Below are 72,089 nucleotides of genomic sequence, written 5' to 3'. Positions count from 1 at the left end.
TTCATTCTCTTCATAGTACTTATTGAATTCACTAGAAGTGAACTCACCTCCTTGGTCGATTCTAAGGCAATTAATCCTCTTACTGCTTTCCTTTTCAAGTAGTGCTCTGAAGGCTTTAAACTTTCCAAAATCTTTAGACTTGTCTTTCAATAATGTGACCCACATTATTCTTGAGCAATCATCAAAGAGATTCATAAAGTACCTATCTCCCTGAACACTCCTAGTTTTCATAAGACCACACAAATCAGTATACACAAAATCAAGTAAATTATTTGTTGTGAAAGATTTACCTTAGAAGGTTGTGGAAGACATTTTCCCCAGTTGACATTCTCTGCACAAAGAATTCTCTGATTTTTTCAGCATAGGCAATCCTCTAACTTCCTTGATCTAACTGGCCTTCACAATATTAGCAAAATTTACATGGCAAAGTCTCCTATGCCATATCCAACTGTTATCAAACTTAGCCATTAGACATTGACTGATATTTGTATTTAACTTAAATAAGTTACCTCTGGTCTGCATACTAGTGGCCATCAGTTCACCACTCTTTACTTTTATTTTGCATACTCCACCTTTGAATTCCAGAGTGAGTCCTTTATCATTCAGCTGGGAAACACTCAAAAGGTTATGTTTGAGACCTTCTGCCCAATACACATTATCAGCACTACTTTTCCATTTAGAGAGATGGACCCTTTGCCTTTTACAATACATGGTGCATCATTACCAAATTGGACTACACCTCCATCGTACTCTTCTAGAGACAGAAACTTTTTCTGGTCACCAGTCATGTGATGACAACATCTACTATCAATAATCCACTCATTAGAATTATCAAAGCGGGAGACAATAGCCTTGTTGTATGACACATCTTCCTTAATGGCTATAAACACTATGTCTTCACTTTCTTCATCTTCTGATTCATCATCAGTGACATCTTCATCGACTACAACACGACGGTTTCTCCTATTTCCTCCTTTGAACATTTTAAACTTCTCTGGTTTATCCTTATTATCACTATTAGGATAGTTGACAGCAATGTTTCCTATCCTATTGCAAGAAAACTATTTCAAATGGAGCTTACTGTTGTATTTTATAGTTCCCTTAGGAAGTCTCTTGGTAAGAAGAGCTTCAAACTCCATCAGGATCTCCATATCATCCATATCTCTGCTTTGTCTAGGTTCATAGCTGGTACCAACTTCTTTTCCCTTTCTAGATAGTGCAGCAGATGCTCTAAAGGTTGATTCAGTCTTCTGAACACTGCCATCATAACTATTTAGCTCATATGTGGTCAACTTACCAATGATGAAGTCTAGGGATACCTTTGTCTTGTCAATAGATCTCAACTCCTAAATAGCGGTAACCCTTATTACATAGATCGGTAACAAGGATCTCAAAACTTTGCTAACAACAGTGGGATCATCCATTATACCTCCTGCACTCTTGATATCTCCAATAACAGTTTTAATTCTTATCCCATATTGTTGAAGGGTCTCTCCTTCAACCATGTACATGTCTTGAAAATTTCCCCTAAGGCTCTCTTCCTTAGCTTGCTTCACATGCTCATCACCGCCATAGATAGTCTCCAAAGTATCCCATACATTTTTTGGATTGTATTTATCCTGAACATCTATAAACTCCATATCAAATAGATTTCTGATAAAAGCTTCCATGACTTGCCCATTCTCCTGAATCTCTCTTCTTTGATCATCGGTGAGAGTACCAGTAGGGACAACATATGTATTCTCAACATAGTTCCAATTTTGAGCACCCATTCTTTTAAAGTAGATCTTTATTCTATCCTTCCATATCGTAAAGTTATCTTTGTTGAGTTTAGGACCTTCCCTATACATCATTAGAATAAGATCTTTTCCTCAAGTGGTTAAGCTTATAGCACCGAGGACCTGGAGACAGCTTTGATACCAATTGATGAATAATGATGAATAGTAAATACTCAACAGGTACTAAGAGGGGGGGTGAATCAATACAGACAAAATTTCTTTGAAACCTTAAACTGCAAAGACCGCAATAACTGACAAATAGCATCACCAACCTAAACCAACACAATTGCGGTAAAACACAGTAAAACTGTAAAAGACATAAACTAGTAACACTTACAACTTCTCAAAACCTAATATCTCATCTCAAATTCACCCATATACTTAAGCAAGTAATACATCAGAAATATAATGACCATTAGATCAGCATGCATTACTACTTAACAGAAAACACTAAATCATCACATGAAAAAGCATCACACATAACACACCAATTTTTTCACATGGAAACCCAACTAGGAAAAACCACGGTGGGGATGAATACCCACAAGTTGTTCCTGAACTCTTCTGAAGTCCACTCTGTTAGGATCCTAGTCCGGTTAAAGACTTTACAACAGGTTCTACTAGGAACCGATCCTAGTAGGGATCACCCAGTTAAGGGATGGATAAATACCCGGTCAGAGGTTAAAACCCTGTTAAAGGTTACCTCGCAAGAGGATTTGAAGAACTCAATGATTTTGAGTCACCTTATTAAAGTATTTATAAAAATCCCGTTAAAGCTACCCGGTGAAGGGATTTTCCAATTGCTTAAATGGTTAGAAGTCAACAGGTAATACACTAATCTGATAACAACACTCAATGCTAATGCAGATTCACTTTTGTTCCTTTACATCTACAATCACACTCTGCAAATCTCTACTCACTTCTCTGGTCTGGCAAGAATCACCTCACATACATTCATTTTCCAACAACTTCAAAATAAAAATCATCACCGACCTTATAGACAACAATTAGGTCGGTGGCCAAAACCTAAAACCCTAAGCATCTAGGTTAACAATATAGTCAATCCAATCCTAACCGTTTAATCACATTACATAGGGTAAAACAATCATGAATAAATCTCAAGATGCTCTGCATCGTCCGTTCTTCACCGCTTTTGGAAGCTGATAACCCATCACGCACTCTCCACCCTTTACTAATATTTTGCACATTCCCGAGGTAGATAGAATCAATCTTCTCATGCAAGATCCTCAAGTAAATTCTTCACATGCACAAGGATGATGTGGCAATGCAATCTAATCTTCATTTCAATGCAAACTCATCATAGAATGTCATCAGTTGAATCACACAAACTTGGAATGCATCAACCAGAAACCCTGAGGCTGAGACTACCAACTGATAGTCATATCAAATGAAACCCCGATACAAAATTTGCATATACTGGTTCACTTGCTATTTTAATTCCTTCAACATACTGGTTCACACTTCATAATACCAGTTCACTTGCGAGTTTACTTACTTCAACATACCAGTTCACATCATCATACCGATTCACACTTCAACATATTGACATCAATGACAACATACATTATCATCATGTCATCAAACTCCGCACATATGCCAATAGTATGTTGATGTGGATTTGATCAAAGAGTTGGCCAAAAATTATTGCCCAGTATCTATGGTAATCAAAAGAAAGAACCAATCTTCCCTAGTTTGAATTAACAGATGTAGCTTCATTGAAGCTTTCTAGATTACTGGTGTTGCATGTAGAGATATAGATTTGCAGTGGATTGTAGAGGATTATGACAAATAAAAAGGTGTTATCAAGAAGCATGTAATGCCTATATAAATGTCTAGTGTGGATGGGAAGCCAGTTAGAATTCCAAATAGTATCGAGCCACCATTTGATATCACACCTTTTCACCATTATATGGACTGTACAATCTATGGATTATGTAGAGTGTTGGGTTTTGATGGAGATTCAATAGTGTTAGCTAAATTATTGAAGATGGCTATGGAAATTCAACACCTATATGTTAACAAAGATTATGATTATGTAGGTTATGTGGTTGAACGCATTCATAATGCTCTAGTTGAAATTTAGAGTGGTGCACCCAACCCTATATTTAAGCATTATTCATTGCTAATGCATTTAATCTTGTTCTATAATGTTGAGTTCATGAATAAAAAATTGGAGTTGTTCAAAGAAGAATTTGGTATCTTAATGCCAATACAAAGATGGACCTAGGTTTGGGACAATAGTTCACCCCATTCTTCTTTCCTTTACTTTGAAAATTGGATTATTTTTCCAATTATGGAAATGATAGGAATAAATAGGGAAAGATTGTCAATTAATGTTAGGAGAGTTTTGAGACCTTACCAGTATGTTCCAAACTAGTCTATTTCACATAATTAGGGGGAATTTTCTTTTTTGATAACTTTATCGTGATTAGAGTCTATGGGTGTCCTCAACCTCCCCATATTTTACCAAAATTTGTTCCAATTAGGATTTCTTTTATGGAGTTTATTTGGCAATTGACCCTAGTTGAAAAAAATACCTTGAGAAATACATGAAGGGTTCTTTAATTACTTCCTAGGCTTTGGGTTGTGTCTTATATTACCATTGGTAGGAATTCCTTTGATGAAGTAAACAATTTCCTTAAATAGTATAGGTTGGTTAATGTTGTGTCTAGATTTTGTGATCTTGAACAATTTATTAAACGTGCATTGGCAAAAATGACACCTTGGGCCACAATAAAGGACCATGAACCATTGGATGATGAAGATGTGGTTATAAGTTTTCTAAGAAAAGAGGAAGTACAAGAAAGGAGAAGAAAATAGAAAAATTTGATCAGAGTTGAAGTAGAATTGAAGGATGTTGACCCTAGTTTCTTAGGTTTTTGCCCTGATAACCCGTACCTAGAGAGGATTAACAGAATGCTGAGTTTATATGAAACTCTGATGGAACAAATGCCGCAAATTCCAGAAGTGGCTACTTAGTAGCAAGACCCCCAAGATGGACAATATTCACATGGCAAGAGGCCATTTATTGTTAAATCTGCACGAGTACCACTTGCAAAGAAACAAAAAATGAAAGAGGTTGGTGCAATTGTGAGGAGAGACCCTGCTAGAGAAATTTTTACTAAACAAGGACACTACTTTCATCAAATAAGGACACATCTCAAAGAATCAGGGTAGAATGAAGAACAGGGAGAAACAAACAAAGCCCTTGCTCAAGGCTTTTATGAGCGTGTGATGTTGTCAAATGATTTCATGAAAGATGATGACTTTATTAAATCAGATGAATTTAATTTTTTTTTGAGAAGGTTGAAACAAAATTAATTAAGACAAAATTTGATCATAGAGGAAGGAAATGTAGAAAAGAATGAGGATATTGTCAAGGCACTACGGGAATATGATCTTGACAAGGAGAAAATAATTGTAGATCGGGCAAGACAATTTATTAAGAGTATTGGTATGATTGTGATGCCTGACTAAGATATCCAATCTATTTTTTATTATTGACTAGATTAGTTAGAAAGAGGACTCGTTGTTTATAATTGAATTTGAAATCGGAGATGTAATAAGAGGATTAGGATTTAATCCTAAGTATAAGACATGTAATGCTTGGTCTTTGGCCCCTTCCACTAAAAAGCCCCACCTTCTAAATATCCAAGTAGAAAGAAAGTTGACAGAATGATCTGGAATTCATAAAACACAAGTGACACGGAGATTGCCTCATTTTTTACTCAAGTTTCTTTCATGAATAAATAAAAAATAGAGGATTTGTCAAGAAGATACACAGAAACATATAACCAATTGATTGCATTAGCTAAAAAGTATGAAGAGACACTGATGAAGAAGGCCGCTCTGGAGGAAGAGATAGTGGAGTTGAAAGAAAAAAATGCAAATGAGCCCCCTCCAATACATATTATAGAACAAGTACAAGAAATACCAGCTGATGTGACAACAAAAATGGAGGAATACACAAAGAAAATTGAAAAACTTAAAAAGGAACAAAATGTCAAGGCTATCTTTGTTGTGTCAGAAATTTTGAAACACGGGATTAATGTATTGAAAGGAAAATTTATGGTAGTGCATGATTTGCACATATTTGAACGAGGAAAGTAATAAATCCTCTAAGGTTGTCGTTTTTCTTGGAACTTTATTCAATGTTTGGCCAGGAAGAAGCAGATTAATGGATAAGCTAGATACTACAATGATGTATAGTGATGAGTTCCCTCCCAAGATCAATGATACTAAAGATATGGTGGAGGTAATCAATGTAGGTTATGTATTTTTCACAGGGAAGGATGTGCTTATAAATGAAAAATTGCAAACATTTGGGGAAGGTTATAGTACATTGGTGTCTTCAATTTATGGTAGTAATGGAGAATTGAAGTCAGTTTCCAATTGGACCAACGAATTTGATTTGATTCTAGAGGGAGAAGAAATAATCAAGCATATAGATGATTAGGTTGATGTTGATTTCCTTAATGGTATGCTTGATTCACTGTTCAAGGTTGAGGTTGACCATACAAAGTTTAATGTTGAGGCCAAGGCAATTACAGATGCCAGATGGACAGAGTTAGTTGCAAAGTTGGAAGAGGTAAAGGCATTCAGTTGGCCAATAGACAAAGAGCTGGATAGGTGGCAAGCCATGCTAAAGCAAAAGAAGACATGTTAGGTTGCTAGTGCTACCCAAGATTCCTCATAGTAATCCTAATCTTATTGTATCCTCATCTTATATAAGGATTCCAAAATTAATTTGAGAGGGATGACCACTTTTTTTTTATTGGTAGAGAGGGATGGCCAGTTGGCCACTTTTATTGATGTTGAAAACTGTCATATAGTTATAATGGAACATGAAGCATGTAAAGATGAATGTTGGATGAAAGATATGGAAGAAGAATTAGATCAGATAGAGAAGAATAACACATGGACTTTAGTTCCCCATCCTAAAAATAAGAATGTTATTGGAGCTAAATGGGTTTTTAGGAATAAATTAAATGAGTATGGACAAGTTTTAAGGAATAAAGCTAGATTGGTTTGTAAAGGATATTCTTAGAAGGAAGAAATTGGTTATGGTGAAACTTTTGCTCATGTAGCTAGGATTGAAGCTATAATATTATTTCTTGCCTATGCTGCACATAAAAAATACAAGGTTTATCAAATGGATGTCAAATGTGCATTTTTGAATGGGGATCTTGATGAGGAAGTTTATATTCTGAAACCTAATGGTTTTTAAGTTTCAGATGATAAACACATGGTTTGTAGGTTAGGGGAATCCTTATATGAATTGAAATAGGCACCTAGAGCTTGGGATGCAAGGTTAGATAAATATCTTTTGAAGCTTGGTTTCACTAAAGGTAATGCTGATAGTAATCTATATTATAAAGTGACTAATGAGGATATATTGATTATTGAAGTTTTTGTTGATGACATCATTTTTGGAGGTGAAGATAAGCTGTCCATGGAATTTTCTAAAAATATGGAGAATGAATTTGAAATTTTTATGATTGGGGAAATGAATTTTTTCTTAGGTTTGTAGATTACTTACACTGATAAAGGTTTTTCATTTGTCAAACTAAGTATGCCAAGGAGATGTTGAAGAAAATTAGTATGGAAGACTCTAAACCAGTAAGTGTTGGCAATTGACACTCGTTGGATTCATTTTGTTGTCATTGATGGCAAAAAGATCATATGGAAGTCATATACCACCATTAGGAGGCATATACCGATAGACACCAGCTTTGAAGAATTCAAGGCTACACCAACACCGACACTAACACCAGCATCAATACTTCAAGGAAGATTTATTTGATAACTCATTTTGTAATTATTGTCGAGGCCGACATTGAATAACTTGTGTAATGTATTGTAAGCTGACATAAGGCATATTATTTGTAATGGGTATATAGGTTAGTCTTCTAGGTCATTTTAAATATAATATAGGATGTGACATAGGAGAATATAGAAAAACTATATAATGCGAAGTATATGTATGCAGACCATTTATATGCAAGTGATATTACGCAATGATTTGTCTATATCTTGAAAAGTATTCTTGGAGAAGGAGAGATACTGGTAGCAGTGTTCAGGGTTTATGAATTGGTACAAAGCAGAGCTAGAACGAGAACTCTATTTGGCATAATAGATGCATTTTTGAGTTCATTTTCAATATTTTTCTTTAGCAAAAGCTTGTAGTCAGTGAGGCTCTTTAGTGATGAGCAGTATGCTCTAGGCAGTGTGCCTTCCTACATGTACAGGCCCCCATTATATGTAATATCCTTGCATATGGCCAATGAACTGATATTGTGGGTCACAAATCAAATCATTGGTTTTCCTCTTTGAGGTTTTCCACATATAAATTCTATGTGTTATGGTGTTCATTTATGTTGATGGTTTATTTGCTTCATTTTGTATGTTTATTTGTTTACCGGTTTATATGTGTATGGTATAAAAGGATAAAATATTACTTTACCAAAAGAACACTGATTCACCCCCCCTCTTAGTGTTCTTGGATCCCAACAACTAATATCAGAGCCTGGTACCTCAGAAGAAGTTTAACAGCTTGAGGAAGATCCTAAAACTGGAATCTTTGAACATGGCTATGGAGAAGCAACTTGAGATGGCTCTTGAGGATTATGATGCTGAAAAGATAAAGAACCTGAAATTGCAAGATGAATCAAATTTTGATAATGAACTCATTCTTTTCCTGCAAGAAATGTATCATCAACTAAAGCCAAGAGAAAAGAACTTTTGCAAAACCCAGATGATGAGGAGAAGAATGCACTTAAGGAACAATGCTAGAAACTAAGTCAAATAAACATGCTCATGAAGAATGAAATGCAATATCTGACTATGAGGTTATAAAAAGATATTATCGACAAAAAGAAGAAGGAAGATAATCTTGTTATATCTCTGAATAACAAATTTGATGAATGTAGCAGATTGACTCATGAGAATAATTTGTTGAGAAATGATTTGGCACACTCCCAGAACAATGAACAAGAACTTGAAAGAAAAATAACTACTCTAAGGGATGATCTGACTACTACAAGTGAGTATAAAGAAAAATTTAGGATCAGTGTTGCACAACTGGATGACTTGTTGAAAAGACAAAGGCATACTGATGATTCTAGAGGAAATGGATTTGTACAAGGTGAAAGCTCTGGTACTGCAGATCAGACAACCGATATGCAGAAGTCATCAGAATAGAGGAAATTGGTAAGGAAATCTAATGCTTATAAATTCAATGGTAGATGCTTTTTTTGCAATAAATTTGGGCATATGGCTAAACAATGTAGAAATAAAATAAATCAAAATTACAATTTTGTTCCCATTCAATGCACAAATTGCAAGAAATATGGTCATAGATCAGAAGATTGCAGAATGAATGTTAAATGTCATGCATGTGGAAAGTTTGGGAATTTTTCTATTCATTTTAGGTCAAGGAATGATACCAGATATGTCAAAGCAATTTAAAATAACAATGTTACATGTTATGCATGCAATAAAATAGGTCATATTGCTAAGTATTGCAGAAGAAAGACTCAACCAGTTAGCAATGATAAAGATAATGAGAAAGGAAAGAATAAGATAGATGAAATACAACAAGATCACACCAAGAGATGGGTTAGAAAATTTGAAGAACCAAGTGGAGATGGATCTACACCAGTAACTCCATCGGTAGAACAGAGCATTCCTGCACCGACAGGAAATTCCACTGGTTACTGAGGAATAAGACTTAGGGGTTGGCAAAGTCCTTACAAAATCTTGCACATTACCTCAGAGGAGATATGGAAGAGATCTAGAGAGTTGTGTTTATCATTGATAAAGGTTCACCTGACACAAGACTATGAAACTGACATCTGTAGGGTTGTTGGTGAAGCATTTATTATAGAGAAAAATTATGCCTTTATTTGCTGATAAAAGGGGTAAGTGAAATCATTTTCACTCATAGAGCATTCAAGCATTCAGAGAAAAGAAAAGGCAAGTTAAGAGAGGGTAAAACCATTGTGAAAGGATTTCGAGCAGTTATCTGAGAAGCACTCAATCTTCCACCGATGTTCACTTCGGGTATTCTTCAAAATGGCATCTGGATCTTCAACTCCTACTTTCATTGCAAATCCCACTATTATCAAAGTCAAGGATAGGTTAAGGCTCGTATTCAAGGAGGTTCCCAAAATTGCTAAGAAGGAAGACTTTGTGAGAGCATTTTCTAGGGTTCCTGACAACATGATGTATGTTGAAGATGTGAGGGCATATATTCATTGCACCTTGGAGGATCTGGGCACAAAGGACATCAAAATCATGTATCAATATATGATACTGGGAGACTTTAGAACCATCAAGCCCAAATGCAAATCAATCGAGGATCTAGGGTTAACCGATATTCTGTACATACCAGAATTCAAAGATGAGGTCATTAGATATGTTCTGAGCAGGGTTCACAACAAGTTTATCTAGATGGATCGTCCTTACATGATCACAAAGGAGGATATTCAAGTAGTCACCGACTTACCCAAAGTCGGACAAGAACCTAGAAAGAAAGTTTCCAACACTGAGATCAAAACCCTCACTGGTGCAATTCCTGATAGCAAATCAATGAGGATCAGCACAATCATCGACATTGATGTGAAATTTGCAAGCATGGTAATAGGTTATAAGGTAACTCAATCTAAAAGATTGAATTTTGTTGCTAGTTCATGCATTTATGCTACATATCAGATGTTGACGAATAATGCAAAATATTATTTATGTGAATGGATGATGAGTGAATTGATGTTGAACCTTGGAAATATCAAGGGAGTTAATAAAGTAACTTTTAGATACAAAAATTTGATTGTTTGTTTAATGCTTTACTTCCTGAATGAGCTACCTAGTTTGGGCAAGAAGCATTGGGCTCATGACATATCGATGCATATGAAGATCAAGGAATAAATCACCAATCTTGGTACCAACAGAGATGAGAAACTTTGGGGGCATTTCAAAATATTTCAAGAAAACATGAGGCAAAGGGAGAGAATATCAAAGAAAATTGTGGAGAAGTACTCCACTGATATCTATTTTATGGTGAAAACCAATGAAACCCTTATGGAGGCAATTGAACCTAGGACAATCTGGATTACAAAGCTTGGATATGAGGTAGATGATAACATTTTTGAACTCTATGCAAAAATGTTGTTAGATGGCCCATTAGATAATAAAACAGAGCATTTTGGTACGACACAAGAGAAGGCCTTTGAAGTCAAAATTGGATTTAATAGGAAGAGAAGAGAGAAGAAAATAAGAAAGATGTCTGCATATGTACAAGTTGTAATTCATACCATAGACATTCAAATGAGATCTAGATCCAAACCAACAGTGGCTAGTACTGCAGAAGTGAAGAAGCCTGAAGCTTACATTTGTACCATCACTTCTTATTTTGACCCTGAGGACAATGAACCTCTAGCTTTCAGATGGTACAAAGGAAGAAAGTGGATCAACCATTGGTAGAGCAGAAGAAGGCAGGGCCTAGGAGGAGACTTGTTAGAAAGTCAACTAAACCTATTGCACCTCCACCTCCAGCAAGGAAGCCTATGCAAAAGAGGAAACCAATCACATCCACCCTGTGAACCCCAAGCAAAATGAAGAAGGGTGATGATACTGAAACCGGTAAAACTAAAAAGACCTGTGCTGAGCTAATTGATGAAATTACAAAAGATGAAATTTGAAAAATGTATCTAAGTATTATGAAGATTTAGAAGAAAATGAGCAAAATGAAATAGAAGAGGCTATTTTGTTATATACAGACATTTATAAGAAAGCCTTAATAGAAATTTTGAAGGAGATACCTCTATCTTTGTATAATAAAATTGATGCTAGAAGACTTGACGTTATCAAGAGGGATAAGGAGATTGAGGAAGTAGCACTTTTGGAAATGTGTGGTGTTGTAAACAATGAGGAAATGAAAAGATGCATAGATGTTGCAAATAGGACAATTTTTCAGTAGTAAACCCTGGAAGATAAGCCTTATCATGGGCAAAGTAAATGAGGTGATAAATGAGACCAGTAAGGGTTGGACCAAATTCTTCTAGAAAAATACAAATTTTCTTAAACATCTCAAGAAGAATTTGCAAAAGCAACAACTTCCACCATTCATGACAAATAAAAGGGAAAGGTATTTTGGGTAGTTCAACTCCAATTTTGACCAAACCAACAATAAATATAGATATACAGACACAACCAATAATAAAGAAAAGTGTACAATCTATACCGACACAAACCATTTTTGAGCAAGGAAATGTATAGGATACTGTAAATATTGTGGATAATACTCCACCAATAATAACTGACACTACACCAAGTGGCAAAGCCACTAGTACCAAAGAGGTTGAAGAGGATAAGGTAAAAGCAACTAAGTCTATACCGGCAGTTAAAACTCATTCCCCAGCAAAGGGTTTGGCAATTGACACTTCTCCGGTTGAGAAGAAATCAGTCTCTGAGATGAGTCCAACTTAGTTGATGATGAAGGCAACTCAGAAATTATTGAAGGAGGGTACTGCAGACAAATGAATAATTGATTAATCAGTTACAGTGTTGCACAAATTGATACCTAACTATCAGATTGAAGATGGAGCAAGCCCTTTCGGCAAGCTCAAGACTCTAACAAAACATATTTCTAACATTTTTCAATCTCTGAGGTAGTTTGTAGACCGATAGACTTTGGAAAGGTTCGCAACAGCTCAAAGAGAAACTTTTGATCAGATCATAGAAACAAAGAAAAAGAAAATTGAGGCCAAACTCATTCTTATTGAGGTTTGTTTAAAACAATGTACAAATATCTACAGAGTGTGTTGTAACATAAAAATTATTACAGCTAATGTAGATGACAAATTGAAGGAGTTATATCATAAGAGAGCTAACACTAATAATTCTTTTGATGGATTAACTACATTGACCACATCTATTGATGGACAACTTGTGTCCTTGGAGAACCAATTTTTTTCTTTGGAGAAAGAGAAAGATAAGATCATTCATAGGGAAAGAAGTCTTAGACGACTAGTAAGTCCCTGATTAGATTCAGTGGGTGTTCATAAGAGAGAGTGCATGGGCATGATTGCTAAACCCACACCGACAGAAGTCAAAGAGGAGGAAACAATGGCACACTTACTAAGTGGACTAGTATCCATTTCTGAAACTTTCAAAACCGGCTGGGATACATATCTTCAGTTGTTGGGTAAGGCATACCCCAAAATTTTGAGGATAAGCTCTAGTGAAATAAATAGTATTCATTTATTCTTTCAATTCTTTCACTGGTCTTTGGAATTTATGCCAAAGGGGGAGTATGTATATATGTGAAAAATATCAGAAAAACTAGATAAGAACACATGGGAAGGATATCAGGATATCAGAAGGAGTGTATTGCTCAGGGGAAACACATTTCAGTTGAACAGGGAATCCAATTTTTCACATGATTGTTGCCATCAATGCCAAAGGGGGAGATTATTGGAAATTGACACTCATTGGATTCATTTTGTTGTCATAGATGGTAACAAGATCATATGGAAGTCATGTATTGACATTAGGAGGCATATAATGACAAACACCGGTTTTGGAGCATTCAAGGCTAGAACAGCACTGATACCAACACCAACATCAATACTTCAAGGAAGTCGACATCAAGGAAGATTTATTTAGTAAATTATTTTGTAATTATTGTCGAGGCTGACATTGAATAACTTTTGTAATGTATTGTAAGCTGACATAAGGCATATTATTTGTAATGGGTATAAAGGTCAGTCTGCTAGGTCATTTTAAATATGATATAGGATGTGATATAGGAGAATATAACAAAACTATATAATGCGAAGTATATGTATGCAGATCATTTGTATGCGAGTGTTATATCATGCAATGATCTGTAGATAGCTTGGAAAGCATTCTTGGAGGAGGAGAGATACTGGTAGTAGTGTTCAGAGTTTATGAACCGGTACAGAGCAGAGCTAGAACAGGAACTCTATTTGGCATAGCAGATGCATTTTTGAGTTCCTTTTCAATATTTTTTTGGAAGAAGCTTGTAGTTAGTGAGTCTCTTTAGTGATGAAAAGTATTCTCTAGGAAGTGTGCCTTCCTGCATGTGCAAGCCCTCATTATATGTAATATCCTTTCATATGGCCAATGAACTGATATTGTGGGTCACAAATCCCACTGTGGTTTTTCCTCTTTGAGTTTTTCCACGTACAAATTTTGTTTATTATGGTTTTCATTTCTGTGGATGGTTTATTTTCTTCATGTTGTATTTTTATTTGTTTACCGGTTTATGTGTGTATGATATAAAAGGATAAAATCTTACTTTATAAGAAGAACACTAATTCACCCCCCCTCTCAGTGTTCTTCGATCCCAACAGTAAGTACTCCTTTGGTTACCAGTGAGAAATTATCATGGAAAGATGAATCTGCACTGGTAAATCCTACAAGATACAAGTCTATGATTGGAGGTTTGCTATATTTGACTCGGACTAGGCCTAATATAATGAATGTTGTTTTCATTGTATCAAGATATCAAAGTGATCCTATAGAGAATCATGAGAGTGTGGTGAAAATAATTTTTAGATACTTGCAAGGTACATCCGAATATGTTTTGTGCTACGCTAAGGATGATAACTTTACTTTATGTACATATATAGATGCAGATTGGGTAGGTGATGTTGATGAACAAAAAAGTACTTCTGGTGGAGCTTTCTTTCTTGGGAACAACTTGATTTCATGGATCAGCAAGAAACAATCATGTACTTACTTATCTATCATTGAAGGTGAGTATGTTGTTGCTGCTACTAACTATACACAAGTTCTATGAATGAAGCAAATGTTGAAGGACATTAAAGTGCATTGCATTGGACTGATAATTATTCACTTTGATAACTCTGCTACTATAGGCATATCAAAGAATCTGGTATTTCACTCTAAGACAAAACACATATCTATCAAGTATAACTTTTTGAAGGAGAAGGTGGAAGAAAATAAGGTTAGACTAGTTTATGTGAACATTAAAGAGAAGATTACTGATATTTTCATAAACCTTTGCCTAAAGAATCATTTGAGTACCTTAGAGACCAGTTAGGGGTTTCTGCCCCTCCAACAGAAAACTAATTGATGTTATTTGGCATTAGTCCGATATGCATTATCATAGATATTATTCATTCTAGACTGATGTGGGGATGGTACTGCTCAGGGGGAGTAGTTAGCCTATTGATTCAATGGTTTTTATTTTTGCTTTGATACTTATGTCATATTTCTGGCATGATGTCAAAGGGGGAGATATATATGTGAAAAATAGAGCTTTATAGAGATATCATTCACAAGGGGAGTTTGGTCTTTGGTTCAAAACTTCATTGTCATATCATCTTAGAGAGTTTGTTGGATGTCTTCCATTAGGGGAGACTTGTTTGGTATTTTTTGGCACTTGGATATTTTTTATATCTAATGTTGCCATCAATGCCAAAGGGAGAGATTTTTGGCCATTTGGAGGAATTGATTATGTGTTGCATTGATGTTTTGTCATTGATGTCAACACTAGCTGCTTTGGCTTCTTTACCAGTATCCTTCTAGTCTTGGTAGGTTGTTTGGTTTCTAGTTGGATTAGATCACGATGATTCGGTATGCTCTGGTATGTTTGACTTATGGAATTGGCTAATTCATGCTACTCATATTCATGTTTAGTAAGCTTGGTTTGTTGTTTCGGCGAGGGTTTCACTGACAGAGCTTTATTGAAGATATTTGATGTTATGCATAAGTGGTGTTGGTGCAGCTTCTAGTGGATATTCAAGATGTTGATGGTGATCATGTTCGAGACTTGGTTGATTGGGATAATTTCTTTAGCATGTGTGGACCTAAATTGGGTCCCAGCTTATCTAGGTTATGGACTGGATTAATGAAACGTGTTATTTGGACTTCTTGATGTGTTTTCGGGATGTCTTATGGGTTGGATATTATTCGTTTGGTCTCAAGCCAATGTGTTTTGTAATTATGTAATTGTTTTATTGTCTGGTGGTCGACCTTATTGTCTATGGTTGAGGGTTTGTATATATATGATGTAAGATCTCATTGTAGATCATCATGAAATGAAACAAGAGCGAATAATGTAATAATCATTTAGGTAGAGGATTTGGTCAATCATTGGTGATCGAGTTGGTTTTATGTAAGAGGACTTAGTCCTCCGGTATTGAGCTTAACTAGAACTATACTCAGGCATAGGAGATACTATCATTGTAGTCCATTCCTTCTCCTAGATTGTAGTCTAGATTTTTATGTAGTCAGTGAGCCTCCTTTTGTAATGAGTAGTGTGCTATAGGTTGTTGGCCTTCCTACAAGTATAGGCCCCTCAATTGTAATCAAATGCTTACTATAGAAGTATTATTTGACTCTGGGTAGGCTTCCCACCATGTTTTTTCCCTTTATTAGGTTTTCCACGTACAAATATTGGTGTCATGTGAATGTTATTTATTCTCTGATTATTGCTTATGCTTAATTGGTATATCTGCTATTTTAGTATTGGGTTTATGCTATTTGATTATTGGTTATGCTTAATTGATCTTTTGGGTTCCGGTATTAAAGTTTTAATTTCTTAAGGTTTTGATAATCTAGTGACAACTGATTCAACCCCCCTCTTAGTTGTCTTCTAGTTATTTGAACTATCTGACAAACACCTAGTACCTCCCCTACTTTGGCTCCTTCATGTCTAGACTTTTCCATTATAAAAGTAAAAGTTCCTAGCTAAGTCAAGATCTAATCAGTGGATTTTGTTCTAAAGCCAGCCTCCTAGATCCCACTATATTAAATTTTGTTCTAAGAAGCAAGGAATTATGGCCAGTCTCATTAGGTTTTTGTAGTATCCCACTTGTCTTATTAATGTCTTTTCTATTAGGATTAGTCCCTTGTTCTTGTGGGGATGACTGGTCTTCTCTTTGATCATTCCCTTTAGGGATTGTTTTCCCTCTTTGTATTCTTTTTGTATTGACTCTATACATGCAACCATATTATTATTGATGAAAGTATAGGCTTTGATATTTTATTAAAAAAAAACTAGTAATTTGATCATATTTATAGTACTTTATTTAATTTATTTAAAATATAGTTGATCATTTTAATTATAATGATGAAATATTTATTTTTAATGTTGGGTTAGCTTTTTAACATGAATTGGATGGTGCTGGCAGGACATACCATATGGTACCATGTGAAATGCTTTTGATCTTGAGCTATGAAACAATGAGGTTACAAATGGGATGCCTCATAACCAATTATCAATGAAAATGCTCAAATGTAGGAGCACATTGGATCATAATAAGGAACAATCCTATGATCACAATGGCCTAATAGGGGTTTGAACCTTGGTGAGTGTACAACAAAAACACACAATGGGATGAACTGGATGAAAAAAACACACATATAATATTCTCCTAAAACATCGAGTCAATATCCCTCAAAAGGATAGGTGGATCATCCCCATTTGACAAAAAAATTAGGGTATGTGATTGTCACAAAATTATGTATATATAATTTTTTATAAATTTAAATTAGTAGGTGTCTGTATACTAATTATACAATTAAATATATTTATAATTTATTTAGGTAATAGGTAAGCTATCCTTTGTTGGCTTTTTTAGTGGATAATTTATCAAGATGATAATTATCCATTGTAAGTAAATAATTTATGCTTCAGAAATTTAAAAGATTATGTTTGTTTTTTTAAATAAAAGTGGAAAATCCACTGAACTATATATTAATGAAGTAAAGAGTTTACATCGGGTTCAGACATGGCATACTGGCAGGAAAGAACCCGCAAGAAAACCTCCAGTTCTAGCCATATTAAGACTTAACAGACAAATATAGTACCCTTTACAATATATATACTAATGAAACCCCCACCCTCCTAATTTTGATATATATATATATATATATATATATATATATATATATATATATATATTACAAAAGTCCCATAGGACAATCTCCAAACCAGAATTACTCCAACTGAAGAATAGATGAACATGAAGAACCACAAGGCAGATAGATAGGAGAAAAATTCTCTATCAGGACCATAACTAACCATTTTGAACCAAAAAGAAACCATGTAGCCTTCATTCCTACAAAAAACCATGTTACCAGATACAAAAGAGAAAAACTATTAGTTGTCCAAAAACCAGGAACTAGAACTCTCATCCAGTGGCTCATGAGAAGAGAACGGTGGAGGGATCACCCTTATAGGGAATGCCACGCAAGCAGGAGCAGAGCATAAAACTCCCAAAGAGATTAGTGAATGTAAAGCCTGAAAAACAACCCATGCTTTATCCACATATTGGTCAAGAGCCAAGTACAACAAAAAATCCATAGAGGCTCTAGTATTTTCCAAGGAATCGCATATCAATCCCATACATAACTGATGAAGCAAATGACTAGACAAGCCATTAGCCAAAAGCTCAGGCGAGGAAGAAAACCCCTGTAATAAAAAGAGCCCATATCAAACCGATAACTAGCCAAAGCAGGAAAGACCAATTCCCAATTGCACACTGACGGGAAGACAAATGTAGATACCAAGAGGTGAACCAAATCCATATTGAGTAGGACATCATAAAAAATAGTAAGAAAACAAGAGAGAAGCTCATCATAAGAAACTTGACGACCAACCTGTAACCACTGACATACCAAAAGCCTGCAAAACTCAAAGTCCACCACAAGAGAAAATAGATTGAAAACTTTGCCAAGTTTAACAGAATTATCCTCAAATGCATCATCTTCCCACAATGAATGAGCTTCTAAAACCACTCTATAAACTCTAACAAGCAAAGAGGAAGGCATTTGCAGAATGAAGAGCACTGAAAACCAGAAATAAAACAAGGAACTAATTTTTGAAAAAGATAGAGAAATGTATTTGAAAGAGAAAATGTCCTATATTTCCCATAAAGATGCTGAAAAAATCCTTTTCAAGCATACTTGAATTAATTCACACGAATGCAAAGGCCATCCACTAAAACCCATAAGTGATTATCCCGCAAGTAAGGATACCATCAATCCAAAAATAAATAATCCGTAAGGCAAATCTGACAGTCTTGGACAAGCACAAGGCGGCCAGCACAATGATATTTACATCAAAAAATAAAAACTTAGAAAATGTATCGACGGCTCGAGGAGATGAAAACATGCGAAAAAATAATGAAGGGCTAGAGATAACACACATGCCGCAACCAAAACTCATAATAAATGATTGTATTAGTGACAAGACACAAGGTCAAATCAATATAGGAAAACCAAAACTTAAGGAAGTCTCTCCCCAACATAAAAATAGAAATTCATTTGAAAACATTAGAGCAAACTTCCATAAGCTACAAAAAAGACCAATTAAACTGTAGCGGTCGGGATATACACCCCATCCTTCTGCACAAAGCAAATATACCAACACCCCATATGTGAGCATAGGACAGGTTACACATGTGATGTAAGAATAATCTGAACCAAGAGAAGAATGACATGTATATCTCAAGAAAATAAAACCGATGATAAAATTTTAATATCAATCCCTTATACTTAAGCTGATTCGTGAGTGAGCATCCAAATCATGAAAAAAGTTGTTTATATATGCTACCACCTGAAAATTTCAACTCCAATCCTTAAGAAGTACACATATTAACATCTAATCCAAATGCAGATAGTAATAAAAACCTCCTATCAACACATGAAGGACAGATACAAACTGAACTGAGGAGAGGATAATATGTATACTTCAGTAAGAAATGAAGATACTAACTCAAAATTTTGCACCTGAAATTACCTCTCCATCCCTCAAGAACTACACACATTAACATCTAACCCAGAAATAGGAATGTACAAATGCTCCATATGCAAAATACAAGTAAAAGCCTCCTATCAACACATGACGAACAGATACAAACTGAACTGAGAAGAGGATAATATATATACTACCATAAGAAATGAAGATAATAACTCAAAAATAGATAAACTTAAACTTTGGAATGTGGCATATACCCAGAGAGGACGACATGAGGAATGTTGCCAACTACTACATTCTTATGGATAGCTGCTGAGTCAATAGCCAAATTGGCCAGAAAATCTGCTAGTTTATTTATCTCTCGAAAACAATGAGACAATACATAAGTATCAAAGAAGGATAATTTATCCAGAATGTGGTCAATTAAGTACTTTAAATGCCAACAATTACTTTTGCAGTTCACCACACTTTGGATAACAACCATTGAATCCCCCTGGATGGAAAGGTGTTTGATCCCAAGGGAAATAGCCAAATCAATCCCAAGTGACAAAGCCTGACAATCAGCAAAATTGTTTGATTGAGGCCCAAGAGCATGACATTGAGCAGTAATTAGGACTGCATTGTGATAAAAAATGGCCATACTAGCCCCAAACATACCCGGATTTCCCCTAGAAGCACCATCAAAATGGAGTTTGAAATGACCCGGAGGAGGAGGAGCCCAACTGGCCACAATTCTCTTATTTTTGAAAGCCATAACCTTTGCAACTGACCCATGTGAAGGTATGCTAGACAGAGATTTCCAAGTCCTTGTGATCATGCCATCCCAATGGGAAAAAGATGTCAGATTTTCTAAATTCTTATGAATATATGACAAGACCACCTCTGAGATAGAAGCCTCTATCTTGACTAAGATATCAAAAAGTGAAGCGGATGATTTTTTAAAGATCCTATTATTTCTCTCTAGCCATATGTTCCAAACAATAATCGAAGGAGCTATAATCCAAAGGTAGACATAAAAAGAAGAGGAAAACAAGAGAGGCCAAGCTCTGAAGTGAGAGAAGATCCCCACTAGTAACAAAAGACAGACCTAGTTTCTCGAATAACTAATTCCAACATCCTAGAGAAAAATCACAATGAAGGAAAAGATGAGATGATGATTCCAATTTTTGATTACACAAAACACAAGGGAAAATGATAGATAAACCCATCCTATCTAGTCTCATCCCAATAAGAACCTTGTCTTGAACAACAAGCCAAGCAAAGGCTCCAACCTTCGGCAGACATGCTGGATGCCAGAATAATTTGTAAGGCCAAGAAGAGAGATCCTTAATCGACATAAGAGAGTTGTATCCATCTTTCACTGACTATTTTCCAGATGAATTCTTAGTCCAAAACAACTCATCATCTTTCTCAGACAAAATGATAATTCTATCTTTAAGAATAGAATAAAAATCTTCTTTCAGACTAGGGCTAACAGGAAGGAACTCAATCAATTTCCATTGAGCCATCACCAGATGTCCATTATGAACTACATTAAAGTAGTCCGATAAATAGATCCCCCATTTATCCAGAAGTATTGATTTCGAGGGAGACCAATCCCTAATAGAATCCATAGGACAATAACCATTCCAAGCATCATCCCAAAACCTAATTTTTGTACCCTTATTCACAACCCAAGAAAGATAGGGTAGTAAGACACTTCTACATTTTCCCATGAAATTCCAAATAACCGACCCCTGAGGCAGAGTCAAGGCCCTAAAAATAGACTCCCTAGAACCATTAGAAAGATACTTAGCGAACATGATTCTATCCCAAAGGGATGCTGAATTATCATACAATTTCCACACTAACTTGGCCCCCAATGCCAAATTTTGATTTTCCAAACTACGAATTCCAGCCCCCCCAAGTTTCTTAGGGAGACAAACCTTATCTCAAGCTAACAAAGGGATCCTAGATTTCCCATCCCTATTGTTATTCGAAAGGAAAGATCTCAGAGTATCGTTTAAACTAACAATAACACCCTTTGGAGCTTTTAGAATTGACATTAAGTAAATTGGCACCACATTCAGTACAGACTTAATCAACACAATTTTCCCAGCCATGGTAAGCCATTTGTGATTCCATGCCAAGATTTTCTTAGACACCCCATAAACAAATTTATCCCAAAAGCTAACCATAACCTTATTAGCAAAAAAGGGAACTCCTAGATAAGTGCAAGGAAGATCCCCAAGTTGGAAACCCCAAAACTTTTGAAGCTTATCCTGGAGCAGGGAGTGAGTGTTTAAGAAAAAAATCTTAGAATTTTCCTTGTTGACCTTTTGACCCGAAAAGGCTGTATAATTCCTGATTACTTGATCAATAACTCGAGCCTCCTTCAAGGTTGCACAACCAAATAAGAGGGTGTCATCAGCAAAAAGGCAATGGGAAATCCTCTGATCAAAATTTTGAATTTTGATCCCCTTCCATAAACCAGTCTCCCGAGCTAAGTTGATTGCCCAACTCAGAGCTTCAGCTAATAAGATAAAGAAAAAAGGTGAGAGTGGTTCCCCTTGCCTTAAACCACTAGAAGAGTGGAAGAAACCATAAGGGGACCCATTAATAAGAACCAAAAATCTTTCTGAGGAAATACAAGCCATAATCCATTTTATCCAAGCCCGGGAGAAACCCAACCTAAACAGGACAATTTTTAATGCATTCCATTCAACCCTATCATAAGCTTTCATCATATCTAACTTAAGGATCATGGCAGGGTATTTCTGGGCAGAGATCAAGTGTAAGACCTCATGAGCAACTATAGCCCCTTTAGGAGTTTCCCTTTGAGAAACAAAGCCTCCTTGCTCAAGGGAGATTATTCTTGGTAAAAGAATGGCCAACCTCAAAGCAATTACTTTGGAAAATATCTTATAAATGGTGTTACATACAGCTATAGGATGGAAATCTATGAAGGTTTTAGGGTCCTCCTTCTTAGGTAAAATGACAATTAATGTAGTGTTCATTTCTTTAAGGATAGACCTATTTCTCCTAGCTTCCTCTAGAACCAAAAGGACATCCTGACCCACAAAATCCCAGCATTTCTGAAAAAAAAAAGGAGTAAAACCATCAGGCCCAGGAGCCTTATCCGAGTTCATAGCAAAAACATCTCCCTTAACATCTTCTATTGAGAAAGGAGACATTAACATTCTATTATCCTCGGGGGAAACAAGAGAGGGAATAAGAGATGAGATATTGTTAGAATCATCAATATTCTCAAATGAAAGAAGATTTTTAAAAAACTTAATCGCTTCCTTAGAGATATCCCCATCCTCAAAGAGAATATTCCCCTGACTATCCTGAATACAAGAAATCCTACTCCTGACCCTTTTCATTTTAGTACTAGCATGGAAAAATTTTGTGTTCCTATCACCATCAGCTAGCCATAACTCCCAAGACTTTTGTCTCCAATAAACCTCCTCTCTAGCCAAAATTTCATCTAATTCACTCTTAAGAGACCTGATTTCATCCAATACCTTAGATCCCAAACCTTGCTGCAAGACTTGCCTATTTAGAACCTCTAACATATCTAAAATTCTTTGTTTTTCTTCAAAAATATTTTTGAAATGAAGGGAGTTTCATTCCCTAATATTCTTTTTTAGAAAACTAATCTTCTTGACCAACTGGAACAGTCTAGAACCTCTAAAGAAAGGAGCCTCTCCCCACCAATGTCATAGGAGGGGAAGAAAAGAGGGATCCCTTAACCACATTGGCTCAAACTTAAAAGGAAGTTTGTGGGAAGGTCTATCCCTTAAAATAGTCAGAGAGACTGGAAAATGATCCGACCCAGACAGGGGAAGAATGGAAGAGAAAAACTCAATTTCAGGGTTGAACCAATTAGATGAGAGTAAAAATCTATCCAATCTTTCCGCAATCTGAGAGAAATTTTTCCTCATGTTCATCCATGTGAGTAGGCCATTATTAGGTTTGCAATCAAAAAGAGACATGTCAAAAATGAATGCATTAAAATCATCCATTGACTTCTTATTTGGATAAATCCCCCCCGATTTTTCAGAAAGATCCAAAATAGCATTAAAATCTCGCCCGAAAATGACAAAAGAATGATTCCTAAGGGGGAATGACACCCTAATGAGCTCTTGCCAAATATTATATCTAGCCAAGATACCTAAGGGAGCATAAATATTAAACACCCAAACTTTAAAACTAGAAGCTCTGAATGAAACTAATGACAACATCTAATTTGGCTCAGACACAACCAATTTCACATCAACTACAAAATAATTCCATAAGAAAGCCAAACCTCCCGAAGCCCCAATAGCCGGACATGATAAAAACTTCCACTTTTTCCAAGAAGAAAATACAGAAACGGAGTTCTCCAACGAAGGTTTAGTCTCTTGAAGCAAACCTAGATCCCACTTAACCAAGTCTAACTGAGACTTGATCAAGCGTCTCTTGTTAGGGGCATTTAAGCCCCTAACATTCCAAGAGATAATCTTCATTGAACTCGAGGGGAGGTCGACACTCCCCTCTTTTCACTAATGGGAGAAGAACAATTCTCCCTAAAGCTCGTATGTAAGCTTCACTTGACCACATCAGATCTAGTTACCAGAGGACTGATAACACACTTCTTTTTTGATTTGAAGGAACCACTACCTTTTCCCTTCCCAAAGGATAATATGGAAGCCTTCTTAAAACCAGGGGAAGACGACAAAACTTGTTGAATATCCGCATCAATTTCCAACTGATTTTTACGATTCTTTGGAGGTCTACCCCTGCTTGGGGACACTATAGTGTTGGGGAAATTCAGTTGAACCTGGGCAATAGAAGATCTAATGGGCATTTTCACTGGAGATGGCTGATGAGATAAGGCCACTTCCTGAAGAACCACTCAATTTGGGTCATCTTGAGAGGTATTAATAGGGACCTCAAATGGTTTTAAGGAAGGAGAATTTGACAAACTCTTATGAATTAAATCCAGGTCATTTCCAATAGAGCACAAAACCTTTTCCGAGACCTCCTCTTCCTCAAAATCCTTATTAGATTTAAGCAACTACTCAACTTGCTGAGCTGTGTGTTCATCTGGAGAAATATGCAGAGACTTGGGCATATCACACTCCCTAAGAGGCTCATTATGTAGTAACTCTTTCACTTGTTGAATTAAAGCATCCCCGTCATGGAAAACGGTGGTAGACACAACCGGAACAATCACCTCGGAGTATATAATAGGACCATACGGTCGATCTACAGAATTAAGGACCTCATCCCCTAAGCTACCAACAAGCCCCTCCTTCTGAACAGAGCTAACATGGGAAACTTGTAATGGAGGAAGACCCGACTGGTTACCTAAATTAGGAATGCCATCTTTAACATGACCAATAGACCTAGGAACTTCCAACACAACCTGAGATAAAGTGTTCACCTCACTTTCAAGGACAACAGTGGTAGATTTAAGATTAAGATGAGCGGAAATGTTATGGTCCTCCTTAAATTGATGGACAGGCCCAACTAAGCCCTGAGAAGATTCTTTAACAGTAGTATTATGATTAAATTGAGCCGCATTAGTAAGGTCCCCCTTGAATTGACGAACAGACCCCACCAAGACCTGAGAAGAGTCTTTAGCAGGGGTAGGGTTGAAAGAAACATTCCGAACTACCTCACTGTTTTTACCAATTTTCCCTTTACAAAAATCAAAAAACAAGGGAGCATCCACAATAATGAAATTTTTACAAAAATCGTCATTCATCTTGATAATAGGTTGCTTCCAAATGCCATCATTTGATTTAAGATTACACGAAATTGGGCATACTGATGACGGGGAAACCAAAACACATAATTTTACCAGAACCTTCCCTTCCTCAAAAACGGATTTAGATGTCAAAAATTTACCAAAGTTATCGCCTATGGATCCATGAATTCAAAGGGAAGTTGTGGCAACCCAAACCAGACTGGAAGAGATTTAGATTTGACCCATTCCGGGACAAAAAAAGGTTTCCAAGTAGAAACCCTATATACAACATTACCAAACCAATGAAATGAATTTGCAAGAACATCATCCTTGCAACGAGGGGATTCAAAAACCAAAACATAGGAATTTGAAGATAACAGCTGAAAACAAATCAATGCAGGCCAACATTTGTGTAATTTAGAGTGTAATTTAGATAAGTTGGTCGAAGGACCCCATATTTCCCCTAAAATAGCCACAGAATGCAACTTGGAAGCCCTATAAACCACAAAAGAACCAGAGAAATCAAAAAGAGGTCACGGAAACCAAACCTCCTTCGAAGGAACAGAATGAACCATGTTACCATTTTCCAAATGAGCATTATTGCTCGAGCTCCCCGCATCTTTACCAACCGTAACAGCGACATCCGCATGTTTAACAGACCCAGATGCCCTAGGACTAGCCAAACCAACAACAACCACAGACTTGAAAGCAATAGGACCAACTTGGGTTCCCTTGGCTACCACGTCAGCAAAAGATTGACTGGCAGAAATGAAATTAGCCAATTTCATACCTCTGTAAGTGTTTCTCCCTTTAACATTCGGGCCTTGCCAGTTGAAACTCCCCAAACGATGCTGCGGGAACCCTTTGAAAAAGCCCTGAAAATATTTGGAAACCGGATGAACACTTCTGCGTTTCCTTCCTAGAAATGGAGCCCTATCTTCCCATCGACCCTTGGAAAACACCCACTACGGCACGTGGCGGATCATCCCATCCAACATCTGCCCAAGCGCCGAGTCGCCTTTCATCGCCAACTTGTAGAGCCATTACATCCATTTATTTATTTATTTTGGTATTACAATTTTCTATAATAATGAATAGATTTTTTGAATAATATTGATAATTAGTTATATTATATTTTAATGTTGTTCTAAAATAAATTATAATATTCAAGATCCATTTTTCAAAATCCTTTTCTACACTTATTCCAAGTAAAATGATTATGTAAGTGGGAACTACATCCATTTAGTTAAAAACCAAAATTAATACTTATATTTTTTTCTTCTTTATGAGTTTCAAATGCTTGAAAATATTATTTTAAAAAAGTGAATAATATTCTATGACTTTTGAATATTCAAAGAGATCACAAATTTGCAACATGATGATACTTACCCAATTGTGTAATTCAATCATAAAATTTATCTGTATTGTAAGGAATGATTTCCCTGCACTTGGATAAAGTAAAGAAAACTACAAATACTACCATAATATACTTAATGTTTAGTCTATACTAGAATTTATATTTCAATGAAACGTTTGCAAGGTCATAGAAAAATATCATAAGCCTATTTTTAATAATTTTGTTAGAGCATACTTATATCATAGATTTTTCTTTATTTGAATTGTGTTTATTGAACATCTGTATGTCTATTTTTGACATAAGAAAATTATGGGCCTTATCTTACAAATATCATGATGATAATATTGATTTCATAAATAAAAATGAAATGTAAAATTACAACAATTTGTAAATAAAAAAGGATCCCCTTAATAATTTTTTCCTTCACAAATTTGTCCATTCATTAGGAATGTGTAGCAATTCAACGTATTTTGATATTTCATCTTTTGAGAAGGCAATAATTTCTAAGAAAGGTAAAATTTAATGTTTTTCATATTATTCCAAAAATAATTATGTAATTTTTTTTTTAATTTGGAAACAACGTTCTTAATCTTTGTCATCAAAATTTTCATATTGTGCCAACTTTACCATGCTTTAAAATATTAAATAATTTCACTCTTGGATCAAATGAAAGGTTGATACACATTATGCATTGGAGTATAATGTTCCAACAACTATAGACTGAATAGGAATCAAATAACAAATGTAGATATGCTCTAGTTAGCTATCAAGACTCTTTAGTTAGTTGTGAATCATACCTAGTTTGTTGTAAATATATTTAGCTATTTTATAAGAGGGTATTCTTCCACAACTCTAAAATTATAACTTGTTGAAGAATAAATTAATTTAAATAGGTTGCAATTATATTCTTCTCCATTTTGAATATGGTTTCAAAGCTTAGGTTGGTTAAATGGTCTTTTCAATGATAATGTTCCTACCTTTGTGAGGTGTATGTTGAGTGAGTTGTGATTAGAGCTATTCCTACTACATCTATTGTAGAAAAATACTAGATTAATTGGTGAGAGGAATCTATTATCAAGGTGCTACAATGGAATTTTTTACTATAGAGGTGAATTTTCATGTTGTTGTGGTCCATTCAACAATGTTGCTTATGAGTCTTTTCTAATATTTTGAGTAAATGTGATAGTTTGAATGTTGTGTGTGGCCTTTTCTAGAGGAGATTTTCAAAGGTAGTCATCTATTCTAAGGCTTTGTGCAGCTATAAGAACTAAGATAATGTCAACTATTGTTGAAGAACTACTAAATGGTGATGATAATTTTCATTAAGGATGAAGCACTTGATCTATTTTGAAGAGGCCAACACTTTGAAGATGAGGAAGGACACAATAGAGAATAATTAGATCCCCAATAGTTTGAGGTACTTGTGGATCGAAGAAACTATACCTCATTAGGGTTATGAAACATACATGTGACGATACATGCCCAATAGTTTAAGATAGATAAAAAAATCTAGAATTTCAGCATAGGGTTATGAGACATTTCATGTGCAAATGGTGTCCAATGATGTTGGGAACTTGGATTCAATAGCTAGGTGACTATAACTACAGTTGGGGAGAAACTTGATGTCATTGGAGAGTATCTTGAAGAAGTCTTCCTAGTCCAAGAACTATTTTTCAAAGAAAAGCTTATGCATATTTCCTATTATTTTATGTTATAAATCAGTTTAATGTTGTAGTACTAAGAAGGGGTGTTGGAATATAATGCTCCAATAGACTATTATTCTTCTTTTATGTTCTTCTCCGTTTCTAATATTAGGAAAACAAAAAATGCATATATATATATATATATATATATATAAACTTTCACATCAAAAAAATTATTTCGCAAATGATCCAGCTACAAAAACTCCTGTGGCGCTGGGAATGCAAAAGTGTGAGGGGCAGGATTTGAAATGGATGTTTTTATACTGATGCTGACTGTGATGATATCACGAATGAGAAACGATGTGGAAGATTCATGGAGTGAGAGAACATGTTGAGTTATCAAATATGAAAGAACATGTTAAGTTATGTTGAGTTATCAAATATGAAAGAACATGTTGGCGGTCATCCAAACTGGATGAATTAAAAAATGTTAGTGAATCCATAACTTTGTCTCAGATTTAGACTTGAACGTCATCCTTACTTTTGCATGCTTTTCCAAGAGCAAACCGATGGTGACATGACATTCATGCGACTTGTGGTCACAACACCATGCTCATTATCCTAGATTCAATGTTCTATTGAAGACATATTTTTTGGTCTTGCGGGCCCAGGACACTGTAAAGATACTAACTCGGCCATATAAACTGTATTTGAGTGTTGGTTTTTTCCAATTTGTGTGACCTTTTATGAGGCGTGCAATGGTGCACAGAGATCCATGCGGTTTGTAGTCGACAGATTGTAATGCCATGTTGAGGACCCATTCTATTGTCTCCCTATCTCTAGACCACACAGAGCAAAGTCAACAAAGCCATTTTCTCCTATTTCTGTAGGCTGTGATGCAATTGTCCCAATATCTGTTGCTTGTGATGCAATCATCCCAATAGCTATCCACCCTTAGCTTTCCCCGGGGTGTTCGTCATCTTATGGCACACGTATACCAATGCATTTCGGTCGAGTCGCTTCAAATTATAGGCTTATTTACTACTGAATGAAAAGACTGTTCCAGTGAGCACATAACCATCCCATTTTTATATATGGTACAAATTTCCTTTTACTTAAGAACATGATTTATCCAAAACTATGCATCCTTGATACGTGTGATATCTTATATATATCTTATTTTGTGAAGTTGGATGAGTTCTACTTCAGTCAACAGAATGTTTTACTTTCTTCATATAAATTTTCTATAATTTGATTCTTGAATGTGGAATGTTTTTATTAATAATTTAAACTGAAATGTCTCGTAATTTGTTTTAGTAAATGTTTACATTTTCAATTTTAATCTATTATAGAAATCTATATATTAAAAACTTTTAAATAAAAATTTTGACTGTTTTTATCTTAAATGTTCTATTGTTCCCTTACAGTAATATTAATTGTTATTAAAGGATTTGTAGCCACATATTCGAACATTAAATAAATGTTATCATGGTATAACCCTAATAATAGTATGTTCTAACAATATCTCACTTTGTCTTGTGACTAAGGGTGAAAAGAAAAGCAACCAATTTTAATAGTCTTTCACCATGCAAGATGGCACAGTGAAGAAAAATAACCACCATGCTAAAGCATAGTAATATACTCTAAAATAAGAGCTCTAAAATATTATCATACAAAATAAAAATACATGACAAACTCCAAGATCTTACATATGCTTAACATCCAAATCCAAATAGTTATATTATTTAACCTCTTTACATTCAACAAGTGTGGTTCATTCTATTTAACAAAAATAAAATAATCATTATAGTATTCTTATAAAAGAAAGGATCGATACCATAAGGAGATAACTAAAACTAAGTTCTATTATTGCAACAATATTTAAGAATGTACAAATCATGTGAAATAGAATGCAAGTGTACGTGAAACCACATGAAAGTGCATGCAACCTATAAAACAAACTCAAATTGAATAACAAATATAAGTAAAAAGGCTTGAAAATTCCTTAGAAATAACACTAAAAAAATCGACTACCAAATTGTTTGTGTATCCATTTTGATACTAATAGAAAATATTTATAGAAATAATGAAATGAAATTTTTATATAATTCTAGCATGTTGATAAAATGATACCAAAATAAAATATAGATAGGTAAAATATGTACAATGCCCAAGTATAGTGGCTATATCAAACAATAGACTAGATATATAAGGATTTGTGTTGATTTTAGATAAGTAAATAAAACATGCACACATGATCCATTTTCAACTCCATTGGAATTCAGATGGTGGTTTTAGCACAAATAACTCTAAGAAAATGATAGATTCATTACTTATCTTGAAAAGAAAAGAGTTGTGGTCAAGGCTCCTTTTAATTTGCAAGGTTCCTTTTAAGTTAGCCCATAGTGGTGTACGTAATCATTTCAATGAGGGGCAGTTTTTAATAAATAAAAATTGACATAGATAACCACTAAAGATTATTGGATCTAATAAAAACCAATCAATTTCAATACATAAAAATATAAATATAAAAATATTTCCACATTTTTATCAAGAATTCAATGTAGATTTAAGATTACCTTTAGAGTTAATCTAAGATCCAAAACTAGTTAAAGATCTTCCAAGTTGTATAGAAATGAGACCACCATATGTTTCATGCACAAATATAAGACACGAACTCTATCAATTGTAAACTATAATATAGATCTCACTATATTATTTAATTTAGTTAAACAAAATGGAACCTGTCATCACCTAGATCAAAATATCAATTGTGAACATGATATAGTCAAGGATGGAGAGGCCAAAATGGACTATCCAATTTTGTAACAAAATTCAACACAATGCAAACAATTGAATGAAATATTGAACTTTAGTTATTGAAAATAGAAACCATACATGCTAGTAGGCCTTATCCAATAAAAATTACAATAGGCCTCATTGGACACACATGTAGGCTCACAAGCCACCACAAGCTTATTACTTACGACAGGAAAAATTGATTCTGGATCCTAATTTGTTGACTCCTAAATCCATAACTTCGTTTCTACCTTACACAAAGTTTAAAGAGTTATTATATACTATATCCAAGCCTTAGAAGTGACATGCATTAGTCTCACTAGGCTCCAAACATGTGTATCAACCAAAATTAGATGAAGTGTCAAAATTTGCTGTGAAGGGGTGTCAATCCATATGGGGGTAATCTAAACACATAGTTTTAATTTAATAGGTTGTGAAGACTCCACAAGGTACTAAAGAGTTCTTCATGCAACTTATTATGGGTCCATGTTTTGGTTGCATAGTTGAGTGAACTTTTAGTGAAGATATATTCTATAAAATAAATCCATAGCTATTGCCACCAATATATGTTTTATTGACATCACCAACCTATGCATTCTCTAATCCATAGGATTGGATCAAGTGTTGTTATACAATGGAGTAAGGTATATAAAGATTCTCCTACATTACGCACCTAAGGTTATTTAAAATGTGTACCTCACATGTTGCTGTCTCTAGAAATTATCCTGGAAGTCATTCCAATTAAACTTCTAAGATCCATCACATTTCTTCCATCATATTTTCTTTCCACTAGCTATATGCTCTTTATACTCCTTGCTTTAGGTGTTGCACTTAGTCTGACTATCCAAAATCTTCTTGATTTTCTCTAGTTGTTTTTACAATAACTAGCCTTGTGTAGAATCTTTTGTGTTGTTCTCATCCAACTATACTCAATGGAATTGGTAGAGATATGCAATGTTGAATATTGGTGGTATTACAATGCTCTCCAATAACTCCACCTCATAATCATTCCTAGAATCAAATCTTTACATGATCTTACACAATCTAAACTTCTTTATCTTCTGTTGGCATTATGGATGAATTGATTATGTGTTGCATTGATGTTTTGTCATTGATGTCAACACTAGCTGTTATGGTTGGTTACCGACAAACAAGTTTTGGTTATCGGTAGAAGATCTAGTGTTACCAGCAGAAGAGACTATCTGTTGGACACTTCCGACATGTTTGGATTAGTGAAGTATGTTTGATTTCATGTGTTATATGCTCCATGAGCATGTTTTGGTCAATTGGTATTGGCATGGTAATCAGATGCTATCATACACTCTGGTAAACCCTTACCGACACTAGTTTAAGGCTTTACCGGTAGAGCTTTCATTGAGGAATCATTATAGGATGCATAGTTGGTGTTGGTGTTGGTGCAGCTTCTTCATGGATTCCAGGATGCTGAAGATGTTCTTTGATCATGCTTCAACTACTTGAAGATATTGCTTTGGTGTGGTGGACCCAGAATAGGTCCGGTACCTATCTAGGTTATGGACTTGTATCATGCTAACGTGTACTCTACATGTTACCGGGGTGTTTCGAGATGATTTATGGATTTGTTATTGTTGTTTTGGTCTTAAGCCGACATGACATATCATTGTAATATGGAATCATGTAATGATCTTATTGTAATATTTTTAGGTGGTCAACCTAATCGATTTAGGACTTAGGGTTTGTATAAATAAGAGGTAGAAACTCTTTGTAAAGTATCATGATTATTGAAAAAGGTCATCGTCAAGGAATTTAATGTGTGAATATTGTAATATCATGCAGGCATAGGTGTTGGTCGATCATTGGTGATCGAATTGGATTTAGAAGAGGATTTAGTCCTTCGACATTGAGCTTAACCGGGACTATAATCAGGCATGGTAGATGTCATTTCTAGCAGTTCACTCTATTGGATTGTTGTCCATTTATCTTGAGATGGTTCTAGCCTCTCTGTAGTCAGTGAGACTCTTTTGTAATGAGTAGTACGCTCTAGGCAATGTGCCTTCCTACAAGTGTAGGCCCCTCATTGTAACACATACTTTCTGCAGAAGTATCATCTAATTGTGAGTATGCTTCACACCGTGGTTTTTCCCTTTCTGGGTTTTCCACATACAAATCATGGTGTTATGTGGTATGGTTGCTTTGCATTGATTATCTTGTTAATTGTTAAGTTGTATTGCTTACCGCTATCTTTCCCTACCGACATCTATATGTGCTTTACCGATATTTGAGTTTTTAAAGGTTGTATTATAGATTAAAAGTTATAATCTGTTAACAACTGATTCAACCCCCCCCCCCTCCTCTTACTTGTTCACTGGTTATCCTAACATCTTCAACTTGTTGCATGTGTCAAGCAAAAGAATCTCCTTATGGCATATTTTGTCATCTACTTGGTCCTTGTATTTTCCATTTATAGTCTCTAGATGAACTGCTTGCCTAGTTTGTGCATATTCTCCATCTGGTTTGTAAATTATTTTTCCCCACACTCCATTTACCCTTTAAGATGATGTCTCTAAGTTTCAAAACTCCCAAAGGATGCAAACTAGAAAGAATTTCAATTGGCTTATTCACTTTACTCTATTTCACAAATTTATTGTATGCAAATATTCTTGTGTAAAAATTAAATCCCACTTCCTAACCTTTTCTCCTAGCAAGAGTTTGAGTATGTTTCTCTATATTTTGATCACTGCCTCCAATTTTCCATCAAAGCACCTACATATACAATTATGTTATGTCAAAGTTCCTAGACACAAGGAACATCCATGACACCATGATTACCTCCAATTAAAGAAGCATCTAACCGCTAATGTGTCACACCCTGTAGTGATAACTTGTAAAACCTTACAATTTCACACTCCTTTTTGGCTCCTTTCCTTACTGTGTCTCCTCCTATATTTTTTCCAACAATATTTCTAAGCCTTGTAATGAAAAAATAGTGTCATATGATGATATGGTGATCTAATTCCCTATTTTGACCCTATGTACACTACATTTACCTTTGTCTCACCCCTTTTTGGATGGGCTAGGGAACTACACACCATAGTCTCCCTAGATTGGGCCAGAATTTGAATTTGTGGTGCATTAATTCCTGCCAATTGTTATCCAATCCCAATATTTCAATATGGTCATTGGATGTTGTCCTAATTTATCAAATACCTTGGGAACCCTATATAAGAGCATCATTCTGGATTAGTTTTCATCCATCCATATTCCAATCAACTCCCAAAGAAAATATTATTATTAGAAAATTTGTTCAAATCAGAGCATTGTGTAGTAGAAAGTTGCAACAATCTTCATGTCATTGTTCTTTCATGATTGATCTTGACTTGTCATGTTATTTTATTACATTAATGTTTGTGGGTTTTATTTGTTAGCAAGAGTTAAGGGGAACCTATAGTCTACAGATCTAAAGTCCAAGTAGATCTTAATGTTGTCTTTATACTCTAGAGGATATAGTAAAGGAAATAAACATAGATAACAATAAATTAGAACAAATAACCATTTGTATTTAAATAACACAAAAACATAGTCATAACATAGATAACTAGACCTAGAACAACACCATTGTGTTATATAATCAATCTCTGAATACATATAGAGTTCTATATTACAATCTATCATTTATCATATATCATATATACCATTTTGTGCTCTTGGATATACAATACAATGACATTATATGCATTTCTCATGTCAGGATATTACTCCAAAAATCATCTTAAAGGTTTATTTTCATTTTGTGGACCCAATGTCGTAGCCTAGGTTGGCTCTATTTTTGGTCTTCTCTACTAATATCAACCGCCCTTTTAAATGTTTTTTTCTCAATCTACATAAGGCTCGACATAGCCATTTTTGATATCTATCTTCAACTACTTCAAACTCCTGTACTAGCTATCGTTGACCTCCTACATGATTGATATATGGACCTTTACCTAGATTATAGTTTCTTTTCATTAGATAGTTTTTTAAGGGTCTTGTGTTTCTATTTTAATCCTTGTGCACTAGTTAGTGCCCCTATAGAATTTTCAAATGTGTGTGTAGAATTCCCCAAAGCTTTTTGATTTAGGGTTTTAACTACTCCATCTAGATGTGAAGCTTTTATAGCTTCTCATGCAATGCCTCTATCTTCATCTTCCCAAAACATATATTTTGAGGGATTATATGTGATTTTTTTTAACACAATGTACCACTAAGAGGAGGGTGAATCAATGGTTTCCAAAAACTCTTTCAAATTTTGATCCTAAGAGTGAGTACCGGTTAGAAAATTAAACACAAGTAAACCTACCGGTGAGGTAATGCAAGACTTCATAATGCAATGACACAAAGGCACATCACATTACACCAGTAAATATGAGGAAAAACCAAGATGGGAAAAACCTTGGTGAGAAAAGTTGTTGGGGTCTACTGCTCCAAACTAGCCTCACAATGAAAACATAAGTTACAACATTTAGGGAACCAACCCAAGGAGCATCACTCCTGATTTAGGGCACAAACCCAAGGAGCACCAACCCCTACTGATTTTTATGGGCACCAACCCCTGCACTGAGCTCCAACTTAGTGAGATACAATATATAAAATCAATACAATAATTATAATTTGGTTACAAATGAGTTTTGTAACCTCACAGATATGTCTCTTCACCGGTCCACCTCTACTCTATTCTCTATCGGTTCTCTTCTCATCTTCTCTAACACTTGCTCTACTCTAACTCTTCCTTGTCTTCTCTCCTCTCACTCTCTTCCTCTGCTCACCACTTCCCACTACAACTCCCTTACTGGTTCAAGCTCCACCAGTTGTCTACCTTTCCATCTAGTTATCGGTTACTTCCATAGTACCGGTTAAGCCCTACTCAATCCTTGAAACCTGACAGTTCTTTCCTGTTGCTTCTAACACTACCGGTTGTCTTTACTGATGCACTTCTTGCAGCTTACCAGAATCTCAGACCTTTACCAATTAGTCCCTTGCTAAACCTTTAAACAAGTTGCACCTCCAAATGCTCAGTTGCTTAACTCTCATAGTTAGATCAACTCTTTTCTTTTAACTATCATCACACCTTCTACCAGCATCCTCCAATAGCCCCAATTTCATCGATTTTGACTTGCATATTTATAAACAAGTCTTCCTGCCAAAAACCAATTCAAACTCCAAGTGGTTAGGGTTTCTTCATCGACCTCATGGAAAACCAAATCCAATCAGATCTCTTTCCAAAGATTGACCACTTGCAACAAATCAATCAAACTTCGCTAATCTCGTGGCTTCCAATACATGTTTTCTAAGTTTAGCAAAAATAGACAGTCTATTGGAAAGGCACTTGGTCAATCACCATAAATGGTTCAGCGGATTGCATCACCAACCTCGTTCTGCACCTAATTTTTTTACATCGATCTATGCCTCCCTCTGATCACCTCTGTTCTACCTTCCTTGAGTCGCATGCCTCTGCAGCACATCCCATGATTTACGAGGTCTGCATTTAATTTCGACCGAGTCTGCAACAACCTCATCGGTGCACACCCCATCTACTACTGCATGCATGTACGCTACCTCGACTCCATGTAGCACCTTTGTCGACATCCACCTTAGCTCAATATGTCGATCCAACATGCACACCGACCAATTACACATAGTCGGTGTATGCTTCATACTACTAGTCCCTCTTTGCTTACCAGTTCTCTAACCCTACCGATATATCTTGCCTTACTGATTAACCTTCATGCCTTCACCTTCCTTGTGTCAGTGGATCATTTCAGCCTAGTCATCACACATATCGATTCTCATCATCGTGCTGCTAGTGTATCATATCAATCAGTCATTGTCCTTTTAAATCAGCATGTTCATCTTCATCTAAAGAGAGCCTTTCACTTGTGTACTTTCTAGCATAGCGATAGCCCTGTTTACCGATGGATACTACATCTTCCTTCATGTCGGTAACATGCATGATAACATCATGCAAGTAGTCTTCAACTATCCTTGCATCAAACTGCATCTGCATTCTAGTTGTACTCTCTATCTATAGTTGAACCTTTCCTTCTCCTTCATCAGGCATGTTTTCCTCTCTGTTAGTTTGTCAAAGTTACAAACTCATCACTCCTTGTTTGTTCTGGTGGCTCATCTTCTTACTCTGCTAATCAAGTGCACATCAGTGATCTCACATGTTGGGGGCTCACACATACCATCCGGTCGATGGAGGTAGATACATCGTGGTTCACAATCTACCAATCATCAATGGGAGAGGAACTATGTCACCTGTTGGCCAATGGTGTGACTTCCCTTTTATTGGGAAGATGCATCTTCCCTACAATCCTCAAGCAACATTCCTTCTTTAGTCTTCTCTTCTTCCAGGGATAACATCATTTATTGGTGGGAGTCCTGCTATATGGCATCATATTAGCATACCGGTGACCTGTGCACTTTGCAGTCTTACTGGTCATCATCTTACCAGTTAGTACCGACATGTGTAATAACATGTTCATCCACTTGTTCACTGGGTACCGGTTTCTTCATTCTCAACAACAAATTATATACCGATGACTTTAGCTTGCATACTGATTGTCATCCATGATAGTTGACATCAATGACAACACTGCACATACATCTCCCATACTAGTTGCCATCCAGTTAACATCAATTCCAAAAATGTTTTCCTAGGTGATATGGTCCTCTAATTGTAGAATCTCTTCTTTGAAGCTCCTTTTTCTTGTCAACCATTATGCCCAAAATGGGTAGATTTCTATCTTTCTAATATTCCATTGTGTAGTTTTTTCATATCTTACTCTAGATTTGATTATGTTTTAGTACTCTTCTCTATGTATTCATCCAATTTCTATTTTAGGACCTCTTCTTGTTCCTTCTCATTCCACATTATACCTATATCATTCTTCTTCTTCAATCATTCTTCTAGTGGTGTGACACTGCTAGTGTACCCCTTAATAAACTTCTGGTGATATTCAGTGTATCCAAGAACATTTTCACCTCTAGCATAATCTTTGGTGCTGGTAGGTTTATAAATAAAGTGACCTTATTAGGATCTACTATTAGTCCCTCATTTCATATGGCATGTGCTCTAACAATGTTCCAAATGGAACCACAAACATACATTTCTTTTTACTAACTCAAATATATATTCTTCTACATTTTCCTAACATCATCCAAAGTACTTGAATGTGGTCTTTTCCTAGTCTATATATTGTCCAATCATCCAAGTATACCTCCAACAAATCATGGATGAATTCCTTAAAAGTATTGATAATAATTTGTCTAAATATTGCAAGTGCATTATGTTGGCATTATGGATGAATTGGTTATGTGTTGCATTGATGTTTTTGCCATTAATGTCAACACTAGCTATTATGTTTTGGTTACCAATAGAAGATCTAGTGTTACCGACATAAGAGACTATCTCTTGGACACTTCTGGCATGATTGGATTAGTAAAGATGCTCTATGAGCATGTTTTAGTCAGTTGGTATTGGCTTGATAATTGGATGATATCATACACTCTGGTAAACCCTTACTGGAACTAGTTTAAGGCCTTACCGGTAGAGCTTTCATTAAGGAGTTGTGACTGGATGCACAATTGGTGTTGGTGTAGCTTCTTCATGGATTTCACGATGCTGAATATGTTCTTTGATCATGCTTCAACTCCTTGAAGACATTGCTTTAGCATCGTGGACCCAGAATAGGTCTGGTACCTATCTAGGTTATGGACCGATATCATGCTAACATGTACTCTACACATCACCGGGGTGATTCGAGATGATTTATGGATTTGTTATTATTGTTTTGGTCTTAAGCTGACATGGCATATCATTGTAAATGGAATTATGTAATGATCTTATTGTAATATCTTTAGGTGGCCGACCTAATTGGTTTAGGCCTTAGGGTTTGTATAAATAAGAGGTCGAAACTCTTTGTAAATTATCATGGTTATTGGAAAGTTCATGATCAAGGAATGTAATGTGTGAATATTGTAATATCATTCAGGTAGAGGAATTGATCGATCATTGGTGATCTAATTGGATTCAGAAGAGGATTTAGTCCTTTGACACTGAGCTTAACCGGGACTGTAATCAGGCATGGTAGATGCTATTTCTAGTAGTTCACTCTATTGGATTGTTGTCCATTTATCTTGAGATGGTTCTAGCCTCTCTGTATTTAGTCAGACTCTTTTGTAATGAGCTGTACGCTCTAGGCAGTGTGCCTTCCTGCAAGTGTAGGCCCCTCATTGTAACACATACTTTCTACAGAAGTATCATCTGACTATGGGTAGGCTTCCCACCATGGTTTTTCCCTTTCCGAGTTTTCCACATATAAATCATGGTGTTATATGGTATGGTTTCTTTGTATTGATTATCTGGTTAATTGTTAAGTTGTATTATTTACCAGTATCTATTCCTACCGGCATCTGTATATGTTTTACCGGTACTTGATTTGTTTAAGGTTGTATTGTGGATTAAAAGTTATAATGTATTAATAGCTGATTCACCCCCCCTCCCCTCTCAGTTGTTCACCGGTTATCCTAACAATTGGTATCAGAGCTTTGGTCCTCTTTTGCAGAATCTTAACCGCTTGAGGTAGATCCTATGGAAACTAACACTTCTAATCCACCGACAACTAATTTCAGAAGAGAAATCCCTAAGCTTGATGGAATAAATTATGGGATATGGAAAATTTGAATGGAGATTCATCTTAGATGTCTTTGCAAGGATATTTGGGAGATCACTGAGAAAGGATACATACCTTATGATTCGGCATCTGGCAATCCTGGTCCTGCAGACGTGGATAAGAATAATTTAAAATGATTGCAGAGTTAGAGAAGCCCTCTTCTGTGCACTTACTGATCAACAGAACATGGGATTGACTAACAAATCATTGGCTAAGGTTATGTGGGACAAATTGCAAACTCTGAATGAAGGTGACCCTACTGTCAGAATTGCTAAACTTGATGGTTACCGGGTAAGATATGAAAACTTGAAAATGGAAGATAATGAAAGAATTATTGTGTTTATGGAAAGAGTAAATGATATTGTTATGGGAAATCAATTTTGTGGAGGATTTCTAAGTGAAGATGAAATAGTTTCCAAAGTCTTAAGAGCCCTTCTACCGACTTACAAGATGAAGGCAACTACTATTAATGAGTTAAGAACAATGACAAACACCTCAGTTAACAGAGACATTTTGATTGGGAAATTATCTGCTTTTGAGCTTGAAGAATTTGGATTTTGTGGAGTTGTAAAGTCTGAACCTATTTTTCATGCATCATCATCAACATCCATCAGAAAAAGTGACTGGAAAGCCCTATATGCAAAAGAATTGGAAGACATGAGGAAAGAAGATGAAGAACTTGAGCAACTTGAAGCCTTATTTGCTAAAAGAGCACCTAAAGGACCAAATGGAAGTAAGTATGAAGGAAAAATACCTTTTAAATGTTTTGCATGTAATAAGATTGGTCATTTTACATCTAGATGTTCTGAAAAGAATGCAAGGTTTGAGGAAAGAGTTAAGAAATACTTTATACCTAACCAGAATAGATATAGATTCAAGAAAAGTAAACAATTCTACATAGAAGATGAGGAAGGAGTAACTGATGACTCTAGAGATGAACCGTTAGAAGACTCTACTAGTGAATCTGGAAATGGAAAGGAATGGGTGTTCTATGCTTTGAAGAAAGATGAACCAGAACTGGCTATCAAGAATGAAGAAATGACCCTGGCAGCAAAATTTGAAGATAAGGATGAATGAGTAATTGATAGTGGATGTTCACATCATATGACTAGAGATAAAGGGAAATTTTTGTCCCTGCAAGAATACAATGGCGGTCAAGTCAGATTTGGAGATGACAAGGCATGTATGATCAAAGGTAGAGGTATTATTTCTTTGGATGACAAGCATAACATTGATATTGTCTATTATGTAGAAGGTTTAAGGCATAATCTTTTGATTGTTGGTTAATTAGTTGATAAGGGTTTTCAACTTCAGTTTAAAGATAGAAAATGCAAAATCATTAACAAGACTGGTTTGGAGATTGCAACCGCTATTCAGACAGGAAGCAATATCTTTCACTTGAACACTGGTAATAAGACATGTTTGATTGCTCATATTGATGAGAATTGGCTATGGCATGAGAGGTTGTGTTATGTTAATTTTGATTGTATTATTAAAATCAGTTCAACTAAGGCAGTTAGAGATATACCTAAGATTATCAAGCCTCATAATCCGGTGTGTAAGGAATGTCAATTGGGTAAGCAAGTCAAAAATTGTTTTAAGAGCATACATGATCAATCTAATGATGTAATTGATTTGATTCACACTGACTTATGTGGTCTAGCAAGGACTAGAAGCTTTCAAGGTGATAGGTATTTCATGTTGATTATTGATGACTATTCTAGAATGATGTGGGTGACTTTTCTAAGGGAGAAGTCTGAAGCTTTTGAGAAATTCAAGATCTTTAAAGTGAAGGTTGAAACAAAAACTAGATTCAAAATCAAATGTCTAAGATTAGATCATGGTGATGAATTCACATCTCATGAATTTAACAATTATTGTGAGACAAATGGAATCAGGAGACAACTATCTACACCTAGAACTCCTCATCAAAATGGAGTAGTTGAAAGAAAGAACAAAACCATTTTGGATGTAGCTAGATCTATGATGATGGAAGCCAAATTGCCTCATATCTACAGGAGAGAAGCAGTGAGTACAACAGTCTACACATTCAACAGAGTTCACATCAAAGGTGAAACCGATAAGACCCCTTATGAACTATGGTTTGGACATACACCTACTGTTAAATATTTCAGAATTTTTGGAAGTAAATTCTATATCAAAAGAGATATTCAATTGGAAATTTCGATCCTAGATGTGATGAAGGGATATTTCTTGGTTATTCAATTCAGAGCAAAGCATATAGATGTTATAATAAAAGATTGCATAAAATTGTGGAAAGTGCTAATGTGAAAGTGGATGAACAGGACATAAATCATTCTATATCATATGATAGGGAACAGGCGGTGGAAATGATCATAACTGAACCGGCAATGCCTCAACCAGTATAGGAAGTTGAGATAGCTACACCAGCACAATCAGAAAATTCAACTGTGACTCATGATTAGAGCAGTGAACCTGAAGTTCAAAAGACACCAAGGTATGTAAGATTAAATAATTTTGAAGATCAAATTATTGGAGATAGAAACAAGGGAGTTACGACAAGAAGAAAAGTGGAAAATGAAGAGGTATGTCTTATTTCTCAAGTTGAACCAGCAACTGTTATTGAAGCTTGTAAGGATAAACATTGGTTAAAGGCTATGGAAGATGAATTAGATCAAATAGAGAAGAATGAAACTTGGTCTTTAATTTCTCGGCCTAAAAATAAAAATGTTATTGGAACTAAATGGGTTTGTAGAAATAAATTGAATGAGGATGGTCAATTTATAAGGAATAAGACTAGATTGGTTTGTAAAGGATATTCTCAAATGGAAGGAATTGATTATGGTGAGACATTTGCACCTGTATCTAGAATTAAATTTGTTAGACTATTTCTTGCCTATGCAGCTTATAAGAACTATAAGGTTATCAAATGGATATTAAATGTGAAATTTTGAATGGTGATGTTGAGGAAGAAGTTTACATTGAGCAACCTGATGAATTTGCACTGACAGATGACAAAGATATAGTTTGCAGATCAAAGAAAGCTTTATATGGATTGAAACAGGCTCCTAGATCTTGGTATGCAAGGTTGGATAAATATCTTTTGAAGCTTGGTTTTGCTAAAGGTATTGCTAATAGTAATCTATATTATAAGATCACTGATAATGATATTCTGATTATTGAAGTTTTTGTTGATGATATCATTTTTGGAGGAGAAGATAAACTGTGCATGGAATTTGCTAACAACATGAAGAATGAATTTGAAATGTCCATGATTGGTGAGATGAAATTTTTCTTAGGTTTGCATATTACTCAAACTAACAAAGGGAGTTTTATCTATCAAACAAAGTATCTGAGGGAATTGTTGAAAAAGTTTGGTATGGATAATTCCAAACTGGTAAGTACTCCTATGGCTACAAGTGAGAAATTATCTATCAAGGATACTTCTACACTAGCAAATCTGACAAGGTATTTAAGTCTATGATTGGTGGTCTCTTATATCTAACTCATACTAGACCTGAGATTATGAATGCAGTAAGTATTGTTTCAATATATCAAAGTGATCCTAAAGAAAATCATGAATGTGCAGTAAAGAGGATATTCCAGTATTTGTAAGGAACAACAGAATATGGTTTATGGTATTCTAGAAATGATAATTTCACTTTATGTGCATATACTGACTCAGATTGGGTAGGTGATACTGATGACAGGAAAAGCACTTTTGGTGGATTCTTCTTTCTTGGAAAGAAAAAGGTTTCATGGATCAACAAAAAATAGTCATGTGTTTCTTTATCTACTACAGAAGCTGAGTATGTTGCAGCAACAACTAATTGCACCCAAGTCTTGTGGATGAAGCAAATGTTGAAGGATATTAGGGTAAATTGTAGTGAACCTATAGTTATCTACTATGATAACTCTGCAACTATTGACATGTCCAAGAATCTAGTATTTCACTCTAAGACTAAGCATATTTCAATAAAGTATAACTTTTTGAAGGACAAGGTTTAACCAAAGGAAGTCAAAATGGTTTATGTGAACACTAAAGAACAGATTGCAGACATATTCACTAAACCGTTGTCTAAGGAATCATTTGAGTATTTGAGAGACAGGTTAGGGGTTTCTTCCCCTTGAACAAAGACTTGATTGATGAAGTTTGTCATCAGTCCAACATGTATTATCAGAGACATTATTCATTCTGGCACTGATGAGTGGTGCTACTACTTAGGGGGAGTAGTCAGCTTTGAGATTCATAGATTTACATCATTGCTTTGATATTTTTGTCAGATTTATGGCATTGATGTCAAAGGGGGAGTGATAGTAATGTGACAAATCATTTAGAACCTTACAGAGATATCATTCATAGGGGGAGAGCTATTGATTATTGGTTGTCTTCCACAGGGAGAGGCTTGTTTGGCATTTCTTGGTAATTAGATGTTTTTCACATCTAGTGTTGCCATCAATGCCAAAGGGGGAGATTGTTGGCATTATGGATGAATTTATTATGTGTTGCATTGATGTTTTGTCATTGATATCAACACTAGCTGGTATTTTTGGTTACCAGTATAAGATCTAGTGTTACTAGTAGAAGAGACTATCTGTTGGACACTTCTGGCATGATTGGATTAGTAAAGATGCTCTATGAGAATTTTTTGGTTAGTTGGTATTGGCTTGATAATTGGATGCTATAATACACTTTGGTAAACCCTTACCGGCAAAGATTTCATTGAGGAATTATGATAGGATGCACAATTGGTGTTGGTGCAGCTTCTTCATGGATTTCAAGATGTTGAAGATATTGCTTTTGCATGGTGGACCCGGAATAGGTCTGGTACCTATCTAGGTTATGGACCGGTATCATGCTAACGTGTACTCTACATGTTACCAGGATGATTCAAGATGATTTATGGATGTTTTATTCTTGTTTTGGTCTTAAGCTGACATGGCATATCATTGTAAATGGAATTATGTAATGATCTTATTGTAATATCTTTAGGTGGTCGACCTAATCGGTTTAGGCCTTAGGGTTTGTATAAATAAGAGGTAGAAACTCTTTGTTAAGTATCATTGTTATTGGAAAGGTCATGATCAAGGAATGTAATGTGTGAATATTGTAATATGATTCAGGCAGAGGATTTAATCGATCATTGGTGATCGAATTGGATTTAGAAGAGGATTTAGTCCTCCGGCACTGAGCTTAACCGGGACTGTAATTAGGCATGCTAGATGTTATTTCTAGCAATTCACTCTATTGGATTGTTTTCCATTTATCTTGAGATGGTTGTAGCCTCTTTATAGTCAGTGAGACTCTTTTGTAATGAGTAGTATGCTCTAGGCAGTGTGCCTTCCTGCAAGTGTAGGCCCCTCTTGTAACACATACTTTCTGCAAAAGTATCATCTGACTGTGGGTAGGCTTCCCACCATGGTTTTTCCCTTTCCAGGTTTTCCACATACTAATCATGGTGTTATGTGGTATAATTTCTTTGCTTTGATTATCTGGTTAATTGTTAAGTTGTATTGTTTACCAGTATCTGTTCCTACCGGCATCTATATATGTTTTCCCGGTACTTGATTTGTTTAAGGTTGTATTGTGGATTAAAAGTTATAATGTGTTAACAATTGGTTCACCCCCCCCACTCTCAGTTGTTCATCGGTTATCCTAACACATTATTCAACCCAAAGAATTATTGTATAATGTAGGATACCCATTCTATTGTGAAATTTTTATTAGGTTGATCATTTTCCTTTATCTTTACCTAGTGGTATCTATAAAATTTATTTATAAATGAATGTGTTTCCCTTTTGGAATATAATTCAAAGATCTCTTATGTGAATGGAGCAGGGAAAGAGTCATAAATGCATGCTTTGTTAACTCCTATAAATCCACACAAACTTATTTATCTTGTCTTCTTGTTTTCAATAACCATAAAGATTATCCAGTTTACCTCTTCCACTAGTTTAATGATTTTAGTATTCAATATCTTATCTAATGAGCTATCTTCACATTATTTTTCATATTAGGGTTTAGTCTATATGTTTCTTCTAGATTGGTTTGGCTTCTTATTTCAATGGGATTTTCATTGTGCCTACTTCTTTCTTGATCCATTTCATCTTTGTAAATGTTCAAGAAACAATCCTTGATATTCAGAGAGAGTTTCTTGTACCTATGATACTATCTATTCATTCTACTACAATATTTGTCTCCCATAGTTTTAATAAATTATTGTAATATTTTCCTTTATTTTTAGTACATTCTTCTATCTCCTTTTCACCTTGCTCAATTTGGATCTCTAAATCCTTTCTTTTCTCATCATTTTGTCAGGTTGTGTAGTATTGTTTGTTTGCAAATGTTTGGACTTCCAACCGCTCTATGTATTTCTAAATCTTTTTTTTCTTGGGGGTTGGACATGGTAATTTACGTACGTATTCCTTATTTTCTACCAGGATAGATATAATATCTTTCATCCTTTGCAATGTACTAGATATGTATCTTCAATAGAAAAATAAATTGCATGAATAAAGTTTGTGGTTACCTTGTCTAATATTTTGTTTTCTATCCTCCGCTCTTGATTGATCTACCATGTTTGGGCTACTACTGTCAACATCCAATAGAAGAACTAGATGTAAATTATATTATCATATTCATACCTTTCTTCCTAGCATTGAATACATATGTCCAGATGGTCCTGTAGAAATATATCCTTACATTATACTTAGGGATTTGATTAGAATCTTGAATTCCTCCCACCACTTAATGGTCTTCTTATTTGTGTTGAACTAGCATGGAGAATTACAAATTGATATGTATTTATTAATCTCTAATTTATGGCCTTTATTTATAAAATTTCTTTCAATCTAATCAATGTATGCTTTAAAATCACGAATCTCAAAATAGTTTGGTAGTATGATGTGTGATTTTGCACTTGTGAGTGATCTGACTAGATGAGCTACTTTGTTCTAATCACTCCAACTATTAGTGCAAATATCTTTTGGTAGCTCCTCTTCTTATGTGGAATATTCCTTAGATGTTCCTTTTGTATGGATTCTCTTTCTAGTAACTCATACTTAGTGAGCCTTTTGATCATGAATAACCTCTAAGATCCAAAGATCCTTCGGGAGTACTCCTCTAGCTCCTCATTCATCTAAGATTATAGTATAGTATCACTATCTATTGTCACATCCATTTCATTGAGATCAATTTCCTTTTCAAAATTAAGTTCTTATTCACTTTTGGTAGTTAATATTTTCGCAATAGTATTAATCTCCATGTCATCATCCTTATAGTCTATTGATTTTACTTCTTCTAGATTATTCCCTAAAGGGATGTGTACTATCCTCTATTTATCTACAAATTAAATTTTCTCTTCTTGGGAATATATTACTCCTTTTGCAAAAATGAACCACCTCAACCCCAATAATGCATCAAATCAATCAAAGGTTTCTTTTACTATTACTACCTCAAAATCCACCAATTGTTTTATACCATGAACATTTACCTCAACTTACCTCCAAGTCCCCAAGGTTTTCATTTTGGTTTCATATACCAAACTAGTGTAATAAGGTGTGGGATCAAGTGTCAATTTACCTTTATTGTACTCCCATATTCTTCTTGGCAATAAAGTGACATCTACTACGACTTCTGCCATCACTCTACTAATCTTCTTATGATGGATCAAGAAATCAATCATGATAGTTGTTATATTCTAATAATTTCCTCTTGATTTAACTTTTGGTACTATTTTTTTAATTTTAATACTTGCTAAAATATTTCAATTTTGCTAGTAAATCATGTTGTCCTGTCATTTGAGCCATTTGATTTAGGATCTTTACCTCTTGGCTAGTGAAGTATGAATTTTGTTCCCTTCCCTTGGTTTTATCCTAGACTATTATCCTCTAGGTTTGTTTGATGATTTGATCATGTTGTTTATTAGTTGGCCATAACAATTCCTCCTCTTTTGAGATATCTTCCTTAGTCATGACTATTGGTTACATTCCAATATTTTTTCCCCATCTAAAGAGAACCACATCTTTTCCCTTATTTTCTTTCAATTCTCATAGGATTATATAGTGTTACTTTCACTAGATATATATCTGGCAGCCCTCCCACCCATGCAGAACCTCTTTGTCTCTTCTTCATGTCTCTTTGGTACTTTCTATACAAACCTAGCTGCTCTAGGTGAATTTGATCTATGTGGATCCTTTCTCTATACTCTTGAAACTAAATTATTATAGTGTTTTCTTGCTTCTTCATAGCTAAATATGCCATGATCCTCCTAGTCATACAGTCCACATGTGTTGATCTTTTCCCCCTAGCATTCAATTGTATAATGACCTATCTTTCCATAGTTGAAGCAAGTAGTGGTAGACCTTTGTTCTCTTCCTTGGTCTTGATTTCTTCCTCCTTAGTATATAATCCACTACTAAAAGGTTATGGATTTTAAACTGCATTGGCATTCCTTTGATTCTACTATCATGGTGGTATTATATGCCCAACCTATTACACATATAGCTCTTTTGCATGTTCCAAATCAATTTCACTATTGGGTTCTTTTGCATATACTAAATCAATGCCATAATTGGGTGCCTCATTTACCTAAAATAAAAGGAAGGGATGCTTTGTTATCTCATGACCACCCCATTATTCACAAGTACCTGAATATACAATATTAGGCTTTTGTACAATCTCAAAGTCGACCTTTGACCTATTTTCCTTTTTGTCCCTGATCTCCTTAGAATATTAATTTTGTATGTGACCTTCTTTAGCATAGTAAAAACACCAGATTTTTAGCCTTTGAGGACCTATCCCTTCCTTCATGATCTCCCATTGCAACCATTTTTGTTCAAGTTCTAATTATAAATCATTAATCTTCTATCTTTATATATATTTCTTTGCATTGCACCATGATTGACTTTTGATCCAATAAGATAGGGTTACCAATTTGTAATATGTAGAAACATACCTACCTTCTAGCCCACTATCCATACTTTTGGTGTTAGTGTTGAAACAAACATTTCCATCTTTTTCTTATCATTGAGAGGTTCTTGCAATATTCTTATGACTTCCTTGAATCTTATATAGAATTTTAAAAGTGACTCATCTTCTTGCTTCAACATCTCTCACAATTTGGTTACTCCTTCAGTTGGAAGTTTTTGGCTATAAAATTTCTCCAAAAGGGCTTGCTTTACTTTATCTCACTCCTTGTTGTTCAATGGATATGATCTATAATACCATTTTAGTTGTTCATGCCTTAATGATCCACTCTTATTTCATCAAAATCTGAGAAATTTAATCATTGGGAGTTTTTTCTTGAGGGCATGCATTTCAAGGTAAGATCTAGAGGTCACCAAAAATTCTAGGCAATTTGAAAAAATATAGATCTCGCTATCAGATCTGTAGTGGCCACAACCTCAAAGTTTGCCTATCATTTTGTAAAAATCAAACACTTATTTTTTGGGGCTATTTTATTTTTAGGCACACTTTCCCAAAAATCTATATAAATCTATACGATAGATAGGTTTGACAACATGATAATGCAAGTAGTAATGTCGTAATAAAGTCACCACTAACATTAGCATCCATGTTAGCAATTGCATCATCTACCATATAAGTAGACTATCATGTCATTTGCCACATCAAGAAATCTACCCAGTTAACCTACCATGACAACATGATGTCATGTTGATGTTAGTAGTTTAGATGTAACATAAGCACTCTTCAAAGCCCTTTTTTTTTCAATTTGACCTATCTTGATCTTTTTTTCCATAACTTGGTCATATATACAAAGTTGAAATCATTAAAACAAGATATCATCAAAAAGTCAGTTTTAAGCCCTTTCTAGTAATGGTAGGCTTATTATCAGATTTAGCTCTATATTTCTACTACACTCAATCAAAGTTTGATCTTTAGTTTTAGTTTTTGCGCTCATAACTTTTCTCTAGTATCTTCAATTTTCATGATTCTTATGACATTGGAAAGGTAATTCAAAGATCTTCAAATATATTCATGCATTTTTTCTAGACTTTTCATAAGTACATTTTATTCAATTTTCTATGTTTTAACTATTTGGTCAGTTACTTAGACATTTCACCACATGTAATGGATCTATTTCTTGGAGAGTTCTTTATTTGATCTACTTTACATGGAGTTTTCAGGGTTTGATTATTTCATTTTGATAAGCTATCATCATTTTTATGGTCATCCTTATATTATTGTTGGTGTAAATTATGTCTCATAATTACACTTTACTTAAGTTTACTTAGGATAATGCATTTCATTGTAGTTTGCATATGAGACACTTAGGGAAGTGTGCACATATGGAAGTTGCTTGTAGGAGAAATTTACCTTTTGTGAAATATTCTATTATTTCTCCTACCTACCCTTTCCTACCCTTGTACCTCATTGAGCCACATGTCATGATTGTGTTCTCTCATAGCCTTGCCTTTATAAGTAAGCTCATTTACATAGTATGTAATGAATTTGAATCCAATCAATTAACTTAGTTAGTTGGGTATTTTCCATCTTGATAGGAATACAGTTTATTCTTGTCACATTTGTTCTCTCTTGTTTATGCTATCAATTGGACTCTAGATCTTGGAAAATTCTCACATTGTATCAAAGCCATTAGAGTGTCATTGGTTTGTCGATTGGGAGAATTTTGATTCAATTTGTGGTTTTGTATTCTGGAGCTTTCTATTGCAGGTTATTATTGGAGCTCGATGGCTCAAATCTAAGGTCACCAATAGATTCAAGATGTTCATGAAAGTTAGAATCACCTTTTGTTTTCTCCAAATTTGACACCGGAGGCCAAATCTAGAGCCATTTGAAGGTGGAAGGTGGTGACTTGTCCTAGGAGTCACTAGTACATTCGGAGCTAATTTCCAACGGCCGATTGTTGGAATTGTGACTAATTTTCATCGGAGTGCCAACAAAAGTAGCCGTCGAAAACTTGCGTTGGATTTGTCAATGATGCCCTGACCATTGAGAATATGACAATCCCATGGACTCTACCGACGGTGGGCATGATCTCTCTTCCGACCAAAAAAGTCATCGGACATGTAGCATCCCCGTCGGATGCTTCAGTAGATTTCATCGCAAAGCCGACTGCAATTTGGAACTTCGCACCGATGGTGATGTTGTTTGTCTGACGCTTGTGTCGTCAGTCTATTCAGAGGCATCGACGACCGTCCGACTATGAAGTGTCATCGCATGTACAACATCCTCATCTGATGTTTGTGTAGTTTGAGTCAGAAGTGCGATGACTCCAGAAAATTTTCACCGACGAGAACGTTGTATATCCATAGATTTCATCATCAGTGGAAAGCTTGGTATTCATTGTAATTCCGACAATGATAATATTTTTTTCTAAAAAAAATTATTATTATCTAGTCATTGATATGTACAGCGAATGATATTCTATCCCCACCTCCTACCAGAAGGGGCATAGGTTTGAGGCTAATATGAGGCACATGGTTTCAAGTTAATATGATCCTTTGGCTGGAGAGTTTCTTGCTATCTCTAGTAGTTTGCCCTCAGAGTTCAGCTTCTCTATTGGTCAGATTGCTATTTTCCCTACCTTCTTCTCCAAGTGCTCCTCCTCTTGTTTCCATTATTTTTCCTTTTCCTTCTACTAAATGGCCCTTGGTTGTGCCTTCATGCCCTCTTAATGTCTTCACTGGGTTCCTATTTCCTTCAAATGATGGCTTCTCTATGTTATGCAATATCCATCTTGGATCTTGCAACATCAAATTCTGGCATGGTTGATGTTGATGTGAGTGATTGGACAATTGTTTTTCATCACATTTTTTCTTTGAGTAAGAAGATCCTTCTCAAGTAGTTTGGTGTTGTCAAAAGATAAATAAGTTGTCAAGAAAGGTGAGGGCTAAAACAAATCTTTAGATTAATGTTTATGACTGTGTTGGTTATTGTTGATGTGGTTTTTCATTGATTTTCTTCAGTTATTCTTCACCAATAGCCTATTTATAACAACTTTATCTATTTGGAAGTGGGTCCTTTCTAGAACCTACACCCAATCTATCAAAAGAAAATACATATTGGAACATGCCATCACAAAAATATGTCATTTTTATATGTAAAACTAGAATGTTCAGGTTTTCTTGAAAATAATCAAATTGAAATTCTCATCTTGGTCTTACAAGTATTAGGGTTCTTACCTAGCAGGATACTCCTCACAAGGACGATTGTATGTTGTCTAGACTAGCTCGCTCTGGAAAAGCCTCAGGATCTGCGATAAAAATCAAAGAAACAATAATAATATCCTCTAGTTCATATAAGAAATTATTTATAGTGAGTGTCCTTGAGATAAAAGAGCATTTACATTAATGTAGTTGTTTGTGTCGAGCGTAAATCGATGATAGATTCCTCCTGGGAGGATAATCATATCCCCCTTCTTAACCCATCTTCATATCCATTGAACCTCTTTATCCCTTACATCAAAGGAGCCTATAACAAAAGAAACATAAAACTCAAGCGTCAGTATATGTCATTGACAACTCATGTTTTATGAATTCTTTCAAATTTGTCTTCGCTAGAGTCTGCTTGCTAATAGGCTATTGCTATATACTAAGAATTAAATTGCTGAAATTCCATGACTTCGACCATAAAGACACATAGACTGGGTTCAAGTAATGTATACGAGAATTAAAGGACAATGGAAACTTTTCCATTGTCTGTAATAGATAGCAAGAAGGAAAGACTGTTATCTATGTAACATCTATTTGACAATTTTGGATTCATAACTTTACGTATAAACATATGCAACCATGGTATATTGCAAAATGACATAAAAAATCCATTTCATGTAATCAATAATTTTGTACAAAGGGGGGGATGCTAATCATGTCACCCTAAATATTCACAAACAGGTATTGAAGGAATGCTGACAATAAATATGATAAAATAATGTTTGGTTTAGAGGATATAGCTAATTCACCCCTCAATTTAAAAGAAATATCAGATAAAATTTAGTACTTCTTTTAAGTTGATCACATTATGATGTAGCACATTAATCAATACTACAACACTGCCACTGGAAAAAGGTAGCAATCTGTCAAAAAGAAATAGTGATAAATGATAAGGATATAAACTGTGCTGAATTGGTTTTGTAATATTTAGCTCTTTTAATATAAATCCAACTTTTATTTATCAAAAAAATATATTGATGAGTAAAATGGTTAAAAAATAGATTTTTTTCTGTATATTGAACATGGAAGTTTCGATGATGGTGTTTTGAGATGGATAATTGGAATCCCACTATTTTCCCTAGATTATTTTAACTTAAATTTTGGACATGATTCCATTTAGTTTGCACTCCATGGTTCACAAGTTGTTAGGATTAATGGTTATGTTTCCATGGTGTTTGGATCCAAGCAAAACAACTTCAATGAATCAATAAATGTAGTTTACTCGATACAAAATGTTTGTATATAGATATGGTATACGAAATACATGGTGCATGGCAGATCACAAGTTCTTTGATGATTGATTGACAAGAAATGGCAGATCTACTAATTAGTTTCTTCTTGTTCTTAATGGTCCACAAGATTACTATTTGCAGATTATGTTTCATAGTCACGGGTTGATGGATCACATAGATCATTAATTATAGATTATTTCAAGTTGTTTATGGTTTATTGTCACCTAGTTTCTTACCTTATTTTGCATTGTTATATACTTTATTTCCTAGCATTCATCTGCACTTGAGTCATTCCTGTGTTGCTTCAGATATGTTGTTCATGATTTATACTCACCTTCCATGGTTAGTACCGATTTTGCATTTGACTCAACATAATTCCTAGTTGTGTATTGTACTTCACACATCACAAAAAAGGGTTATTTTAGGAATTAGGATACGATATAGTATTTTACAGTCCTAATATCTAGGTCATTAAACTTTTGTCATGCCCAAAATTTAGGGCAAAACACAACTGACAAATTTTTTTGAAACACTTATTTTCATGCAACCAATGCTTAAATAGTTGTGACAACTTAACATGTTGTTCTAAACGAAATATTAATTGATATAAAATACTAACATAACAATTACGATAATTCCCATTATCTAGTGGAATGAGTAAAATTTATAAGGGTAATATTATATTCACTCAAAAGGCCCTATCATTTCAGTTGCATCAATTAGTACTTAATTAGATCCATCTCCACTAAATAGTCATTAATAAATTTACTTGGTTCGACATCAATATTTAATAGTTAACAAGTTCCCATCATCTTGTTAATACACCCTTTCTTAATAATTCAATTTAATGCGGAATACTAAATGAATTAATTTTATTATCTCATTAAATTGCGTCAATAGATTGATTTAATCAAAACTCTCTAAAATAATTGACGATGACATAATTAATCTTCAACCGAAAATCATCAATTGATTTTAGGAACTAATCAAAATAGAACTTAGTTTTAGAAATGTCTATATTTTATTTAAACATACTTAAAAGGTGGTTTATACTAAATCGACTAAAAGGGTTGATTAAATCCATAATGAAAATCGTTCTATAAGGTTTAATCTTTGAAACCTACATTTAGTTGTTCTGAAATTATTCCCTATAAACAATTAACTACCAATAGGATTAAATTTCCCTAAATGATTAACTCCAATAATAATATAACTTGAGACAACTTTTTTATTAGATATACCCATATATTTATTTTTGAAACTTATGAAAAATATAGACATTTAATAAAATATTTAATCGAACATTATAGCCCATTTACATTACCCCTGTTTTAAACTATGCACTTTACAATTACATTACCGACTAAACTATTTATCAACATTTTTATTCAAAACTCATGTATATAGAACACTATTTATTTTCTAAAAATAAATGTCCCAACTACTTACCTAAAATATATATATTAAGTAAATCCCGAAACCCGTATCTCTTTATTTTACAAACACTAAATGGAATCTTAAATCCAAGATCTACCCTACCCATTCGTAGATATATATGTATAAATATATATGTATATATGTATATATATATATATATACATATATATATATACATACATATACATATATATATATATATATATACATATATATATATATACATATATATATATATATATAGATATAAAAACTTGTATACAAAAATCAATATGTTTCCATATTTTAAAAAAACATCCATTCATTCCCTAACAAAATCGTTCTACAATTAAAAATCTCATCTTCCTTTTACTTTACCCTAACCCTACCCGGGCTAGGGATTTATCCCCTTTTTTTTTTAATTTATCACATAGGGGGCCGAAGTGGCGTATGGTGGAGGAAAAGAGTAGCGTTTTGAATGAAGGGGAGGCAGAGGGCGTACGACGAGGAGGTGACGGGAGGAAGGGAAAACCCCAGACGGTCGCCGCGCACGGGAAAGGAAACCCCTGCGGACGCCACAAAGGCAGCCATGCAGTCCACTGTGGGACACCCGCAGTGGCGGATTTTTATCCCGCCCACTGCGGATGGCCCACAGTGAGCGACTGTCCGCTCACTGCGGTGCCTGCAGGGAGGGATACTCCCTTAGCGGCGGGTGAGGCAGCCACGGCTTCCTTCACCGCCACTTTCCCCCCCGTTATTTGCTAAGTTTTTTTTTTTTTTGCTAAAAAGTTTATTTAATAATTTTTTCTTTTAAATTTTTTTTTTTAAATAAAATAAAATAAAATATATATATATATGTATGTATATATATATATATATATATATATATGTATATATGTATATATATGTATATATGTATATCTATTTATATATATATAAATGTATATACACATATACCTATACTATATAACAGGTATATTTTTAGGATGAACACAATAACATATATTTATATGCATATAAATTTATTTGTGTACTTAAACTTATTTTTGATGCATAAAAAATCTAGGTATATATATATATATATATATTTTATATAAAAAATTATCATAAAGTAATGAAAATGCTATTTCCTTTAAATCTAGTTTCTTTCATTAATTTCTCAGTTGCTAAAGGAATTAATTAGGCTAACTAATAAAGATTTTCTTTCTATAAAAAAAACAATTAGAAACTAACAGCATTAAATGTATTTAGAACAGCATCGTCAAAGTTTATTCATTTCCATTAAATTTGATTAACTATAGGAGATATTACTGCAATAAATAAATAACAGAGTTTGATAATTCTACATCAACTATCCAAATGACAGATTTTACGAAAAGTTAACAACAACTTAATAAATCCAGAATTTATTAAATTAAATCCATAAAAGTAATTATAACTACATTAGGTTTTAATTATGCAATTATATATATGATTTTATTTCTTGCATCTATATTTATCTGGAATCCTTAAACTTAAATCATGAAATTTGAAATTCAAACTGCAATTTTTTTTATTTTTTATTTTTTTATTTTTATCCACGACAACATGCAAACAACCATTAATCCCTTTCTCTATTTCCTGGATTTATTTCACATACATAAAAGGGTAAAATAAATCTAGTTGCTTTCCCACATTATTATTATACTAACAATAATTAAATTTAGAAAACAAACTTTAGGAAACTATTCCAGGATTATTCTTTTCATCTTTTGCAATATAACAAATAACTATATCATTTCTAGGAATTACCTTAAAAGACACTATAGTCATTTTACAAATAGGTCACTCAACTATTATAATGAGGACAAAATCGCAACATATTTCCAAATGGATTCTGCAACAAATAACTTCATCAAGTTTTCCACTCATTCCTAATCTCTTTCTTCCAACATCTTGCAAATAAGATCAAAGATATGACCATGGAGTGCTCACCTCCCCGCCTAGGCTAACTGGTAGCCACCCCCAAGCTTGGAGAACCAAGCCCTAGACAGGTAACAAACATGCAAACACACAGACATAATACACACAAACTCAAAATACACTCCCAAACCCGAGCTACACTGCACCACACATTGGTGTTGTCTTTTCAAGGGTGGTAGTGGACCAAGTACCTTGAGGAGACTACAAGTATGGCAAAACAATAGCCACCTCATGGCAAACTAAAGCATATAGCCACCTCATGGCAAACCAAATACAACAAATATAACAAAATCAACCCTTTATTCCTTATGCCCCCCAAGGCATTTATGCCTTATTTCCCTCCTTATGACCCCCAATGCATAAACAAGCCATGCAGCAAGGGTCACATAAATTCCCTTGTGATCGCTCTCATAACGAGAGTCTCTCACTCGAGGGCTGTCACTTCTACCACCCACAAGATCCTCCTCTCTCCCAAGAGTAGGAGATCTTGATTACTCCCAAACACACATACAAAGTATAAAACAAAATACCAAATAAATTTCCAAAAGAACATGCACGAAAATAAATCTTTTCCACAAACATTACTTGCAAACACATGCAATAATAAATCCATTATATGATGAATACGACCAACCTTAATCTGCCCAAAGGTAGGTAAGTTTTGTTCAGGATGAACAGCCCAATTCCACAGTTCTTCCCTTTCAACCCTTAGCTAAAATTTTCCAACAAAAATTCCATCTCTTTCTTTACAAAATACTTTTTGTCTCCAAAAATGGAGAGTGGGTGATTACCCTCAAATTTTCAAATCCTTGCTTAAGAAGCTCCTTCTCTCAGTTATCACAAGTTTCTAAAAACTAAAGAGGAAGGTAAGACAGAATGGGAAAGAGAACTCTCATTCGAAAAGGAAAGTTTACAACTAGGTTCAAACTTCTAATTTCAATTTTCGCACAACTCAGAAAAGTCAAATTTTAGAATGTCTAAAAGGTCACTTAGGAGTAGAAACTTGCCTAAAATTACCCCTAAACCTTAGGTATACCTTATGGGCTTTAGGGAACCCTATTAAACTACCCCTAGGTGTTCATTTAACCCATTTTAAACCCCTCTGATGTTTATTTTCGGGTCAAACCTATGTTGACCACCCCAAAGATTCTTTACCCAAGGTATTTATGACATCACGTTACATTAATTGAAATAGCTATAGTTGAACACTTTCCCACCAAGAGACAAAAATAAAAATTTAAACTTAAATCCACACATGTGTCAAGTGACACAAAGAAAACACTTTTACAATTTAAAACATGAAATCGTCTCTTGTGGATTTTACACAAATCAATTAAATAACACTTAACACACATGCAGCATATACTGTTACGAATAAAATACAACACAAACGGGGTGTTGTCTCTCCAAATAGACAACCCCTGGCTTACGAACATACATAGGTCTAGGTTTGGTTCTCCGTAATATTTCCATGGTCACATGGATAATTCCTGGGCAACTCGATTTACACATTAGTACTTCCAAATAATCTCATATAATATAAAACACATGAATAATAATGCACTTCAAACACTCTGCATACAATGTACATTTATCAATCAATACATCTTTCATCCAAATAACTCCACATAACAATTATCATAATTCACATAATTTTGATCCATACATTAAAACATGCATTCCTATTTCTATCATCATAGTAAAGTCCTGCAAATCCAATAATGACATACCTCCTCTCAAATTTATCCTATTCTAGAATCATATAGAGTTTTGTATCTATAAAGCATATAAGTGAAGCATCAACATTCATCAGTGTTACTCAATCACAGAATTGTATAAGTTCTACATCCAGACATAGCTGACATACGTTAAATCAAGATTATCCAATCAATGGATCTTTTAGGATTTCAAATTCATAACACATCAAAATGTACACCACCAGGTGCAATAACTCTATAACTTGGTTCAATTACTTTTCTCACCAATCTATCTGTCTAACACAGTCTATTCTATTGAATTATAAAGCATTTATTAATAGGGTCAAACATGGTAAACTAAGTTAATCAAAGCTTGGTTTGGGGAAGGCCTTACATCCTCCTCCCCTAGAGTTCGACTTACTCCTGGAAGTCGCATGTGTAGAATTACGAAGTAGGGACATAACATTTCTCACAATTTCTATGAGTTACTCAGAGTCTTAACTTGCCTACTAGAAGGGTGGAATACCAAAATCAACTTATTATTGTAATTAACTCACTGTCTTCACAAGGATAAATTCTTAGTGTTTTTTTTTTTTTATTACATTTCCCTTCAATTCCTAGGTAGGTGTTTACAAAGTTCTATCTTTCAACAACTTACATTATTGCACCCTCCAAATCATAATAAAGGTTACACATATAGAATTTTCTAGGAGTTCTACTTCATTTAAGATTTGTTTAAAAACATGTTTATCCTACTGTATTCTCGTCCATGCATTTTACTTAAGAAAATTGACATCACACTTAACCACAACGAATCTACTTATTCTACATTCGAGGCACCTCATTACGGTGTTAATACGCTATTTGCTAAATCATCCTAGGTGCATAATTTTCTTCCAACTTTCTTAGGTGGCAAGACAAAATCAAATTTAGGTTCTTCAATTTCGCCCTTATATAGGGTTCTTTTCTACCACTAGGGATTAAAATGTTTTTATATTTCTAGGCTCCAAGGTTTAAGTTTTATAGGGAACATTATTTGCCATTTCCAAACATTGAGGTACCCTACAATCCCATTCCAAAGGAGTGATGGAACTTATTAATACTTATTTCAGATATCATCCACGCAATCATCTCCATACACATACCAAATTTATCAGTCGACAATCATTACTTTCGCAATTCATTAGGTCTAGGTCACACTATTGTTATAATTCTTTCTCTTCCAGATTACTCGCAATTAATTTCACTTAGGAGGATATTCCTTCCTTTATCTTAATTTGATAAAAACCAATTCTTTGTTAATTCTCGTGCCTAATTTTCACTCCTTGCGGTATTGTCCCTTGACACGCTATCAGTGGTTCTACGAACATGATAGATATTACACAAATCACATCACTAGGGCTAGTTATATCAACCATCAAAATGACCACTTGACACTTTTCAAAAATACAAGTTACTTCTGCCAAGCCCAATAAAAAGAAGAAAAATGCCAGCAATTGAAAAATATTAAAACTAGAAACACGGCAAGTGCTATAGTTCATATAAAAATAAACATAAATTTAGTGGTCTTCTCTTCATAAACAAAATAAATAAAAAGAAAGTCCTAGCCCCAGTGTCACAATATACTCTTCAAAGAAAATCGAAATTAATGTTGAATCAAACTCGAAACAAGATGACCATTCCAGCCATGCTATAGGGAGTAACCGCAACACATCACCCAAGATCATGCGTCCTGAGTGTGTTAGGAAGTGATTATTAGACTCTTGAGATTTTAGATTCTTTAAAATCCTTTATCGATTTATGAAATACATTCTTATACACAAGAGATCGCATTCGTTTTAATAAATCATGTTCCATTTTAACCTTCACGTGCTAACTATTTCAAGCAACACTTTCCGATATAATCCACTATCTATTTAGGGTTGTTACCATCCTTAATTATATCTAATAGGTGATTGCACTAATTCTACCATTCTCCGTCCATTCCTCTTGGACTTCTATTAATTATCTTAATATGCTAAGCCCTGACTCAATGTTACGTGGTAGCTTCAAGCATCGGCACTTTCATGTCTTACACGCACGGTTAATAATTTGGTACAAAATTGACACTTGATTACTTGGAATCTCTTAGGATTTGTATAATGTAGTCATATAATTTTACTCGGGACATCATTTGTTTTCTTAGCATCTTATGTTAGCTTCTTATATTTTCACCTCTAACATTCACTTGCCTTCATTAGGTTGGAGCTTGTTGCCAAAATTACTAACACTTATGGTTAAGAGCCATTTGGGGTGGATTCATTGTCAAGTAAGGTCGATAATGGTTGACAACAATTTCTACTCACACATTTCAGGACAACATTCAAACAACTCAGAGAGTGAACTTATTCTCTCCTATTTTACTTATGCAATTATAAAATCAAGGGGGTGTGCACTCGAAAGTGGCCAACACCCATCCTTTTAATTAAAATTTAGTAAAAGGAAAGTTATCTCATTCCATATTACTTATTTATTTTTACTTACTAGCCAACTTCAGCATATCACAACCTTCGATCTCTTCAATCTAAATCAACCATCTTACCATCCTAATATCTAGTTACCCAATTACGGTATAACATAAGGATGTCCCATAATTACTAATGTCTTAAGACTCCCAGAATTTCCAAGTTCTCCCATAGCTAGCCACCTAGTTCCGTCCCTTATCATTGTTCCCATAAAAGATTATATACTACCAACTGATCTTTCATTAAAACCTTGGTATTAAAATATTGTTGTACTATCTCTCCATAAGCCATTTCCATCTGAATGTTGCTTCATCCATACTTAATGTTTTCACATACTTTCACACTTGAGTGCCAAAATTTGCAAAGCTTCTTCGATTGTGCCTAGTAGTTAAATTGTGTTACATACTGTCTTGTACCTAGCAACTAACCATGATTGGGTTGCACTTTCGTTCTTAGTTTCTGAACGACATCTAATTACTCATTTCTAGATTATAGGATCCTAATACTTTTACACTCCTTGCACTTCAATGGGGATTTTTTTTGTATGATTCCTAAATCAACTCTACTCTCTCTTCCATTATCTACTTTTTCCAAGATTATCTTCCCATAAAGGAACTAGTTGAGGTTTTACTTGCTTGTTCTCCTAATTATATAACCACGGATGAACTTAGGGTTTATTGTAAATACATGTTTTTACCCAAGAAGTTCATGCCTCCTTTCTCCTTATTTAACTCATCTATAGTATTACTAGGGTTCTCTGATCAAGGGGATTGTCATACATCAGTTTAGTTCTTATCTTCAAGGTTATCCAACTCTAGCTTCACTATATTGCTACAAACATTGTCTAACAAATGCTCTTAATAAGAAATCTAACATGATCACATTCTTAAGGTACCTAATCATTAGGATAGGTTAATGCTTCTTTCTACTATTCACAAGAGTACCTCTTAACTCTCCTTCATTGTTGTCTCCTATGGTGGCCTTGATCTTTTTAACCATCATAATTTCACATAGCTTAAAATTTTATTTTGATCTACCTCGATTCTTATTTATCCTGTTTATAGTGTCTTTATCTTAGGTCTAACTATCTTGCTTGTCTTGCCATGTCAAGAACATATCTCGGTGGATGGCATTCTTTTAGTTATCATCAAGAGTGTTTTATTGAAGAATTAACTCCTCATACTCAATTTGATTAGGGCAGTTATTGCGTTTTAGGTTCCAATTGAATGGTAACCTCGTAGGCACAAAAGGTCTAATTTTCATTAATAGACACCAAAATTACTTCATATGAATAAATAGTTGAATATTTCACAGCCTTTGGGGTTTTATTTAAGCCATAAATATTATGACTAATAAGTTCAAATTTCAGGGTTTTTAGTGACCCTTGGAACCCCTTGAATGGTTATATGTTGATCTATTGATTTGCAAAAAATTTCACTTATGTTTTCACTTTGTTATTTCACAAGCTTTCACCTAGGTGTTATACTTCAAGCCACAGTTTGGTTTTAACTAAGTTATGAATGTAGCCCATGTTCACCAGTGTATGAACCTAGGGCTAACTGATACAAAAATGTCATGCCCAAAATTTAGGGCAAAACACAACCGACAAATTTTTTGAAACACTTATTTTCATGCAACCAATGCTTAAATAGTTGTGACAACTTAACATGTTGTTCTAAACGAAATATTAATTGATATAAAATACTAACATAACAATTACGATAATTCCCATTATCTAGTGCAACGAGTAAAATTTATAAGGGTAATATTATATTCACTCAAAAGACCCTATCATTTCAGTTGCATCAATTAGTACTTAATTAGATCCATCTCCATTAAATAGTCATTAATAAATTTACTTGGTTCGACATCAATATTTAATAGTTATCAAGTTCCCATCATCCTGTTAATACACCCTTTCTTAATAATCCAATTTAATGCGGAATACTAAATGAATTAATTTTATTATCTCATTAAATTGCATCAATAGATTGATTTAATCAAAACTCTCTAAAATAATTGACGATGACATAATTAATCTTCAACCAAAATTCATCAATTGATTTTAGGAACTAATCAAAATAGACCTAACACTTAGTTTTAGAAATGTCTATATTTTATTTAAACATACTTAAAAGGTGGTTTATACTAAATCAACTAAAAGGGTTGATTAAATCCATAACGAAAATCGTTCTATAAGGTTTATTCTTTAAAACCTACATTTAGTTGTTCTGAAATTATTCCCTATAGACAATTAACTACCAATAGGATTAAATTTCCCTAAATGATTCCCTATAGACGGCCCACAGTGAGCGGTTGTCTGCTCACTGCGGTGCCCACAGGGAGGGATACTCCCTTAGCGGCGGGTGAGGGAGCCGCGGCTTCCTTCACTGCCGCTTTCCCCCCCATTATTTGCAAAGTTTTTTTTTTTTTCTAAAAAGTTTGTTTAATAATTTTTTCTTTTTTAATTTTTTTTTTTAAATAAAATAAAATATATATATATATATATATCTATGTATATATGTATATCTATTTATATATATAAATGTATATACACATACAGTTATACTATATAACAGGTATATTTTTAGGATGAACACAATAACATATATTTATATGCATATAAATTTATTTGTGTACTTAAACTTATTTTTGATGCATAATAAATCTAGGTATATATATATATATATATATATATATTTTTATATAAAAAATTATCATAAAGCAGTGAAAATGCTATTTCCTTTAAATCTAGCTTCTTTCATTAATTTCTCAGTTGCTAAAGGAATTAATTAGGCTAACTAATAAAGATTTTCTTTCTATATAAAAAACAATTAGAAACTAACAGCATTAAATGTATTTAGAATAGCATCGTTAAAGTTTATTCATTTCCATTAAATCTGATTAACTATAAGAGATATTACTGCAATAAATAATAACAGAGTTTGATAATTCTGCATCAACTATCCAAATGATAGATTTTATTAAAAGTTAACAGCAACTTAATAAATCCAGAATTTATTAAATTAAATCCATAAAAGTAATTATAACTACTTTAGGTTTTAATTCTGCAATTATATATTTGATTTTATTTCTTGCATCTATATTTATCTGGAATCCTTAAACTTAAATCATGAAATTTGAAATTCAAATTGCAATTTTTATTTTTTTTTATTTTTTTATTTTTATCCACGACAACATGCAAACAACCATTAATCCCTTTCTCTATTTCCTGGATTTATTTCACATACATAAAAGGGTAAAATAAATCTAGTTGCTTTCCCACATTATTATTATACTAACAATAATTAAATTTAGAAAACAAACTTTAGGAAACTATTCCAGAATTATTCTTTCCATCTTTTGCAATATAACAAATAACTATATCATTTCTAGGAATTACTTTAAAAGACACTATAGTCATTTTATAAATAGGTCACTCAACTATTATAATGAGGACAAAATCGCAACATATTTCCAATTGGATTCTACAACAAATAACTTCATCGAGTTTTCCACTTGTTCCTAATCTCTTTCTTCCAACATCCTACAAATAAGATCAAAGATATGACCATGGAGTGCTCACCTCCCCGCCTAGGCTAACTGGTAGCCACCCCCGAGCTCGGAGAACCAAGCCCTAGACAGGTAACAAACATGCAAACACATAGACATAATACACACAAACTCAAAATACACTCCCAAACCTGGGCTACACTGCACCACACATTGGTGTTGTCTTTTCAAGGGTGGTAGTGGACCAAGTACCTTGAGGAGACTACAAGTATGGCAAACCAATAGCCACCTCATGGAAAACTAAAGCATATAGCCACCTCATGGCAAACCAAATACAACAAGTATAACAAAATCAACCCTTTATTCCTTATGCCCCCCAAGGCATTTATGCCTTATTTCCCTCCTTATGACCCCCAATGCATAAACAAGCCATGCAGCAAGGGTCACATAAATTCCCTTGTGATCACTCTCATAACGAGAGTCTCTCACTTGAGGGTTGTCACTTCTACCACCCACAAGATCCTCCTCTCTCCCAAGAGTAGGAGATCTTGATTACTCCCAAACACACATACAAAGTATAAAACAAAATACCAAATAAATTTCCAAGAGAACCTGCACGAAAACAAATCTTTTCCACAAACATTACTTGCAAACACATGCAATAAGAAATCCATTATATGATGAATACGACCAACCTTAATCTGCCCAAAGGTAGGTTAGTTTTGTTGAGGATGAGCAACCCAATTCCACAGTTCTTCCCTTTCAACCCTTAGCTAAAATTCTCCAACCAAAATTCCATCTCTTTCTTTACAAAATACTTTTTGTCTCCAAAAATGGAGAGTGGGTGATTACCCTCAAATTTTCAAATCCTTTCTTAAGAAGCTCCTTCTCTCAGTTCTCACAAGTTTCTAAAAACTAAAGAGGAAGGTAAGACAGAATGGGAAAGAGAACTCTCATTCGAAAAGGAAAGTTTACAACTAGGTTCAAACTTCTAATTTCAATTTTCGCACAACTCAGAAAAGTCAAATTTTAGAATGTCTAAAAGGTCACTTAGGAGTAGAAATTTGCCTAAAATTACCCCTAAACCTTAGGTATACCTTATGGGCTTTAGGGAACCCTATTAAACTACCCCTAGGTGTTCATTTAACCCATTTTAAACCCCTCTGAAGTTTATTTTCGGGTCAAACCTATGTTGACCACCCCAAAGATTCTTTACCCAAGGTATTTATGACATCACGTTACATTAATTGAAATAGCTATAGTTGAACACTTTCCCACCAAGAGACAAAAATAAAAATTTAAACTTAAATCCACACATGTGTCAAGTTACACAAAGAAAACACTTTTACAATTTAAAACATGAAATCATCTCTTGTGGATTTTACACAAATCAATTAAATAACACTTAACACACATGCAGCATATACTGTTATGAATAAAATACAACACAAACGGGGTGTTGTCTCTCCAAATAGACAACCCCTGGCTTACGAACATACATAGGTCTAGGTTTGGTTCTCCATAATATTTCCATGGTCACATGGATAATTCCTGCGCAACTTGATTTACACATTAGTACTTCCAAATAATCTCATATAATATAAAACACATGAATAATAATGCACTTCAAACACTCTGCATACAATGTACATTTATCAATCAATACATCTTTCATCCAAATAACTCCACATAACAATTATCATAATTCACATAATTTTGATCCATACATTAAAACATGCATTCCTATTTCTATCATCATAGTAAAGTCCTGCAAATCCAATAATGACATACCTCCTCTCAAATTTATCCTATTCTAGAATCATATAGAGTTTTGTCTCTATAAAGCATATAAATGAAGCATCAACATTCATCAGTGTTACCCAATCACAGAATTGTATAAGTTCTACATCCAGACATAGCTGACATACGTTAAATCAAGATTATCCAATCAATGGATCTTTTAGGATTTCAAATTCATAACACATCAAAATGTACACCACTAGGTGCAATAACTCTATAACTTGGTTCAATTACTTTTCTCACCAATCTATTTGTCTAACACAGTCTATTCTATTGAATTATAAAGCATTTATTAATAGGGTCAAACATGGTCAACTAAGTTAATAAAAGCTTGGTTTGGGGAAGGCCTTACAACTTTCACATATTGATGTATCACAGTTAGTTATTTTATAACTCGATGTGTGCTTAATGTACTTAGTTTACGGAGTGATTACATGTTTGTTTGATTGGAGAAAATTAACCAGTCCAATTTGTAGGCTAGGGTTGTTATATTGTTGGTAATAGGGTTTGGTACATACATTGAATAAGAAACATCTTTTATTGATTAATATAGATTCTAAAGATATTTTTAATGAATTCTAGTGTCTTATTTAAAAAATCATACCAAGACATATGTATTGGAGCCAGTGTTCCACAAGGACATTTCCTCCCCCAAAACTATTTATTTTTAAATGGGGACACTTTCAGAATACAAGGACTTGGATGGGATGTCCCCCTGTCGCCCTAGTGCAATCCAATTCCATAATCTTTGAGACATCTCTAGGACATCCTTGAGACGTTTGAGGGACTCCCAAGATCATCCTGACCATCTCAGGGACATCCAAGCATCTCCCATGGCCAAACAGCCCATAAGTGATTTAAAAAAAATCAGAACTTTTTTTCAAACTCCACGCCCAAGGTCAAACGCTCACAGCCTATGGGCCCCACCCAAACCCCACCAACTTTATAAAACTAACTCCTATTTTTGTTTCAACTCACAAAAACAAAGAGCAAGAAGCTGACAACTGTGAATGTGAGAGTGAGAGTTGCAGGTGTCAGGTGAAAAAGTGAGAGTGCAGAGCAAGAGGGTTGAGGAGAAGTAAGAAGAGAAGTGATGCCAAGTTGCCAATTTGTAATGGTCTATCCCTATTTTGAAACCAATTTCTTTTGCACCTTTTCAACTATGCTTCTTGACAAATAGTTTACTTGAATGCTCTATTGCTAATTTTCAGTTTGTCTTTCTTGATTTTGTGAATGCCAATGTTTGTTTGCTGATACTTTTGAGATGGCATTTTGGCAAACAACATGCATGCACTAAAAGGGTTTCAATTTGGAATTGATATTGATAGTGCAAATATCACTTTATAATAATCAAGATTTACATTCATTGAAATGATTTTAATCAACTAAAGATAAATATTCATGACTTACAAGTAATAAAAAAACTTACAAGGATGAGGCATATTCATGACTTAGAAGTAATAAAAAAACTTACAAGGATGAGGCATATTCATAACTTTTGTAGTCCCGCCTTGGATATCAACACTAGAAGCAACTCATATTGTTCGTGTACAGATAAGACAATATGGGATTTTATTATACCCAACAACTTATGGTGTTGTTGTTCGTGTTGGCTCTGTTGGACCCTGCAATTAAGATTCAATATACATTATTCGATAAGATTAACTGTGCAACATAATGAAATATTGAAAAGTATGTTATCTTGTTGAGCTTTGCTTGGTTTCGAGAATAGTTTAGTATTCTCCACTTAACAGGGCCAACCACATGAAGGTGGAAGCTCATTTGGCCCCTCCCCCCCCCCCCCTAACATCACTCTAAATTCCTCGTTAACATCTTATAACATTCATTCTTTCTACCATTAATAAAATATAGCATTCATTCATTAATATCACATAACATTCATTAACACATAACATTGATTAACATTAATTAACATGCAACATTCATCAATATTAATTAACACATATCATCCATAACCATTAATTAGCACATAATTGCATTCACTAACACATAAAAATCAGTCACTATCAAATAAGTTATATTACAATCATTTATTTTCTTTCTTTTTTTTTGAAGCTATGAAAAGACTAAGTGGAACATCGGTTTCTTCATCATTTCCCCCCTCTGTAGATGTTTCGCCAACTGCTCGTGATCTCGATGTATGCCTAGTCCTATATTGAGGACGAGGACACTGAAGTGAAGGGGGGTCCTCTGCAATAACAAAGAAATGGGTTAAATTAAAAAAAAATATATATTATTGTTATAAGTATTTCATTAATTTAGAGAACATAATTGTTGCGCTCTTTAGCTGATGGGGCCACATCATTTTGTGTAGCCTCAACCTCAACATGTTGAACACCCTCTAGATCATCTAGAGTTGAAATACTAATGGTTACATTAATGTTGAACACCAATTGAAATTATATTTGTTTAAAGGAATAACAGTGGTCCTCTTTACCTGAGTGGGGAACATCATGCTCCACTTGGTCACCACCAACTACATGCTCTAAAATATTAACAAAAAAGGTTGCATTAATTACTACTCTAATTACAAATTAAGATTTTTAATTGTATTAATAGCTAAATAAATAAATTTGAATAGCAAATGAATACCTCCACTACTAGGATGCACATCCGGACCTTCATGTGCAGGTGGTGTTTCACAATTAGCAAGTTGCATTCCAATGTCATGCATACTATTATCATTGCTTTCTTATTTAAAACAAATATAGTCACTTTATGTTGGAAATCAACATCAATTAGATTATTGGTAAAGTATTCAATTTGAAAAAATTTCCATTCAGCATATTTACCCATGTGACGGATGCACTCGAACGTTGTGTATGCCCACTCAATTCTCATAGCCAATCAGCCACAGTTGAATAGCCTTGCTAGTAGGCAATTCTCTTGTCATCTTATGTGGGTGCTCTATTGAATTTAGAGCCCTGCATTTTTGCTTGGTACCGTGAATTTTTCTTGCATTGTTTGATAAAAAAAATAGCTTGCAATTTATTAATATTTTGATGCAATATTTCATTTACATGAGATACTTACAATTCATGCAACAAGTTTCATGTAACCACCAGAGCCGAGTTTGTGTTGCCCGTGCTTTTCTTGTCTTACCTTGGTTTCCTTTGACGTGTCACTCAGTCTATAAAAAGTTTGAAATATGTTAGATTATATAGATATAAAGAGTAATTAATTAGTACATAATTACATTCTTAATAGTATCCCATACCTTCTTCTAGCGTCTGGTGGTGTATTTCCTTTTTTCCTTTCAATTCTCTCCTTGGCATCCAAAATTAGGTCCTTCCACTCCCTCTCTGGAATCATGGGGGGACGCTCGTACTTTAGATTCCTCTCTAAATGGGTCCTGTATTGGTCCCACACATACTTTAGATATGTGCTAGCTTTTTCAAGGAGCTTGGTTTTGTCAAAGGTTTCATTTCCAAACCACTCAACCATTTGGTTTGTCAATTCATCTTTTAATCTTTTTTCTTGGTCATTCCACCTTTTAAAGTAAAAACAAACCTGTTAGATTCAAAAATGAATTGAAGCTACATTTATTACACTTCAAGAAATGGATCAAAGGAAAACTATTCTAGCAATGATATGAAATCAAAATAGTGGATTAGGGTTAGTTCACATATGATGTACCACCTTTTACGTATGGTGGGCCCAAATATCTGCAATGCAATGTCCCTAAGATGTTTATAGAAAATATCATTGCCTGCAAAAAATTCATTGGATCATTAGTCCAAAATGAGTGATCATAAAGTAAATTACAATTAGAATATATATAATAATAATTTTAAATTACTTGGAACCTTTTGTATCTTTAAGGGAATCATTTCTTCGTCGCTCACCACCAATGTGGCCTGCAACGTTCCCATACTAGAAATACAAGAAGATCGAGGAAATGATGGTATTTTATTAGCAGTAGTCACCTCTGGCACATCCTCATGTGCATCTCCTCCTACAAAAAATGAATCCACTATGAAATGGCATTAGAATTCAAGAAAGAATGCTTGAAGGGAAATAAACACATGACAAAAGATAGAGAAAAAGAGGGATATACCAATAGTGGGTGGGCCAATATGACATGAAATATAGGATTTTTGCATGCTACATGTTACTGACATTGCAGTCGGCAATACAGGTGAGGGTAACCTTTGATGAGGCGGGTGGCAGCATTTGCACAGGAACATTGACAGCACCTAAAGAATAATACATTAAATATATCAAACATTAAATATATGAAAAGTGCAAGAATTGTAAAAAAGGATGAACCTTTATTTTGAAAATTGACAGTATCAAGTATGATGTGTTTTGGGTACTTAGAGTGATAAGCCAAGCAAGGGACAATACAAGAAAATCATCATCACCTGAAGATCCTGCAACACCCTAATCATGGGAATGACTTTCATGAGAGCGGATAAATTGTTGTAAAAACAATACGTACATATTTTAGTTAATGACATAAAAGAGAATAAAACATAAACCATTATTGAACTTTTGTTATAATTAAAGCTTCCATTATTGCTTATTTGCAAGTTTTCTGTTGTCTGAAGCAATAATTCCACCCTCTCTTGTATCTCATTAGTAATAGGATGCACAGCTGCGAAAGCAACAATCTCTTTTCTAATTTTTCTAAGAGGCATTTTAAAGAATTTCATAAGGTGTGTGGAATCTTCAGGGTTATCATCGCTTAACCCTAATGATTCCACATCCCTAGAAAGGTGCTCAGGTACTGCAACTCCCTTTCCCTTTCCCCGAACATCCGTCTATGTCAAGAATATCGTTAACAATTACAAAATTAGTATAAACCACTAAAAAAAAGAACATAATAATGTAACAGTTTGCTTCTATCTAATTTGTACAATTACAATGAGGTTTACCTGCTTGGTAGAAGTGTCACAAGCTACATCCCTATCTGCGATATGTGGTGAATCCATGTCGCCCTGTGACAAAGAAAATATAAAAAACATTAGCAAAATTAAACCAATAGACTTAACAAAAAAACTTCATAATAAAATGGTATATTGGATTCATTAATTGGAGGCTGGTTAATTTAAATGGTATATAGTATGTACCACCCCCATGATATTAACTTTGTTTGTATCTATACGATTCAAACTGTAATCAATTAGAAGCTCTTTGCCAGCACTTATTGATTTTATCGCACATACAAATACATGATTTCCCTCGCGCGCCTCAAATATGCAATTGGGTTGTTTATTAGTTGACCCAAGTTGCGTACTATTTATAAAACCTGCAATATTCCCTATTGCTTTTGACCGACCATCAATGTATACAGCCACTCGTTTACTTTGATCATTATCTTTCTGTTGTATATAATTTGTTGACAGTGCATACCTATGCATACGTTTTTTATATTTAACAATCTGCGTCCAATTATTGTAATTGTAACAAGTTCCAACAAACTCCATCAATTCAGCAACTCTATTGTAATAGACCTTTATGTCGTCCATGGAAAATAAGCCTAAACCATGTAACGATGAAGGTGCTATGCGATATATCTTATCATTAACACAAAAATTGGTGTTTATTGGAGGAAGTTCCTTGGGCATCCATTGTTTCTATAGATGTATGTACCTCAGTGGCACCTCAATGTCACCTTTGGTCTCATCATCATAAGAACATGACCCCCCTTGAGCAAGGAAAAATTTCATGCGTTTATTGAATTTTCTTCTAATCTTTTGACCTCTTGTTGATCTCCCTATTGTAGACCTACTACATGTGTCACTTTCATTTTCTATTCTTGTATTTTCCTCACTCGACGAAGACAGATCTGACAAATACCTATTTGGAGGTACCTACACTCCATGAAATGAGAGAGTTAATTGGTAATGAGAGAGAAATTTTGCAAATGAGGGTAATGTTGATGAAGAAGTCAGCCCTAAAGTTGATTTTGGGATTAAAATTGGAATAAGTCCAATTGGGGCCTCAAGTGTTGATAACTGTATTAGATTTACTGCTAATGTCAAGGTTTGAAAAACTGAGGAAGT

The sequence above is a fragment of the Cryptomeria japonica genome, chromosome 2, assembly GCF_030272615.1.
Source record: "Cryptomeria japonica chromosome 2, Sugi_1.0, whole genome shotgun sequence".
Taxonomy (NCBI): Eukaryota; Viridiplantae; Streptophyta; class Pinopsida; order Cupressales; family Cupressaceae; genus Cryptomeria; species Cryptomeria japonica.
This window is presented reverse-complemented; position numbering follows the sequence as displayed.